A 58,734-nucleotide genomic window follows, 5' to 3' on the forward strand; every position below is an offset into this window, starting at 1 on the left:
GGAGACCCACTGGGAGGCTGAGTCAGATTTGTGAAGTCTAGCCTAACCTGGGTCAGTGTGAGGGTGAGTGCACGGGAGAGGGGGAGGTGCTGGTGCTTTTGCTCTAAGGCCAGCCAGGGCCTGAATCATAGCAGGAGCTTGAAGCCAGAAGTTTAAAGGCAAATGGTGCCCACTGTCATTATCCCAGGACAGTGACAGGTGGTGGCTGCTTCCCCACCAGTGCCTGTCCCCAGGGTGAGTCCTGAGTTGGTGGGGGCTGGAGTGAGGGCCTTGCAAGTGCCTGGGGGAGCACAGAGCTCTTTCTGCCTCAGAGGGGCTTTAGAGAGGGGGCTACAGCTACCCCAAAGGGTCCTAAGAGACCCCACATCAGCATCTAGGGCTTGTTCTAGGTACCAAGGCCATCTGTAAAAGTTACAGCTATCCACTCCAGCTCCTTCCAGTATGTTCCCACTAAAGGCAATGGGTCCAGCAAGGGACAGCACCTTCCTGAGGCCCTAGCGCTTCTGGATTTGGGGGAGCCCTCCAAGCAATGCTCCTCCATCAAAGATTGTGGGGTGATGGGTCAAAGAAAGTGGTGAGTGCACCCTTATGAACTCTAGCTGGGACAAGTGATGAGAGGGCCAGGGAGAAGGGGTGCACTGGGGTTATGGGAAGACACTGGGGGCTAAGGGGAAGATGAAATTGCTCAGACCTGAGTTGCCCGACCCAAAAGTGTGGTCCTGGTCCCCTGGCTCACATTCTGATCCACACGCCATGGTGCTTGACCTCAGGCAGGTGGTCCCTGCTCAGCCTGTTTCCTAGCCTGTGAGGAGCGGAGTTAGGCCTAGCTCCTGGCTTCCAACTGGACACCTGCCCATCCCTCACCTTCCTGTCAGCCCGAGGCTGGAGAGCCCTCCTAGGCCTCTGGCCCGCACCAGAGGAGAAGGTTAGAAAAGCGAAGCCCAGGGCCCAAGGCTGTCCCGTTGGCGACGCCACTGATTCGCGAGCGGACGCGGCCGCTTTAAGGCGCGGTGACCCCACGACATCTGCGGGCGGGGCGGGGACAGTGCGGGCGTCCGCGGCACCGGCGGAGGCGAACGTGAGGGAGGTAGTGCGCGGCGTCCAGCCCCACCATGCTGACCGCGCTCGCCGGGCCAGCCCTGCCCGGCCTCCCAGCGCAGCTGCCTGCGGCCCCCGCCCGGCGTCAGGACTCCTCCGGTTCCTCAGGCTCCTACCACACGGCTCCGGGTTCTCCAGAGCCCCCGGACGCTGGGCCGGACGCGGAGTGCCGGGCGAATTGGCCCGGGGTGGCCCCTGCGCTGGGGGCGGGCGCGCAGCCTCGCCTGTCCGTCAGCGCCCAGAATAGCCGCCAGCAGCTCGGGCCCGGCTCGGGTTTCCCGCGAGGCCCGGGCTCCAGCCCGCGGCCACCCCAGCCCCAGCTGCGCATGCTGCCGTCGGGGGAGATGGAAGTCATCTTCGGCGCCGGGGCTCTGTTCAGCCGCCCGGACGCGGCGGATAGCGAGGTGCAACAACTCACCAAGCGGGCTTTCCGCAGCCTCTCTCCGCCCGGGCCCGCGACTCCGGCTCCCGCCACACCGACGCCCCAGACCCCCGACGGTGGCTCCCGCTGGGCCACTTACCTGGAGCTGCGGCCCCGCGGGCCGAGTCCTGGGACCCCAGCGCAGTTCGAGTGTGTGGAGGTGGCGCTGGAGGAGCGCGACGCGCCCGCCAGGACCCGGACGGTGCCCAAGCGTCAGATCGAGCTGCGCCCCCGGCCCCGGAGTCCGCCGCGGGAGGCGGGAGCACCGCGCCCCCGACTGCTTCTGCGCACTGGCTCCCTGGACGAGTCGCTGGGCCGCCTGCAGGAAGCCGCGGGCCTAGTGCAGACAGCACTGGCCAGAAAACTGAGCCCTGCGGCCCCTGCCCCGGGCAGCGCCACCTTCGGGCCCACGGGGCGGCCAGAGAGTGCGACTCGGGAAACGGCCCGCAGTACCCGAAAGGTCCTGGAGGAGGCCAGGTCTCGGCCACCCCGCGTGCACTATAGTTCAGCCCCCACCAGGGCACCACGGCCGTGGCCCAGCCTCCGAGAGCGCGCGATTCGGCGCGACAAGCCCGCGCCGGGTACCGAGCCGTTGGGTCCGGTTAGTTCCAGCATCTTCCTGCAGTCAGGGGAGAAGACTCAGGAGGCTCACAGTCAGGAACTCAAGACTCGGTTCCCGCGAGAGACTCTGGATCGAACTGTCCTGAGGGCACAAAGTCCGCCTTTCGAGTATACGGCCCCCCGGGAAGTTCCGAGTAAGGCTGGGAGGCCAAGGAGCTCGTCCCCGCTGTGGCAGGCTCCAAATGGGACGATACGAGGTCCACACTGCCCGTCCCCCCAGAATCTGCCCCCGTGGAATCGAGCTATTCAGAGGGTAAGTAGCCCGTCGTTCCCTGAGGCATCATCTGCATGGGGAAATCAGGATGCCGCTGTTGAGGAAACTGTCCGCAGAAGCCCTTCCCCACCGACCCTTCCCCAGTGGAATCACGGTGTTGCCAGGACAAGAAGCCCATCCCCCGAAGCTCCTTCCCTATCGGAGGTTCGGCAACCTGCAGTTAGGAATGCCACAGCGAGCTGTAGGAACCCGTCCCCGCCGGCCCTGTCCTCATGGGAGGCTCCAGATCGTACTAATGGGACGTGGAACCCATCTCCCCAAGAGACGTGGGATCGCACTCTGCAGGGCTCATCGATGGTATCTGCGTCGGAAGCTCTGAATGGGATAGGACAAGAGGAGCTCGAGCTGCCTGGGCCGTCCGCAGCCGGGACTCCCGAGCTCACAGAGGCGCCGAGGCAGTCCACGCGGGAGAGGCGGGATCTTGCCTTCCGAGGCAGTCAGCCGTCGCCAGAAGTGGCTGCACCTGAGCTGCGCCTCAGTCGCCCCGTGGGTACCCTGGAGGCCGATGTGCACCGGGACGCCTTGGGCCCGGGAGAAGCCGCCTCCGGACGGCCGCGCGTGGCCATCCCGCGGCCCCGCGACGTGCGCAAGATGGTGAAGACCACGTACGCGCCAAGCTTCTCCGCGGGAACCCCAGCTTCGGGGCTGCCTGTGCCTCCTGCGGAACCCCGCGGGGAGGAGGGCGGCGCATCCAAGACACAAGAGTTCCAGGCGCTGGGGTCCCCAGCCCCAGCTCACTACACTTCTGTTTATCTCAAGGACTTTCTTCCGGTTGTGACGCACCCCTACGAGCCCCCAGAGCCGCCTCCTGACCCAGTCCCCCGGGACGCTTCGCAGCCCAACGGGGTCCTGAGGCGGAGAGCAGAGAACAGCACGGCAAAACCCTTCGCGCGCACTGAGATCCGCCTGCCTGGTGCACTGGTCTTGGGCCGCCGGCCAGAGGGAGCCGGGCGAGTTCTGGCGCGCGGTGCTGGCAGAGAGAACCGGGACGCTGAGGCCCAGGGCCTGGTCCCCGACGGCGAGGGGCGGAACAGCCCTCTAGGCGGCGCTCGCACCTCACCCCAGCAGTCGCCCATCGGGCCGGCCGGGCCCCAACCACCCCGACCACCCTGCCCCAGCTCCCCTCAGGCGCACCCTAGCTCGAGCCCTGGGATAGCACCCAAATTGGAGGCTCCCCCTGTAGCCCTCGAGCCCGCGACTGAGGTCCGGTCGTCGGTCCCGCGGGAGCCCCAGGCGTCGGCCCGCAGAACAGCCCCGCCCCAGCCCCGTGCCGCCTCGGCGCCTCCGATGGACCGGTCCCCCGAAGGCCCCTTCCAGGGGGCGCGCAGGCCACCTGGGACCGCGTACGCGGGGAAGGTCCTGGTGGACCCCGAGAGCGGCCGCTACTACTTTGTGGAGGCGCCGCGGCAGCCTCGGCTCCGGCTGCTCTTCGACCCCGAAAGCGGGCAATACGTAGAGGTGCTCCTGCCGCCGTCGCCCCCGGGGCCACCCCGCCGCGTCTACACCCCGCTGGCCCTGGGCTCTGGCCTCTACCCGCCCGCCTATGGGCCTATCCCGGGCCTCTCAATGCCGCCGTCCCCCGGCCCACCGGCCTTCAGCGGCGCCCATGTACCCTGGGCCTCCGAGGCGGGGCCCCTGGACGGGATGTACTACCTGCCAGTGAGTGGAACCCCCAGCCCCGCTCCTCCTCTGCTCCTCTGTGCTCCGCCCAACAGTTCAGGTTCAGCCCAGCCCGGCAAGGGGTCCTTGTTCCCCGTGTGAGGCCCCAGGGCCTGATCCGCGAGTGTTGGCGCCTGTTTGATAGCCTTGGAGGTTCTAGCATCCAGTCCCCTGACCTCCTTTCCTTCTATCAACTCTTTTACCCATCCCGCCCAGTCTTCACACTGGAAGTTACCTTCAGAGAACGTATCAGACTTTGGGATTGATGGAGCTGGGACTCAGAAAGTGGCTGCCTACTTCCTCCCCCAACAAAATTGTATACTCCTTTCCCAGGCATTCCCAGAGTGTGGTGTGTTTGTGTGCGTGTGAAAGTGAGGCGTCTCAGGAGTTGTTCCTAGGAGCTGACTTGAGGGCGTGTTGGGAGTTCACTAGGGGCAACAAGAAAGAGGATCAGCAGCGGTCGGGGCTGCCCCCAGAGGTAGTGAGCTGTCTGTCCCTCCCCGAAGGTGACCCAGCTGAGGAGGAACAGGCTAGGGAGCGCTGGTGGATGGAGCGAGGACTCTGACTAGCAACTCTGGTACTATTTGGAAGAGGCTCTGACCTCGGGCTGGGAGGCTGTGGGAAAGTGGCCAGTGCAGCCCCTCGGCCAGGCTGAATTGGAGAAAGGGAGCTGCAGGGACAGCAGGTGGAGATGGAGCAGGGATGTAATATGGAAGGGGCTATGGAGGGTCAGCCTGGGGATGGGGGTTGGGTGGGGAGGCAGCGGTAGTCTCCAGCTGGGAGCCCCACTTCCCATCCTCCCCTCAACCTCGGCATCTGACTTGCCTCTCTAAGCCCTCGATGCTGAGCAGGCTCATCCTGGGGCCAGGAGTGGAGCCTTAAGCCATTCCCACCCAGGGTGGGGGGACAGATGAAGTGAATCATCAGGCAGGACTTAACAAGCAGGGAGGATGGTTAAGCCTCTGGGTGTAGTGGAGGGTGGGTTAGGGCTGGCAGTAGAAGGGATGCTGTGGGGGTGAGGAGCAGGGCAGAGAGACTTGGGGCCCTCAGCTTGTTCCCCTCCCTCTGTAACAGATGTGGCAGCCATGCCCAGAGAGGGCCTAGCTCGGCAGGCTGGTCACGGCAAGGAAGGAATAGGACCTGAAGCGTGTGTTCTAATTGAGAACATTGAACCTTGAGATTGCCGGAGCCTCTGAGGAGGGCTGAGAGAGATGCATGTGGTAGGAGGTGCTCTGCGGTGGGGGGGTCTGTGTGTAGTTCTGAGCTTGAAGTGGCAGGGCCTTGCTGAACTGATATGTGATGTGATGAGTTTGGGGAAGAACAGTTCCCACTAGAAGCAGTTGTTAGGGATGGAGATTGATGCCTTACTTAAGTTCCAGGCCTCTGGGGGGCCTGGGTCCCTGGAAGTCCCTGCCTCCCTGCCTTGGGCTGGAAGCTGACTGCGAGAGCTGTGAGGCAGATTCACCTGGACAACTTCTCATGGCCAAAGATGCTGGTTCTGATGGCATGGAGGGCCCGGGGCCCCTCCTGGTCCCCTCACCTCATCCTGGTGTGCAATAAATCACTGACCCAATGAGCCATGATGCTTGGAACAGCTCGTGTAAGTTGTCTGATTTCTGATTTCCTGCTGTGACCTGTGACACCCCTTACAATGTTCTTCCATGCCTGGGTGTGGTCTGGGTGGAGAGGGCCCCAGGGCCCAGGGAGGGAGCCCATGTGTGTCTTTCATGCGCTCTGGCATCCTTGCCTCTGCAAACTTGCCTCCCAGAGAGGAGCCCTAGGCCTGCAACCATGCCCGTGGCCTCATTCTCCCTGGTGGCTGGGTGGCCAGTGGGCTTTGGGGTCAGTCAGGCTTGGGTTCTAACTTGAGTATGGCCCTTCTCAGCTGTATGGTCTTGGATTCATCACTTCTCTCTGAGCCTTCATGTGCTCATAAAAATGACACTAACTAACCACCTCTTCCCCCAAGGTACTCCGTACAGTGCCCACCGAGTGGCCAGATCCCAGGACATGGGAGGGGTCAGCCCCCATGTGTCCCTGCGCAGGCCCAGCCCCCCTCCTTACGTCACTGTTCCCTATTTGTGAAATGGGGCTGAGTTGGCTGCAGCAGGGATCCCAGGAGAGGAGGTGCACACGTGGCATCTCTGGGGGAAGGAAGAGAGTGGGAGGGGTGAGCTGTTGGTTCCCCATTGGTCTGGGTCAGGCTTTCCGGGGTGGCCCCCACAGCACGCAGGCGCACGCACACCTGCGCCCAAACCACAGCCCAGGCTCACTGAGCCAGAGCCACTGACCATGAGGCTGTCACTGAGCCTGTTACTGCTGCTGGGAGCCTGGGCCATCGCAGGGGGCTTCGGGGACTGGGCCCCACTCACAGCCACGGCCCCACAGCTGGACGACGAGGAGAAGTACTCAGCTCATATGCCTGCTCACCTGCGGTGTGACTCCTGCAGGGCAGTGGTCTACCAGGTGAGTACTCCCCCCTGCAGTTCCCCTGCCCCTGTCCAGGTCCCTCCTGAAGCCAGGCCCCTCCATCAGCCTCAGATTCTACCACTGGCCTTTGATTTCCAAGCCCCCACCCCTGGGCCCTGAGCTAGACTCAGCTTTCCATGACATTGCCATCTGCACCTCACCCAAACCTCCATGCCTCAGTTTACCCATCTCTCAGCCCAACAGAGAGCAAATAATCTGGGACACCCCCCAGTATCTTGAGACCCCAGGGAGTCACCCGCTTGTCCTCTCTGACTCCTCCCTTTCCAGGCTTATCCTCCGGCCTGGACTCCTTCTCCAGCTGGCAAGCCCTGGTGTATATGTACGTGTGTGCACATAGGTTGAGGGCATGAATATATGAGTCTGCGTGGTCTCGAGTTCACACAGAAACCTGTCAAGCGTGCCTGAGTACCTCTGTCGGGGGAGGGAAGCCTATGAGTACACGTGTCACTGAAGACTGGGCTCTGTTTTGGTTTTTTTGGTTTTTTTCCTTTCCTTGTTCTTACGGTTTAAAATAGCATGGCTGATGGGCAGGTGTGCCCTGGGGAAGGAGCTCCAGTGTTCAGGCCTACCTTCACACCTCAGCATTTCCTACCCACCCACCCCACCCCAGGGAGGTGGATCCTACGTCAGCAGACCCAGTCCCAACTTTCAGAACCTGGGGGAGGGCCCAAAAGTCTCCCTTGGCACCTCACTCTCTCCCGGAGACCCAGTCTTCTGTCTGACCCTCTGCCGCCATTGAGCAGTCCCGAAGCCTCGGCTCTCAGCCCCTCCTTGTTCTAGATGTGGCAACATTTGGCAAAGGCAGAGGCCAAGCTTCACACCCCAGGCTCAGGGGGACAGCGGCGGGAGCTGAGCGAGTCGGTATACACAGACGTCCTGGACCAGAGCTGCACCCAGACCTGGCAGGGGTGAGTCAAGAATCTGGCCCCTAGGACCCTCCTCTAGGGGTAAGGCTGATGGGTAGAGGTTCCCACTCTCCCACTCACACCAGACACACAATCCACTAGGGCTTTGGTCCAAGGGAGGGGGCTGGCTGGGATGAAATCTGAGGTCTGGAGCTGGGGGCAAGTAGAATGCTACATGGCCAGGGGACAAAGTTGCTGTGTGACCTTGGGACAGGGGCTTTCCCTCTCTGGTTCTCAGTTTTCCAACAGGGAGGATCAGAATCTGCATTCTGAATTCAGCAAATGCCCCATGTGCCCAGCTTCATGTGGGGATGTATCCCTTGCTGGCAGGGCTCCCACTAATGCTGTCTCCCTCTCCTTCCTACTGTTTCCAGCTATGGGGTCCGAGAAGTGAACCAGGTGAAACGTCTCACAGGCCCAGGACTCAGCAAGGGGCCAGAGCCAAGCATCAGCGTGATGATCACAGGGGGCCCCTGGCCCACCAGGTGATGACAGGGGTGTGGGAGTAGGATGGAGACCTTGGAGCCGTGATCAGCCCCCTGAAGGGCAGGCAGGGTCTGAGGCTCCTGTTGGGCTCCCCTAGGCTCTCCAAGACATGTTTGCACTACCTGGGGGAGTTTGGAGAAGACCAGATCTACGAAGCCCACCAACAAGGCCGAGGGGCTCTGGAGGCATTGCTGTGTGGAGGACCCCAAGGGGCCTGCTCGGAAGAGGCGACTGTCACAAGGACAGAGCTCTAGTCCAACTCCTTCCCCTTCATGGTCAGCCCCTGAAGAGAGCTGGGGCGTCCTCTGGATCTGCCCCACTCCTTTCCGCAGGCTGCCTGGAGGGCAGGAAGGCCATGCTTTTCTGTGCTGCCGTGGCCCCTCCCTCCTCCAGCTTCAGGACACTGGGGCCATGTGCGTGTCCGGGCTGGGGTGGGGGTAGGCCTTCCCTTCTGGACTAAAATAAAACCCAGTGACCTCGATTTCTTCATTCTCTCTCTCTGCAAAAGGTGGTTGTGGGGCTGGGAGGACAGACATTGGCATTTCTGCTAATGTTGTACCTAGAGAGGGCCAAATACACTTACTTCCCACCGGTCTCCCAGAGGTAGGTGAGATGTGTCATGGGTTGAAATGTGAGCGAGCTGTCAAAGGCATATGGGACTGTGGTGAAACCCCAAATCCACCAAGAGAGAAAAACCAAGGAAAACTCCATGAGCAGACTACCTTGTAGACACGCCTACTCAGCCACTGCATGCTATCTGGGCCCCTCCCTGAACACTAGTCTAACTGGGTCTATTCCCAGCAGCTGCTCAATTTCTGGACTCTACCTCTGACCCCAGCTGACAGGGTTGGGCCCTAGGTGTCTGCCTGGGACTGGGCAGGGCAGGGTTCCTGGAACAGCTGGATTCAGTATCTTGGCTCTCAGTCCTGCTTTCCCCAGAAGTTCTTTTGACCTGGGACCTTTCCCTAGCAATGGAGGAAAGCACCCCACCTGGGCCCCACCTGAGAACGGGAACCTGTGGGCAGGCCACGCTCTAACTTGTCGCTTCCTTGGTGAGTATCTCCTTGATCTGCTGAAGGTGGACAGACCTGGCAGGTGGACAGAACAGATACTCGAATCCCCAGCTGACAGACACTGAAACTGAGGCTTAGAAAATAAAAGAGGGGCATCTGGGTGGCTTAGACAGTTAAGCATCCGACTCTTGATCTAGGCTCAGGTCATGATCTTGGGGTTGTGAGCCTGAGCCCCAAGATAGACTCGGCGCTGAGGGCGGAGTCTGCTTAAGATTCTCTCCCTCTCTCTCTGTGCCCCCCCACTTGCGAGCGTGTGTGCTCTCTCTCTCTAAACTGATAAGAACAGATAGTACACTTGATCTTAGCCAAAAGGCCGAGAAGCGATGTGCTCTCTCTCTCTAAAAAAAAAAAAGGAAGGAAGAAAGAAAGAAAAGAAAGAAAGAAAGAAAGAAAGAAAGAAAGAAAGAAAGAAAGAAAGAAAGAAAGAAAGAAAGAGATAGAAAAGAAAAGAGGTGCTCAGGCCAAGTCCCAGGCTGAGTAGTGGCAGGGCTGGGAGGGGACTCAGATTCTGGGGGTGGGGGCAGGTCATTGCTGGAGAAATAGGGGTGCTCCAGGCAGGCCCTGACCCCTCCAATGTCCATGAGCTGTACTGAAGCCTGGCCCCCTACATTCCATTACTTGGTCCCTACCTGCCGGAGGCCCCTCCTCCCTGGCCTTCACCCCAGGAGAGAACCCCTCGTCTTCGGGAAGAGAGCCAGGGCCCAAGGAACCCAGTGAGCTCAGTAGTATTGGGTGTGGAGATGGGAACGTGTGACACAGACCTGTGTGGCTCTGTGTTTATATGGAGTGATTTAGACACACTCTGCCGCGCAGTCTGGGTGTTGTAGGTCCGTTTGTTTGTGCATCTGAAACCATGTGCAACGTAGCTGCCCCATCTCTATGTGGATGGCACGTGGTTTGGGTTGAATTGAATGTCCATGGGACTGTGCACATAAATGTAAGGGGTGGGGCTCAGCCCCCTGGGGAGTACTGGGGTGGAGAGGGGTGGGGAGGCAAGTGCTAAGGAGCAGTTCCGAAGCTTCGAACTGGTCAGACAACTTTGGGACACCCCGGAGCAGGAGCCAAGGAAGTAGAGCAGGAGATAGGCAGACAGGAGACGAGCTGGAGGTTGGACAGGTGGACGGACCCACGGCTGTAGCATGAAACTCCTGCCCAGCTGGAGAGCCCGGCTGCCTGTGGGCCCTTGGAGCAGGGCCTGGCCGTGGGCCCAACAACCGAGAAGTAGGTGGGCCCTGGGGGGCTGGGCCTGGGGCAGCACAGAGGGGAGCAGAACCAGGAACCTTAGGCCTAATCCTCACCAGCTAAGGAGCCCCAGCTCCTCGGAACCTCCCCAGGCCCCTTCAGCCAGCTCCGGGCCCCATGGCCAGGCCAGAGGGCCTGCCAGGAGGAAAAGACAGGCTGAGTCCAGGGCAGGCTTCAGCGGCCGTGGGACAGGCACTCACACAGGGCCCTGTGCTTAGAAAAGTTTGGTTTGATCTGGTTTAATACTCTGCTGTTGCTGTATCAAAATTCATAATACTAAACAAAAAAAAAATTCGTAATACTTTTGGAATGGGGGCCCCAAATTTTCATTGTGCACTGGGTCCTGCAGATTATGTAGCCAGTCCTGATGTGGAGGGGGGCGTGGAGGAGATCGTTGTCCTGACACAGGGAACAGGCAAGGCTGGGCCAGCCTGGCAGCTTCTCCTACAGCAGCCCCTCTGTTTTGTGCCCCTGTGACGCTGAGGGTACTTGGCCATGTGGGAAAGGCAGCCCTTTATTGAATCTATTGGCTGTTTATAGCATGCGCTCAGGAGTTCAGGCTAACCTGAGTTTTTGGAATGATGTTCTGAAATCTTGCTACCTATATGGCCTCGGTCAGATCACATCTCCTAGATCTGTTTCCTCAGCAGTAAAAGAGGTTACCACCGCCTAAGACCTGGGGTTAAGCACGGGAATACATAGCAGTTGCTGGGCATGCAGTCATTCCTCATTAAGGAGAGTGACTTTGATGAGGATATTGATTAACTTGTTATTAAAAAGTGGGGAAGAGTCTCATTCAGAGTGTGATCTATTAAGGGCCACTGCCATTCTCTTCCCTGTCACCCGGGGCTTGGTGTCTATCGTCACCTCCACCCTGGCCCTCTCTTGGAAACAAGACCAGGTCCCATGCCAGGCTCAGGCGCAGGCAGGGAAGGGCGCATGCTCGGGAGGGAAATGTGACCGAGGCTCGGGTGGCCTTTACCACTCGGGCCGGAGTTAATACGTTATCTCTGCCCAGGTCTGCCTTTCGCAATCAGAGCTGTGGATCTGGTTACAGATTTACTTCGAACAATGTCTGATGTGTGGACTAAAGTCCTCCTTGGCCTTCGTAAAGCCATCCCCTCTTTTCCTCAGGAACCGCTCACACCTGTGCCCCAAAGATGAGGGCCCAGGAGAACCTGGAGGGCCAGACACAGGTGCTGGGGAATGGGTGGGAGCTGGGTGGGGGCAGGGTTGGGTGGGAGCTAGAGGGCCTGCTCATGTCTTCCCCCTGGGAAGGCAGAGACACAAGTTCTGATGAACTTGATTGAAAGTGACTATCCCAGGCTGAAAGTAGCGACTGGGGGATGGGGTGTGGGTGGCAGTGAGGGTGCAGTTGTCAGCTTTGGGACTGGCTGACTCCAGCTTGAGGGTCAGCAGGGACCACCTACCCCACCCCCAGGGCAACCCCAAGGAACCCCAAGTGGCAAGGGTAGGACCAGAGTGTGCCCAAGAGGGCCTGTCCACGGACTTCAGCCCTCTTGGCCCCCTCTCCTGTTGCCCCTTGGGGACTTCTGACTTAGGGGCCCATCCCCTTGGCCAGAATGCCCCAGTCCCAAGGCCTCCAGGAACCAGCACAGAGGACTCATCCCTGCACAAAGGAACGTGAGGAGGGAGCCAGGGGTGGCCAGACCGAGAGACAGCTGGGTGGATGAACCGGGAGGGAGAGTGGGGCTCGGACGCCGTTGTGAGGATCTGACAGGCCACTCAGGCCATTTGATTGATTCTGGGGCAGAATGGACTTGGTTGGTGCCCATCACTCCACCCTGAGTTACTTCTCTCTGCTGCCCTAGCAGGAGTCCCTGGGCTCCGCAGGGAACTCCACGAGGGATCCCACGGTGGCCCTGCCCAGAGAGCCCACGTTTGACATGTTGTACAAGATTGAGGATGTGCCACCCTGGTACCTGTGTATTCTGCTGGGCTTCCAGGTGGGTTTCCCTGCAGGGCCTCCCCACCCCCACTCTGCATGCTCCCCAGGATCCCAGCCCCCTTCCTAGCCAACAAGTTTATCTTGGGTAACAGGAAGAGAAACCTAAGGTCAACAACAGTGACTGTCACGGAGCTGGGGTGGGAGGGGGCATCTGATGGGGCCCGAGAGAAGATTATCCCCGGGAATATGTGTCACCTGCCAGGCAGAATGTCAGTCACAGGGAAAGGACCCACTCCACAGAAGCCACAGGAAGAACTTGGGGGCAGATTAGTACCCCAAAGAGATAGGTGAACAGTAGCTCTCTGGGACTCCCTTGTGCGAGTATCAGGCCTGGGTGAGCACCCTGCCAGGGGCAGCAGGGGTTCAGGCCCCCTGAGGCAGGCATGAGGATCGTTAGGGTGTCCCTGTTTGCCTGTGAGCCGCCTCACGCCCCCCCCCCCCCCCCCAGCATTACTTGACATGCTTCAGTGGCACCATTGCTGTGCCCTTCCTTCTGGCTGAGGCGCTGTGCGTGGGCCGGGACCAGCACATGGTCAGCCAGCTCATCGGTACCATCTTCACCTGCGTGGGCATCACCACCCTCATCCAGAGCACACTGGGAATCCGGTGAGCTGCCTGCCCCCACCTGTGAGCCACACCACAGGACCAGGTGGTTTCTCTGAGGGCGCTTCTGGGGCGGGGCGGAGCTGCTATCTTCCCCCACCTGCTACTCCTACTCCCAAGCCAGCCTTAGAGCCAGGCAGCTGGGATCCTACCTTGGGCCCCTGAGGCTCCCCAAAGACAAGGAGTCGGTGGGTTTAAGGGAATGTACCCTTAGCTGGGCTCTCCCCCTGTTAGGCCCTACTCTGGGTAATCAGAATCACCCACTCCCGGCTTTTAGGCTGTGTGTGAGCTTCTTCAACAGCCCATCCTCCTGGGGGCCCCCTGCCCCCGAGCACACAGCTCAAGGCTTGGGTGGCCAAAAAACGGTTGTGTGGTGGGAGGATGGAGGAAGGTTGTGAGTGGAGCTTGGATGCAAGAGCTGAGCTGTCTACTTCCTTGCACGGGGCTCCTCACAGTGCAGGAGCTGGGGCTGAGAAGGAAAGGGGGGAAGGTTGTGAGGCAGGGACTCTATTTGTTTTCTTCCTTGGGCCCCCAAAATTCATGGAGTCCTGCCTGGGGCCGCAGTGACTTCTCTTAGCTCTGCCCTGTCCCTTGTCCCTCTGTTTCTCTGCCTCTGGGTGTGATTCTGTCTCCTTCTCTCGGTGCCCTCTGTCTCCATCTCTCCTGTCTCTGTGTCCCTGCCCACCCCTGACCCCACCCCTGCCGCTCTGTGCCTCTTCTTCCAGGCTGCCGCTGTTCCAGGCCAGCGCCTTTGCATTTCTGGTCCCAGCCAAAGCCATCCTGGCCCTGGAGAGATGGAAATGCCCCCCAGAAGGTGGGCACACTTCTGGGGGCTGTGCTGGAGAGGGGAGGCCCAGGAGCCTGGAAGTCTGGACAACTGTCCCAAGTCCAGACACTGGGATGCATTCATGGCAGCATCTTCTCTTCCTCTCTGTCTCTGTTCCCTGGCCATGTGTGTGTCCCTGTCTCTGCTCCCAGAGGAGATCTACGGTAACTGGAGTCTTCCCCTGAACACCTCTCATATCTGGCACCCACGGATACGAGAGGTGGGCTTGCACCTGGGGTAGAAGAGACCTGGACTTGAGGAGGGGGCTAGATGGGAGGGGAGCCACTGCTGAGTTGGGGGATTCAAGGAGGCAGTCCAGGAGCTTTTTTTTTTTTTTTTTTTAATGTAGAGGTGATAGACTCTACATAGGGACTTACAGCTGATCTTTGCTTTTCTAGGTCCAGGGTGCAATCATGGTGTCCAGCACAGTGGAGGTGGTGATCGGGCTGATGGGGCTGCCTGGGGCCCTGCTCAGCTACATAGGACCTCTCACGGTCACCCCCACTGTTTCCCTCATTGGCCTCTCTGTCTTCCAAGCTGCTGGTGACCGAGCTGGCTCCCACTGGGGCATCTCAGCTTGGTGAGCAGGCACCAGGCCTGATCCTTGTCCAGCCTCTGCCCTTTCACCCCCTTCATGTCCTGTCCCTAGCCCAGCCAACAGCCATCTTTCCTTTGTGCCTCTGCCCCCAGTTCCATTCTCCTGATCGTCCTCTTCTCCCAGTACCTGCGTAACTTCACCTTCCTGCTGCCTGTCTACCGCTGGGGCAAGGGCCTGACTCTCTTCCGCATCCAGATCTTCAAGATGTTTCCAGTGAGGAGCTGACAGGCGGCTGGGGCTGGGACTAGGGCAGGGGCTGGACCTGTGTCCAGGGCAAAGGTTGGGGGCAGGTCCGGGACCCCAGAAGAACTAGAACCAGAGCACAGATAAGGTCCCAGTCAGGGGCTAGAGCAGGTATTGGGGCCCAGGCTTGAGCTCGAGCAGGGGTGAAGGCTGCAGCTGGGGTTGTGGCAGAGGCTGGGGCTGAGGTAGGGGCTGGTTGGCTGGACCAAGACCTCCAGGGCCCTCAGTGCTCCCCCCACCCCACCCCACTTCAGATTGTGCTGGCCATCATGACCGTGTGGCTACTCTGCTATGTCCTGACCCTGACGAACGTGCTGCCCTCAGACCCCACAGCTTACGGCTTCCAGGCACGGACGGACGCACGAGGGGATATCATGGCTATTGCGCCCTGGATCCGCATCCCCTACCCCTGTGAGCCACCCCACTGGCCCCCTCTGCCTCCAGCTGAGACCATCTACAAGGCCCCCGATGATACCAATCCCGCTGCCGATATAATTGGCATTAGGTGTACATTTCTAGTGTGCCAGGCAGAGTGTTTTCCTCAAAGCCTCACTCCAGCTTCACGACTCCGAGTGATCCCAAATATGCTCCCACAAGTGTAGAGCTCCTGCCCCAGCTTGAGGTCCCTTCACCCCCACGAACTGCCTAGTCCCCTCCCTGGCCCACCCAGCGACATTGCATCCACGCTCCTATCACGCCCCAATCCAGGTCAGTGGGGCCTGCCCACGGTGACTGCGGCTGCTGTCCTGGGAATGTTCAGTGCCACAGTGGCGGGCATCATTGAGTCCATCGGAGATTACTATGCTTGTGCCCGCCTGGCTGGCGCCCCACCCCCTCCAGTACATGCCATCAACAGGTATGGCCACCTGCCCTCTTCTGTATCGGATCTTCTCAGGGGCCACTCAGAAAGCAAATGTAGGGACAGGGTTGAGCCCCAAAGGTGTGGACTTGGACTGTCCAGACCTCATTCTCCATACTTATGAAATGGGGATGCTCTCATCATTCAGTCTGAGTGTTTGAGTCGCTGAGATAATGAAGCCTAAGGGAAACTATGGTTGTTGACAGTCTTCAACATGCCTGGCCCTCCATGTGCATTCTCTTATGCAGTCTACTAAGGACTCTGTGAGACAGGTACCCTTATCCCCATTTTACAGATGAGGAAATTGAAGCCCAGGGTCGCCTAAGGGAATAAGTTCTGGGGCACTGGGACTAGCGCTTGGACGTGGGCTCTTGGCTCCCAGACCTACCTCTGGCCTGGAGTGGGGAGTACTACGGACAGATAGTTGCAGCTTGCACAGTCCCCAAGAAGGCGAGCAGCCCACCTAGGGTGAGGGAGGGACCCAAGCCAAGGCAGGGGCTGGACCAAGCCCCCAACTCGCCCTTTCCTTACAGGGGCATCTTCACCGAAGGCATCTGCTGCATTATCGCAGGGCTGTTGGGCACAGGCAACGGGTCCACCTCCTCGAGCCCCAACATCGGCGTTCTGGGGATTACCAAGGTGCCACAAGCCAGAGCCGCACAAAGCCCCATTCCGCGGGCCGCAGCCACACCCCGTCTTTGAATGGTCCTACCCCGCAAGGAGCCTGGGCTCTTTTGTGCTCGCTTTCGTAACAGGCCCCCCGCCCAGCTCCGCTCCCAGGGCCTAACCCCGCCCCCCTCCCGGCTCCCCTGCAGGTAGGCAGCCGGCGCGTGGTGCAGTATGGTGCGGGCATCATGCTACTGCTGGGCACGATTGGCAAGTTCACCGCCCTTTTTGCTTCGCTCCCTGACCCCATATTGGGAGGCATGTTCTGCACCCTTTTCGGTGAGTGCCGCGTGCGGGCCGGGGGTCTCCGTGCGGTCTGGGAGTGGTGGAGCCCGCCCTGCCCGCGCAGCCTCTCCAGCGGTTAACCCTGCGCCCTCAGGCATGATTACGGCTGTGGGGCTGTCCAACTTGCAGTTCGTGGACATGAACTCCTCCCGCAACCTGTTCGTGCTCGGATTTTCCATGTTCTTCGGGCTCACGCTGCCCAATTACCTGGAGTCCAACCCCGGTGCCATCAACACAGGTACCTCCGCTAGTCCGAATGTCCGGGGCTGGGGGATGCGTGGTGGGCTCTGGGCACGGCTCCCTCCCTCCAAGGCACCCTACAATTGAGCCACAAATCCTGGCCAGCTTGGGGTGTGAAGCAGAAGCTGAGAAGTGAATTAGCAGCTGTCCTTGACGGAGACACTTTTTAGGGACAGGCGTGGAGCTTTACATGTGCTCATTTAACATGCACAACAGCGTCCAGAGACAGATACTACTGTCCTCTCTACAGAGGAGGAAAGTGAGGCTCAGGGAAGTTAAATGATGTGTCCCAAGACAACAAAACTGGGATTATAGGTGTGAACGTTGGGATTTGTACCGTTTCATCACCATGCCTGCTCAAAGAAGTCAACAAGCTGCACAAGTGGGAACAAGGTCCCTGGGCTCTGTCTCCAGACCACACCAAGATGCCCATTGGCCCTTGGCCTATTCCACAGGCATTCCTGAAGTGGACCAGATTCTAACGGTGCTGCTGACCACAGAGATGTTCGTGGGTGGGTGTCTCGCTTTCATACTGGACAACACAGTGCCAGGTATGGGTCAGCCCCGGGAGGGGCACACAGGACTAGGCTGGGCTCATCTGCACTCCAACAGGTGGTCCCTCAACCAGAAGTGTGGCCAGCACCCAGGCAATGCAGGCCCTGCAAGGAGAAGCAGGGACACTTGGGCTGGCGGAGTGCCCACTGGCTGGAGGGAGAGACACTGGCGGGACAGAGGCACAGACATGCCCTATAGGGCTTGAAGAGGGTGGGTCTAGGGGAGTCTTTCCCAGGCCCTGTGGGTTGTTTCCCCTCCATTTCTTGACAGCCACCAAGTGGAAGGGTGCCTTTGGGATCCTTTGCTTTCTTCCATTAGGCCAGATACAAATGAAGCAGTACTTTGGGTGGCAAAACCCACTCCAAATATGCCAGCAACCTGTCACGCTTGACTACTAGGAGAGCCCCTAACATTCTCTTTGGAATCGGGGCTTTTTGCAGGGATTGTGGAGGATACTTAGCGTGGGCCCCTGAGAACGCTCCTGGCCCATGTTCAGGTGCCCTGTAAAATATAAAAACTAAATGCCACCAGTTGTATTAATGAGTAACGAGTTTTCCATGTTCTAAAATGAGTAACAAGCATAGTTAACATTTACCAAACATTTACTGTGGGTCTGGAATGAAACTTTAGGTCTCGCTTAATTCTCAAAAACTATCCTGTTAGGCAGAGACTGTCAACACCATTTCACAAGGAAACAGAATTAGAGAGGTTGACTCACCGAAGTTCACATTTGCAGATTTAAAAGGTTGCAAATCTGAGATTTTAACGAAGTCCATTGGATGCAGTCTATGGCTTGTGTCCCAGCCACTGCACCATACTGCCTCTGTTGGAGGGTTTCAGGGGACCTGGAAGATCAGGGAAAGCTCTTGTGGGGGCAGAGGTTAAAGATTGCATCAGTCCAGGGAGAGGAGGGATGGGAGTACCAGGATGATGGCCCTCCATTCCCCACCACTTACCAGCCTAAACACAGCTGCAGGGCTGGAGCATGGGCAGGAAGGGCCTAGGTACCAGGGCCTTTTTTTTTTTTTTTTTTTAAAGATTTTATGTATTTGGCAGAGAGAGACACGGCGAGAGAGGGAACACAAGCAGGGGGAGTGGGAGAGGGAAAGCAGGCTTCCCGGGGAGCAGGGAGCCCGATGCGGGGCTCAATCCCAGGACCCTGGGTTCATGACCTGAGCCGAAGGCAGACGCTTAACAACTGAGCCACCCAGGCGCCCTGCCAGGGCCCTTTTAGGGATTTTAGCATAAGATGACATGAGAACTCTTGGTAGCAGCTACCCCATGGACTAATGGGGGAGGTACCTGCCCTTCCCCATTGAGAGGAAGCCAGGCTGCGGACCAGAGACAAGGACGTGGCAGTCTCAATGCTCAGGGAATCTGGGAAAATGGAAGGCATCAGGTGGACAGCTGTATACAGACGGGCTTCTTTGTGATCTAGATAGCTGGATTAAGCTACCCAGATCTTAAGAGCCTTACTGCTTTACTGAGTTCTTCACATCTCCATCCTTCAACGCAACAGCCTATCAGCAACCATCTCTGCCAAGGATCATCATGTATGTTGTGCCACATAATCTTCAGTAGTCCTTCAATGTGCATGGATGAGAAATCTGAAGCTCAGAGCGGTCAAGTAACTTGCCTAAGGTCACCCAACCTGAATTCACACCCAGGTCTGGCTAAATCAGAAGCCAGTCCTTAATCATGGAATCACACACTTTCTTCTGTGTGATGGGCATTTTACTGATGGGCCGCTTTGCTTTTGCCCTTTCCCCATCTACAGCCCAAACTTAGAAAAATTACTCCTAGGAAAGGCAGGATGTGTGTTACGACTGTCTTTTGTAGGAGGGTTAAAAAAAATCACAATATTCTTATATTTTAACCAGAGAAAAACAAAACCACTCAGTTTCTATTTTTGTGACTTTTGGATCACAAATTAGTTCAGCAAATGCTAGTGGGGCTAGTGGAAACCTCTTTCCACTAGATTTACACTCCAATAATCTTCTTTCACCCCAGCCCTCTTGTGAAAACCCCAGACCTGGGCGCCTGGGTGGCTCAGTCAGTTAAGCGACTGCCTTCGGCTCAGGTCATGATCCCAGGGTCCTGGGATCGAGTCCCCCATCAGGCTCCCTGCTCTGCGGGGAGCCTGCTTCTCCCTCTCCCACTCCCCCTGCTTGTGTTCCCTCTCTCGCTGTCTCTGTCAAATAAATAAAATCTTAAAAAAAAAACAAAAAACACCCCAGACCTCACGCACCCCTCACCCACCTGAGGGAGCATTTCCCTAGATGTAAATAATCTTTTGTGTATCCACACTACCAACAAAGATTTTACTTGGCTTGACTTTCTGAGGTTTGTCTTATAAAAATGAGTTTATTTTCCAAATATGGAATCCTAATATTGAATAGTAATACTGATTATAGTGTTTCTTTTTTTTATAAATTCCAGAGACTTTTTTTTTTTTATAGATTTTATTTATTTATTTGACAGAGACACAGCGAGAGAGGGAACACAAGCAGGGGGAGTGGGAGAGGGAGAAGCAGGCTTCCCGCTGAGCAGGGAGCCCGATGCGGGGCTCGATCCCAGGACCCTGGGATCATGACCCGAGCCGAAGGCAGGCGCTTAACGACTGAGCCACCCAGGCACCCCTATAGTGTTTCTAAATAGCCCTCCCTGCCCCCAGTGCAGACTGGGCACTGCTGGTCCTCATCAGCTTAGCACATGCTAGGCCCATACTAAAGATGTAAGTTGACAATTACTTAACCTTTCTGCCTGTTTCTTCATCATAAAAATGTGTATGTTAGTGCCTATATGCCTTCCACAGGTATGTTTTGAAGAAATGAGATAATGAAATTAAAGCCCTTAGCACAGAGACTGGCACACTATAGATACACAATAGATACTAAGTATAACCAGTATCTTTTAGGGTTTCCTAGAGCTCTGGCCAAGTTAAAAGCCGAGAAATCATGGATCCAGTAACCTTTCAGTCCCAGAAAATACTTGAGAATGAAAACAATGGATTCCAGAAATCTGTCTCAGGACTAGGTTATGGAGGTATGGAGGGGAGGTAGTGGAGGGCTGCTGGTCTTGATAATCTCACTGTCCTATTTCAGGGAGCCCAGAGGAACGAGGTCTGATACAGTGGAAAGCTGGGGCCCATGCCAACAGCGAGATGTCTACCAGTCTCAAGAGCTATGACTTCCCCATTGGGATGAGCACGGTAAAAAGGATTGCCTTTCTGAAATACATTCCTATCTGCCCCGTCTTCAAAGGATTTTCTTCAAGGTCGAAAACCCAGCTTCCAGTTCCAGAAGACACTCCAGAAAATATACAAACTGGATCTGCATGCACCAAAGTCTGAAAAATTACTCCTAGGAAAGGTAGGACGTGTGTTAAGACTGCCTTTTGTAGGAGGGTTGAAAAAAAATCACAATATTCTTATATTTTAACCAAAGAAAAACAAGACCACTCAGTTTCTATTTTTGTGACCTATTTGATTGTCTTCAAGGGAAAGGTAGACTGGGTAAAAAGTCAAAGTATGGATTTTGAGTGGAATTCCTTAAGCTATTTCATAATGAGAACAGAACTTTCCAACTGGTGTGGGTCACTAGGAGGTTACAAGTATGCTGACATATTGACCCCTTCAGCCTTCTGAGTAGGCAGGAAATGGGTCAACTGTAGCCCGTGAGCCATAAACTCTAGCCACAGGTAGCCCCATCAGTGCACTCCAATATGCTAAAAAAAACACAAAAAACAAAAAACACCAAAAACCCCGCAACACTTTATGACATGAAATAGGTTAATACACTGCACAAGAACAGGAAAATTTCTCATATATGCTGCTTTGTTTCAGTAGTGGTAACATAAAAATCCCTAAAATCAAAACAGGATGACTTCAATTACCCTAAAACTATGCTGCATAGGCCTGATGGGATGATCTGTTTAAAGGGCTTCAAAATAGAAGAGCTGATGCTCTGAAACTTTCCATCTCTACCTCTAATGCAGATGCCTGACTCTCCAGTTAAACAGCTAAGTAGTTTTAATATGCGGTTTCCCTGACAATCAAGAAAAGTTCCAACAAAATGAGAGCTAAGCCTAGAACACTCCTCTCTTAGTAAAAACAATTACTTAAACAGAATTTTCTATGTGCCAGGGGCTCTCTTAAGTGCTTGATGTGTATTAATTAATCACACAATCCTGAGACAGACACTGTTATTACTGCCATTTTATTTTTATTTATTTCTGTTTTAATTTTTTTAAAGATTTTATTTATTTGAGAGTACAAGCAGGGGGAGGGGCAGAGGGAGAAGCAGACTCCCCACTGAGCAGGGAGCCTGATGCGGGGCTCAATCCCAGGACCCCGAGATCATAATCTGAGCCAAAGGCAGATGCCTAACCAACCGAGCCACCCAGGTGCCTCTTTAATTTTTTTTTTAGTAATCTCTACACCCTGAGCATGGGGCTCAAACTCACAACTCTGAGATCAAGAGTCACATGCTCTTCCAAATGAGCCAGCCAGATGCCCCTGTTAATACTACCATTTTAAACAGGTGGAAACTAAGGCACAGAAAGGTTAAGTGATTTGTCCATGATCACTGGATTCACATCCAGGAAGTCTGGCTAGTCTTTGCTCTTATCATTAGGTTACAATGCCTCTCTAATTCAAGTTTATAATCTTCCAGTTACATTGCACTATGGTAATTTGGCAGTACGTAGAAATGAACCCATTTGCCCCATCTGAGCTTGAGAGAGAGAGGATCTGTAAGCCTCATACATCTGGCAGCCTGCTGTGCCACCTGTGGTACTGAGCTGTTAAAGACTGAGGGGACTGGCTGTATCATGGCTCCAAAAAGAAAGCAAGCCAGGGGTGCCTGGGTGGCTCAGTCGTTAAGCGTCTGCCTTTGGCTCAGGTCATGGTCCCAGGGTCCTGGGATCGAGCCCAGCATCGGGCACCCTGCTCGGCAGAAAGCCTGCTTCTCCCTCTCCCACTCCCCCTGCTTGTGTTCCCTCTCTCACTCTCTCTGTCAAATAAATAAATAAATAAAATCTTTAAAAAAAAAGAAAGTCAAGTAGGATTCTCTCTGCTTCAGAGTTTCTTAAAGATCTGCTTGTGTTCCCTCTCTCACTGTGTCTGTCAAATAAATAAAATCTTAAAAAAAAAAAAAAAATAGGCTTAAAGATCTACCTTTTGGGTTGCCCTGGCTGGCTCTGTCAGAACATGCAACTCTTGATCTCGGGATTGTCAGTTTGAGCCCATGGGGATCAAGAGACGCATGCTCTACTGACTGAGCCAGCCAGGCACCCCAAGATTACTAAAAACAACAACAAAAAACCTGTTTAGTTTATTGTCTTTTAATGGAGCTATTAAAAAACACTGGGGCACCTGGGCACACCAAAGGACCATCCCCCAACCCCCGCCCTTGGATAATGTGAGCCAGAACAGACTACATGGCCTTTTTAATTTTGAGCCCAACAAACTCAAGAAAAGCAGAGGGCATTATCAACAACTGAGTAGGGCCATGAGGCAGAACTGTATGTAGAACCAGAGAATTGCTATATGGTTGACAACCTATCCCAAAATAAAGATTAGCCACGAACATATTATAAATAAGCTCGTGAGGGGAAAATAGAGATGGTCCAGGTGAATCAAAATAGCAAACCATTCCAATCAGACCAGCAATGGCTTATCAAGGGCAGAAGCCAAAAGCGATTATACTAGAGTAAGGTTACCATTATACTGGTCAGCCAAAAAGTTTCTTAACATGGATATCTATAACTGCCCTGACACTGACTGCTGCCTGAGGCAATCAAGGTGGGTTACAGAAGGGGATACAGGGTTTATTTTACTGCTGTATTCTGGACAGATACATGCATAATGACACACTTGACACTGTGGAATCTAATAAAGCCTGCTCTCTCAGCAAATCTTGCCAGCAGGGTTGTCCTGAAGTACTGAGCCCACTAAAGTGAGTATCAATCACCACAGGAGAGTCTGCATTCCAGCACCAATAAACACAAGCCATCAGCTCAGTTCTACTATTATTTATTTTTTTAAATATTTTTGAAAAAATATAATTTTTTTACAATATTTTCAACTTAAACACTATTCACACTGAACACGTATGGCAGCTTAACCTACCCAAGTATGAAGTTTAAGAAGCCAAAACTGTTCTAGCTTTGTTAAAAGAAAAGTTGTGCTGTAGACTATTGTAGTGATGGTTAACAAAGCAAGGAAAAGCACCACTCAAATCATGTTACCATTACTTTGTTCAGCTGGATTATGGTGGGTCAAATGTTGCACTGCACATAGGCATAGCTATGATGCAGTGAGTCCTTAGAGTAAGATGCAATTCTCAAATTACATACTTCCTCAGATGTAACATTAGAAGAATTCACTATTTCTTATGTGATAAAATACCATCGAAGTCAGGACTAGTTCTCATCTGATTACTACCTTATAACCTCAGTAAACCAAAGATATACTTGTCTATAAAGAATTATTTCAAATTAACAAGGCCTTCTTCAGAAAAAGATCCTTTTTGATAGTTACAAATGCAAATTTAAGTCTCAACTGAGAAATATGCCTAACAACTAGAACTTAACTTAAATGTACTCATTTTTATAAAGTTTAGACATTAACAAGCGTTCGCTAACCGTAAGGGACTAGTTTAGCCTCAAAAAAGACAATTCACTAAGATTTAGAGGTCATTTTAATTTGGTGCTTTGTCACAACTTGACTGGTGCTTCTTTCCTCGCTGTCTTCACATCAAGCCATGGGGCCAATTCTATTTTCAGTAAATGTTTGACAGCTTATTACTTAATAACAGTCTCAGCACTTTTATTAAGCATGCAAGACTAACAAAACTTTGGCAATGCATAAGTGTAACACAGTGACAAGAGAGAGCTTTTACAATTAAGTCTTCTAATACTGCCTTCACAGTGTGGAAATTGTGCTACATCCACCAAAAGAGGGCCCCGTCTACTCAAATATTTTAGTACTTCACCCCAGGAACAAACTCCTTTGCATTTGGATTCAGATTGCTCTTGACCTGGAAAATAAAGTACATAAAAAAGCAAGTTCATTAACAGATGGCTTCAAATACTCAGAAGCATTCAACCCAGATCCACATGCAAAAATATCTTCCAAAAAATATAAAACAAAAGAACTCAGATTGTAAGGTTAAACTTAACCCCAAAAATCTATCTATAGCAGGGAAAGAAGGAACCAGATGTAAACTATTTATTTATATGAAAACTTACCACTTTCTAAAGAGAAAGTAGGAATTGAAATTAAATTTGCTAAGTGTAACCAGACCCACTAACTTCACACAAACTAAAAAGGTGTCCTAGAATACGGAATTCTGTTAACTATGTTATTTTATTTTAACCGTTTCATACTATGCAAACATATTAAACAAGTGTTGAAATGATGATTAAAGGGGACTGAGGAATTGTTTATGGATTAATTTTGCTCATGATCCTCACTGAAAATATGGATTTATCTTTCTAAAATTGCTGTATTCTGATTCCCACAGGAAGCAAGGTTTATAACAGGAAAAGAAAACTACATGGGGAATCTGAAGACCTAAGATGGAATTTCGGCTCTGCTCCTGACTTCCTATGAAATATGAAAGCCTAGATAAGTCACTCTCTCTGGGACTCTTTTTTTGCCTAAGTTAGGGGAAGAATGGGCCAAAATCTCTAAGAGCCATTATTCTATACCTCTAAATCTTTATTTTCCTAGGCAGACATGTCAGCATATTGAGAATAGCTGGAAATTTTCCTCCACCACAGTTGATAAAAGATGAAAAGAAATCAAGATGTATTCCAGGCCCTGAAATGTAGGAATGCTGAGAGGCTTTTACATAGAATCTGAACCCCCTATATCACTTACTTCAAGACCAAAGCATATTAAATAACATGTTGGAGCAATAATTTAATTTTAGTTTCATAATTTATACACAACCATTTCCTTGGACAGGACATAGTCTCACTTCTCTCAAGGGAATTGTATCTAAACTTTAAAAATGTGAGGTTTAAATAAAAAAGCAGTGTTCTTGAATGTGTAATCTTTTGGCAGCTACAAAAGAATGAGAAGGCATTAACATAATCTCAAATAGACCAAGTCAAGTCGAACAAACCAGTTTCTAGGCAATAATACTGGGTCCACATTAAAGTTATACATTATGACCAGCAAAGGACTTTACTCATCAGAGCAACCAGGGTTATTTGTGGAATGACTAATGTAGCCATAAGCAAGCATATCTCAACAGACTATTCATATCACACATCTGCTCAACTGGGTTACTGTCATTTACTGCAACAAGTCTATACTACAATGTCAATTTCTATGTTCTCCATACAGCCCTTTAGAAGAGTGGCTCCCAAATGCCTGATGCGGCAGGCTGCCAGTATGCCCTAGCAGTGCTTTTTAAACATTAACATGCCTAGACAACTTATTCTGCAAGTCTGGGATGTAGCTGAGGGACTTATTTTTGTTTTCAATGCTTCACAGGTAATTATGATGTATCGCCAGGGTAGGAAATCACTGCACAGTGAAAAGAAGACAACTGCAAAAAATACTTAAGTCTAGGAGTAAATTCCAGAGGACTATCTTGTAAAAGCAATTAGAGATTGTCAATATGGTCGGAAAGGTCAACATTAGGACTTCAAATCATTTTATCTTAATTTTAGCAAACAACTCATCAGGTTCTACCCCAGTACTAATGCTTATTTATCATAATTCCTAAAAAACCTTTTACTGCAAATATACCATCCCCAGCAACAAGACATGGAGAATAGCTAAAAATGCAAATAGGTTTGTGTTCTTTTTCTGCCAAGAGCTTATAAAAGTCCCTATTAAATCCCAGTTCCAAATGGGAGTTAGGGTAACTAAATCTTGGGCCAGAAAAAAAAATATCCAAATTTTCACCTTTCAGATAAAATTTTGAAAATTTCGCCAAATGTTTAAGGCAAAATTAAAGAGCAAAACCTCTTCATCAAGCTACTTTTGTATAAGCAAGTCACATGGACATACTGTATACTTCTTTTGGATTAATGCTTTAAGTCATCTACATATCCTAGGGCAACATAGTTATTAAAACTAAAAGCAGTGGCAAGAAGTCTGTTAGTAGTCTGAGACTAGCCCCAGAGTGTTGCCAGAAGTCACTCCATGTCATAAGTGAGGAGACCAGAAGGCCTCTGCTTCCATAGTAAGAAGCAGTACAATTTCCGAAAGGGAAGAAATGTAGAACTCTTCTTAAACAGATGACTGCTGGCTTTTCCGCTTACAGGCAAGATGAGCTAGTTTTTAAAAAGATGAAAAATAACTTTACCACAAGATCTTCCAGAGAAGAGCCATCACTGATAACAAGGTCATTAAATTGGTCTTGGATTTGGTCCATAGTTTGTGGGAGATCTCGAGCTGGAATAAACCACTCATGTTCTTCTTCTTCCTCCAGCATTTCTTGGAAGCAGCGTTCAATAAATTCTTCTTCCCATAACTCCTCTTCTATCTGGATTTATAATATATAAAGGATAATTTATAGCACATTTGGTAAGACATCACTAGGAACGGCTTAAAATATCTTGTATTAAAGCACTTAAAACCACAATATTGTAACCTCCTCTGCTTCTCTGCCAAGAAAAAGAAACGTTTACCATAAGACTAGGGAATATCTGTTTAGGGTTTTGTGGTCTTTGTCTTAGCAGAATATTCTTTTTTCCACTGAGGGTGGTGGGGAAGTAATAAATAAAGGAATATTTTCATTGAGGAATTTGTAAGAATTACCCGTGATATTTTAAAACTACACAAACCCTAAACCCACCCAAAAATGATTAAAATTCTGTAGAGGGTAGGGTTGGGGCATGGTTAATTAAAAACAAACCAAAAACAGCCCAAATGATTCTCACTGAAATAAGACTACAATTTTTTACTCTTGACTATCCATCACTGGATATGGTGAAATCAAGCTGGCTACTGATTACCAAAGCCATGATCAGGGAGGAACTAGACACAAGATGGAAACAGATATCAGAAATATCGGAATAAAAGACAACATTCATCAATGTATGAACATTCTCTAAGGATAACACTGGTGTCAGGTTTTCAGGCTTATCAAATTAAGAACCTCAGGTGAAAAAACAGCACAATTCTGTACCCTAGTACCCATGCCTGTCTGCTCCTAATTTATATTCTCTTAAATGCAATCTGATTGATGCAAGCAGTAGTTCCCAAACCTAACTGCACACTGGAACCCCATCTGGGAGATTTTCTTTTTTTTACGGTTTTATTTAATTAATCTCTACACCCAACATGCGGCTTGAACTCACAAACCTGAGATCAAGAGTCACATACAACTAAACCAGGCAGGCGCCCCCGATCTGGGAGCTTTTAAAAAACAAGTTTTCCAGGCTCCACCCTAGTCCTCCTGGATAAGACTATCTGGGGTGGGACCCTGCAAATTTCCCTAAGTTATTTCAGTGAGCAGATAAACCTGGTAGTACTCAGCATACAAATAAAATAGGAGTGGTAGCATATAAATTCCTATATTTCACTAATATAAGGGACCAGATGAAAAACACATTACAGGGACAAGTACAATTATATTGAGGGCTGTAATGGGCTATGAGAAAGATCATGTTTGTACACAAAACTAACTTGTCTGTTGAATTCCTCTTCATTTTCCATCCACATGTACTCTGCAAATGGATTGTCATCTTCATGAGAATGACCATTAATAATCACATCTTCATTGATGATGCTTGGGCTAGTACTGCTGCGACTTGGATCTTTCATGGTTGGCGTTAGTTGTCGTTTTTAACCTTCAAAGAAGAACAATAGTTAATTTTGTCAGTCAGTCCTTCAGTTCTTAATGAGCATCTATTACCACCAGGCATCATGGTTAGGTACCAGATGCACATGACATATTAATGCACATGATAAATCAAGCAACTGGGAAGTTTCAGTTTTTTCTCAAATGATCTTAATGTTTAAGAAACAGCTGAGAGAGGCGCCTCGGTGGCTCAGATGGTTAAGCGTCTGCCTTCGGCTCAGGTCATGATCCCAGGGTCCTGGGACTGAGCCCCACATCGGGCTCCCTGCTTGGCGGGGAACCTGCTTCTCCCTCTCCCTCTACCGTTCCCCCTGCTTGTGCTCTCTCACTCTATCAAATAAATAAAACCTTTAAAAAAAAAGAAGAAGAAACAGCTGAGAACAGCCTAGATTCATCTAGTATTTTTTGGTAACAGTCAATGATGGTAATCAACTGCTTGAATGTAACTCCCAAATCATCTGATTTTTAAAATATTGGATATCCCTGGGGCGCCTGGGTGGCTCAGTTGGTTAAGCGACTGCCTTCGGCTCAGGTCATGATCCTGGAGTCTTGGGATCGAGTCCCGCATCGGGCTCCCTGCTCGGCAGGGAGTCTGCTTCTCCCTCTGACCCTCCTCCCTCTCATGCTCTCTTTCATTCTCTCTCTCTCAAATAAATAAATAAAATCTTTAAAACAACACCAGAACCGAAGGCTTGGGATTCCCCTGCTTTATAAAACAAGCATGGTATGGAAGACTTAAGTCATCAAGTGACTTTATGAAAAGCAAATTCTACTTTTAAAAACTGGTGTTGGGGCGCCTGGGTGGCTCAGTCGTTAAGCGTCTGCCTTCGGCTCAGGTCATGATCCCGGGGTCCTGGGATCAAGCCCCCATTGGACTCCCCACTCCACGGGAAGCCTGCTTCTCCCTCTCCCACTCCCCCTGCTTGTGTTCCTGCTCTCGCTTTCTGTCAAATAAATAAATAAAATCTTAAAATAAATAAATAAATAAATAAATAAATAAATAAATAAATAATAAAAACTGGTGTTAAAAAGCCCAGAGACTGCAAATGAAAACACTTTTTTTTTTTTTAAGATTTTATATTTATTTGAAAGAGAGGAGAGTGAGAGAGCAAGCATGAGGGTAAGGGTAGGGGCAGAGAGAGAGGGAGAGGCAGGCTCTCCACTGAGCAGGGAGCCCGACGCAGGGCTCGATCTCAGGACCCCGGGATCATGACCCAAGCCAAAGGCAGACGCCTAACTGACTGAGCCACCCAGGCGTCCCGAAAACACAGTTTTAATAACCTCTTAGTACCTCAGTTCCAAGGTACAGAGGGCTCTGGATCTTTTATTCTTCTTTTAATTTTTTTAGGATTTGAGAGAGAGAGAGAGAGAGGTGGGGGGAGAGGGGGTGAGGGAGAGAAAGAATCTCAAGCAGAATCTTTGCTGAATGTGGAACCTGATGCGGGGCTCAATCTCACAACGCTGAGATCATGACCTGAGCTGAAACCAGGAGTCGGAGGCTTAACCAATTGAGCCACCCTTTTATTATTTCAGGATCTTTTGATTTCATAGCATACTCTCTGTTTGCTTAATCTCTGGGTCCATGTTGAGTTACTCCATGTCTGGATTGGTCCACTGTACAATGAGTGTCAAGCACCTAAACTACGTAACATGCATGCTTTTAAATGAGATAGTGTCTACAGACTGCTTTAAAAAAATTTTTTATTTGAGAGAGTGTGAGAGAACGATCATGAGCAGGGGGGAGGGGTAGAGGGAGAAGCAGACTCCCCACTGAGCAGGGAGCCAGATGTGGGACACAATCCCAGGACCCTGGGATCATGACCTGAGCCAAAGGCAGACGCTTAACCGACTAAGCTACCCAGGCGCCCCTACACACTGCCTTTAAAACTGTTTTATTACCTTCATAGTATGTAATAAACATCTTTCCATGAAAAGCAATAGCAAGCCCCCACACAGCCACAAACGACTACCGGACTCCAACTAGCTCAAGCACCTAATCTTTTTTTTTTTAAAGATTTTTTTTATTTGACAGAGAGAGACACAGTGAGAGAGGGAATACAAGCAGGGGGAGTGGGAGAGGGAGAAGCAGGCTCCCCGCTGAGCAGGGAGCCCGATGCGGGGCTCGATCCCAGGACCCTGGGATCATGACCTGAGCCGAAGGCAGACGCTTAACGACTGAGCCACCCAGGCGCCCCGCACCTAATCTCTTCTTTCGTGAGTAAAAGCAGAGCAGTATCTGATACAGTAGTCTGGTTTCTTATACACTACTCAACAGGTAATAACATGATCTAACCCAGCTGATATATTGCTGGCTAAAAATTTGAAGCATAAGGTTCAGATTCTACAATATTCTACTAATTCTTTAAGTATGAAATTGCTAGATTGGGTTTACATATAACAAGAGTCACTTGCACATAAAATCAAATAGCAGTGTGACTGGCGCGAAAGGGAGGAATCAGCATACCTAATAGGATAGTTTTATTATTATTATTATTTTTTAAATATTTTGTTTATTTATTTGATAGAGAGAGAGCACAAGCAGGGGAAGTGGCAGGCAGAGGGAGAAGCAGGCTTCCTGCTGAGCAGGGAGCTCAATGCGGGGCTCGATCCCAGGACCTTGGGATCATGACCTGAGCCGAAGGCAGCCGCCTAACTGACTGAGCCACCCAGGTGCCCCTATTATTTTTTTTTTAAAGATTTTCTTTATTTGACAGAGAGATACAGCGAGAGAGGGAACACAAGCAGGGGAAGTGGGAGAGGGAGAAGCAGGCCTCCTGCCGAGCAGGGAGCCCGATGCGGGGCTCAATCCCATTCATGACCTGAGCCGAAGGCAGATGCTTAATGACTGAGCCACCCATGCACCCTGAGGATAGAGTTTTAAAATCTTTAAGGCCTGCGGCACCTGCATGTCTTAGTCAGTTAAGCATTCGACTCTTGATTTCGGCTCTGGTAATGATCTCAGGGTCCTGATATCGAGCCCCACATCAGTCTCCGTGCTGGGCGTGGAGCCTGCTTAAAGTTCTCTCTCCCCCCTTCTGCTCACCCCCGCCCCCACCCTCTCTCTCTCTAAAACAAAAGCAAAAATAAGTAACAACCAAACAAACTTCAGGCCTTCTTACTCCAAAGTTATCATAATCAAATAAAACACTAAAACTAAAACCTCCTACTACAAATAGTTTTTTCCTTGGGTTTACAGTTCAGGGAGTGCTGCCTCTATGTGTACTGCTGGTCCTTTAGATTTTTTTTTTTTTTTTAAGTAGGTTCCAGGGGCACCTGAGTGGCTCAGTTGTTAAGTGTCTGCCTTCGGCTCAGGTCATGGTCCCAGGGTCCTGGGATCGAGCCCCACATCGGGCTCCCTGCTCCGCTGGAAGCCTGCTTCTCCCTCCCCCACTCCCCCTGCTTGTTTTTCTGCTCTCGCTCTCTCTCTGTCAAATAAATAAAATCTTAAAAAAATAAATAAAGTAGGCGCCACGCCCAATGCGGGGCTCGAACTCACAACCCTGAGATCAAGGGTCGCATACTCTACTGACTGAGCCAGCCAGGTGCCCCTCCTTTAGATTCATTTTATGGACTTATCCTTAAGAGTATGTAAGTATAATAAAAACTCATACCGTTCATATAATGTGAATTTAGTCTCTCAAGCGAGGAGTGGGGGGAGGTTTCTAGCCTGACACACATATGTATATTCTGAAATACTGAATACTACTTACAATACCATCATGGTAGTGAGATTTTTAGTTAAGAGGTCCTCAACTAGAAATTATTAAGAACTTCTGCCCTAAAAAAAAAAAAAAAAAGAACTTCTACCCTAGTTATTATTGTATACATATGAAAGAGAGGCAGAGACAGAGTATGGGTAGAATGAAACATGACTTGGGTTAGGAAAAAGAGGCACTATAAAAGCAGACAGGACAGAAAACAGACGATGGTATCCTTGTTATTTTTTATTTATCATTTATCTTGGATGAAATAAAACCCTTTTTTTTGGATAACAAGTTCTGACTAAAGATCAATCAGTTCCTCTGAAGAAAACTACTCATTCTCATATGTCAGGCATTACATTTTAGATGAAACTCAAATATTATGAAAAGCAGGGGTCAATCCTGTTTTACAACTGGATGTAACTTTGTTTACTCTGCATATGAGCTGATCATTATGTTCAAAGACACTGCAATTTATAACAACTTTTGTTATTTTCCCAACATGTATCCTATCCCAACTTACACCCATTAAATCCTCCCTTTCAGAAGACCACAATATTAACAAGTGGCTTACAGCTTCAGTTAAAAAAAAAACAAAAAAACAAAGTTTAGCAGACTATGGGATATTCAATATTTAAATGGAATTGAGTAGGTAAGTAGCAACCACATGTGTGAGACATGTCCATCTACAAACACACCAAATTTGTTTTTAAATAAGCCTCAGTGACTGAAAGTACATCTACATATAAATGAAATCTATTTTTTTGAAGAAAAAAAATTTTCCATACAATATATGAGCACAAGCTTCTATAAACAATGAAAAGTCTGCTTCGGCAAATTCTATAGTTTGAGAATCCCAGGGGACTCCCCTCCTCCTTTGTTTGATGCCAACCAGTAACAAAACCTAACAGAGTTTAGCAAAAAAGGGCTCAATCCCTGTGTTTGACAAGGCTGTAGGTCAGCTTTTTGCTCATTATCACCTCATCAAACAAGCAGTGGCTTTGGTATAGATCCTAGTGAAAAAGTCTCTAAAGGACCGTAAATAAAATTACTTTATCAAGCAGTATTTGGGAAACAAATCACAACTGAAACCAAGAATAACGAACTGAAACCTGGACCAGTGTTAGACAACTGAGGGAAGGAACAACTGCTGACCAGATCACATTCCCAGCTACAGCCAGCCAAGTGAAAGCCAGGGGGGTAAGGATCATTTACTTTCAGAACTTTGATGGACCTACAATTATTGAACACAAGGTGTTCTAGTTCTAATGTAAGGCAATGTATCGAATTTTAAATTTTCTTCTATGACTTGTTCTTGACCCTTCTTGGACCACACTCATTATATTTTACCCTCTGTGTGTTACGCTATTTTTAAAAAATTGGGTATAGGATCACCTAGTCAGCTCAATCCGTGGAGCATATGACTTTTTTTTTTAAAGATTTATTTTAGAGAAAGAAAGAACATGCGTGGGCAAGAGAGCACACGCACAGTGGGGAGGGGCAGAGGGAGAAGGAGAGAGTCTCAAATTCCACTCTAAGCCTGACATGGGGCTCGATCCCATGACCCTGCGATCACAACCTGAGCTGAAACCAAGAGTCAGACACTTAACCGACTGCACCATCCAAGCACCCCAAGTATGTGACTCTTAATTTCAGGGTTGTGAGTTCAAGCCCCATGCTGGGTGTAATGCTTACTTTAAAAAAAAAAATTGGGTATATAGTTCAAATACCATAAAATTTATCATTTTAAAGTGCTGGACTGGCATCTATTAAAAACAGTTAAAGGCAAATAAAATAGTCAAAGCCACCTAGGGCAAGGAATAACAGTTGTGACAAACAAAAGACAAAGCAAAAAGCCTGGGAGCAAAGACTGGTGAAGGAAATCCTTTGGGAATAAAAACTTTGAAAAGCTCCTGTATATTCTGGGGAATCTAGAAGGCTACGGGCAGGTTCAGTGCTGGGAGCATGCTCAGAAAAGAGCTGAGAATGCCCTACACTTTCATCTCTGGCTGACCTTCAGGCTATGCATATGTAGGGTGGGCTAAGAAAGACTTGAAAACTGCCTGAGTTTTGAAGGTATGCCTCAACATAAACAGCCCATCTGCAAAGACTGGGAGAGTTGTTTTTTGCTTATAGGTATTTAAGAAAATCTCTTTTAGGGGCGCCTGGGTGGCTCAGTTCATTAAGCGTCTGCCTTTGGCTCAGGTCATGATCCCAGGGTCCTGGAATAGAGCCCTGCATCAGGTTCCCGCCTCAGTGGGGAGTCAGCTTCTCCCTCTGCCTCTCCCCCTGCTTGTGCTCTATCCCTCTCTGTCAAATAAAATCTTAAAACAAAACAACCTCAGGGCGCCTGGGTGGCTCAGTCGTTAGGTGTCTGCCTTCAGCTCGGGTCATGATCCCAGGGTCCTGGGATCGAGCCCCGCATCGGGCTCCCTGCTCGGCGGGAAGCCTGCTTCTCCCTCTCCCACTCTCCCTGCTTGTGTTCCCTCTCTTGCTGTGTCTCTCTCTGTCAAATGAATAAAATCTTTAAAAAAAAAGAAACAAAAAACAAAACAACCTCTTAAAGACTTTTTTTAAAGCAATCCCTACACCCAACTTGGGGCTCAAACTCACAACCCCAACATCAAGAGTCATACACTCTACCAACTGAGCCAGACAGGAGCCCCAGAAAATCTTTCTTATTTAAATTTTTAAAAGATTTTAATTTAGGGATGCCTGGGTGGCTCAGTTGCTTGGGCGTCTGCCTTCAACTCAGGTCATTATACTGGGGTCCTGGAATAGAGTCCCGTGTCAGGCTCCTTGCTCTGAGGGAAGCCTGCTTCTCCCTCTGCTTGCTGCTCCCTCTGCCTGCTGCTCTCCCTGCTGTGCTCTTTCCTCTCTGTCCAATAAATAACATCTTAAAAAAATTTTTTTTATTTTATTGGGGAGCCTGGGTGGCTCGGTCGGTTAAGTGTCTGCCTTCGGCTCAGGTCATGATCCCGGAGTCCCAGGATAGATCCCCGCATCGGGCTCCCTGCTCAGAAGGGAGTCTGCTTCTCCCTCTGCCCCTCACCCCCCTGGTGCTTTCTTTCTCAAATAAAGTCTTAAAAAATTTTTATTTATTTGTGAGAGAGATAGCTAAAAGGGAGCATGAGCAGGGGGCACTGGGAGAAGGAGAAGCAGGCTCCCCGCTGAGGGGCTCAATCCCAGGACCGTGGGATCATGACCTGGGCTGAAGGCAGCTGCTTGACTGAGCCATCCAGGTGTCCCTAAGATTTTATTTATTTGACAGAGAGCGAGAGGGAACAAAGGAGGGGGAGTGGGAGAGGGAGAAGCAGGCTTCCCGCTCATCAGGGAGCCCGATGTGGGCCTTGATCCCAGGACCCTGGAATCATGACCCGAGCCGAAGGCAGATGCTTAATGACTGAACCACCCAGGCACCCCCTTAAGATTTTATTTTTAAGTAATCTCCACATCCAACATAGGGGCTTGAACTCATAACCCCAAGATCAAGAGTTGCACGCTCCACCAACTGAGCCAGCCAAGTACCCCTGGAAAATCTCTTTTAAATAACTACCTGACCTCTAAGCTAATAGAACAGAGACTTCAATGGCCACACACACACACACAATTCAAACTCTTACAAAATTAGTTTAGAAAAGTCACTAAACAAACAAACATCAAGCAGAAAGACATCCCTGGGGGGGCGCCTGGGTGGCTCGGTTGGTTGCGCGTCTGCCTTCGGCTCAGGTCGTGGTCCCGGGGTCCTGGAATAGAGCCCCGCACATCAGGCTCCCTGCTCAGTGGGGAGCCTGCTTCTCCCTCTCCCTCTGATCCTTCTCCCCGCTTGTGCTCTCTCTCTCAAGTAAGTCTTTTTTTTATTTTAAAGATTTTATTTATTTATTTATTTATTTATTTGAGAGAGTGAGAATGAGAGAGAGAGAGAGAGAGCACATGTGAAGGGGAAGGGTCAGAGGGAGAAGCAGACTCCCTGCTGAGCAGGGAGCCCGATATGGGACTCGATCCCGGGACTCCAGGATCATGACCTGAGCTGAGGGCAGTCGCTGAACCGACTGAGCCACCCAGGCACCCCGTAAATAAAATCTTAAAAAGAAAAGAAAAGAAAAGAAAAACAACCCTGGGGAAAGGAGAGAATCTAACTGCCAAAGATGCCATATTATAATATTCAAAATGTCCAGTTTACAAAAAAATTAGGAGGCATGCAAAGAAGAAAATATGACTTATACATAAACTTCCCTGAGGAAGCCTAGACACTAGACTTATTAGACTTTAAATTGGTACAAAAAACGAAAGGAAACCATAAGAATGAGGTCTCATCAGGCTTCCTGCTCAGCAGGGAGCCTGCTTCTCCCTCCCCCCGCCCTACACCCCTACTCGTGCTCTCTCAAATAAATAAAATCTTAAAAAACAAAAAACAAAAACAAATGAGGTCTCATCAAATAGAGAACACTAATACAGAGAAATTATTAAAAAAAAAAAAGAAAGAGGGATGTTTGGATGGCTCAGGCAGTTAAACATCTGCCTTCAGCTCAGTTCATGATCTCAGGGTCCTGGGATCGAGTTCCACATCAGGCTCCTTGCTCAGCAGGGAGCCTGCTTCTGCCCCTACTTGTGCTCGATCCCGCTCTCTCTCTGACAAATAAATAAATAAATAAAATCTTAAAAAAAAAAATTTCTGCAGTTGAAAAGTACAATAATGGATGCCTGACTGGCTCAGTCCGTTAAGCATCTGCCTTCGGCTCAGGTCATGATCCCAGGGTCCTGGGATCAAGTCCCACGTCGAGCTCCCTGCTCCGCGGGGAGCCTGCTTCTCCCTCTGCCTCTGCTTCTCTCTCTCTCTCATGAGAGAGAGAATAAATAAATTCTTTAAAAAAAAAGTACAATAACTGAAATGGAAAATTTACTAGATGGATTACAACAGATCTCATCAAGGAGAAAAAAATCAGCAAACTTGAAGATAAGTCAATTGAGATTACTGAGCCTGAGGCAAAAAATAAAGCAATGAGGAAAAATGAATAGAACCTTCATAGAGACCAGTGGGGACCATCCAACGTACCAACATGAGACTCTCAAAAGGAAAAGACAAGGAGCCAGAAAGAATATTTTAAGAATTAACGGCCCCTTGGGGTGCTTGGTTGGCTCAGTTGCTGATCTCAGGATTGTGGATTCAAGCTACACGCTGGTTGTAGAAACTGCTTAAAAATAAAATTGTAGGGGCACCTGGGTGACTCAATCTGTTAAGCATCTCTTGGTTTCAGCTTAGGTCGTGACCTCGAGGTTGTTGGATGGAGCCCTGCACTGGGTTCCTCGCTGAGCACGGAGTCCACTTCAGATTCTCTACCCCCCTCTCTCAAATAAATAAATAAAATCCTTAAAAAATTAAAATAAAATCTTAAAAAAAAACCAAACCAATAGCTCCAAACTCCTCAAACTTGATGAAATCCATGTTACTCCACATATCCAAGAAGCTCAACAAACTCTAAGATAAACTCAAAGTGATCCACATCAAGACACATTATAATCAAATTACTGAAAGACAAAGAGAAGACAGATAATCTCTAAAACAAGTGACCCTACATACAAGGGATCCTCAAAATAAGATTAACAGTTGATTTCACATCAGATACCATAGGGGTCAGAAAACATATTCGAAGTGCTGAAAGAAAAAAACAAAACAAAACTATTTTTCAAAAATTAAGGAGAGGGACGCCTAGGTGGCTTAGTCTGTTAAGTGTCTGCCTTTAGCTGAGGTCATGATCCCGGGGTCCTGGGATGGGGTCCTGGGATTGAGTCCCGCTTAGGCTCCTTGCTCAGTGGGAAGTCTGCTTCTCCCTCTGACTGCCACTCCCCCTGCTTGTGCTCTCTGACAAATAAATTCTTAAAAAAAAAATTAAGGAGAGGGGCACATGGGTGGCTCAGATGGTTAAGCGTCTGCCTTCGGTTCAGGTCATCATCCCAGGGTCCTGGGATGGAGCCCCGCATCGGGCTCCCTGCTTGGCGGGGAGCCTGCTTCTCCCTCTCCCTCTACAGTTCTCCCTGCTTGTGCTCTCTCGCTCTATCAAATAAATAAATAAAATCTTTTAAAAAAAAAATTAACGAGAAATTAAGACATTCCCAGATAAATAAAAAAATGAGAGGGGCACCTGGGTGGCTCAGTGGGTTAAGTGTCTGCATTCAGCTCAGGTCATGATGTCAGGGTCCTGGGATCCAGTCCCCTGTGGGCTCCCTGCTCAGCAGGGAGTCTGCTTCTCCCTCTCCCTTTGCCCCCAACCCCCACTACCTGCTCAGGCTCGTGTTCTCTCAAATAATCTTAAAAAAAAAAAGAGAACAAGAGAGAGCGCATGCACGCGCATCACCAGTAGACCTATCCTATAAGAAAAGCTAAAGTGAGTCCTTCAGGCTGAAACAAGGACACTACACATTTAACTTGAATCCAAGGTAACTACACAAATTCGGAAATCAGTAATAATGTACTTTTGGCTCTTAACTCCTTTTTCTTTATGTGATTTAAAAGACAAATACAGGCGCCTGGGTGGCTCAGTCATTAAGTGTCTGCCTTCAGCTCAGGTCATGATCCCAGGGTCCTGGGATCGAGCCCCACATTGGGCTCCCTGCTTGGCGGGGAGCCTGCTTCTCCCTCTCCCACTCCCCCTGCTCGTGTTCCTGCTCTCGCTATCTGTCAAATAAATAAAATCTTTTTTAAAAAAGATAAATAAATAAATAAAATGAAACTGGCAGAAATAGGGCACCTAGCTCCTCAGTCAATGGAGCATGAGACTCTCAATCTCGGGGTCATAAATTTAAGCCCCACTTTGGGTGCAGAGATTAAACATAAAATCTTAGGTGTGCCTAGGTGGCTTAGTCGGTTAAGCATCAGACTCTTGGTTTCAGCTCAGGTCATGATTTCATGGAGCCCCAGGCTCAGCAGGAAGTATGCTTGAAGATCTCTCCCTCTGCTCCTCCTCTCACAAGTGCACTGTAGCTCTCTCTCAAATAAATAAATGAATGTTAGTAAAATCTTAAAAACAAAACTGGCAGAAATGAACTGAGAAAGCCAGTAATTTCCCCCAATTAATGTTCACTACTTGCTTCAAAGCATGATTATGCTATAAAATCCTCAAATTATCAGAAAATGATTCAAAAATTATTTTCAAAAAAATTAAAATTTTCATCCTTAATCTCATGCAAAAATTTATTTTATTATTATTTTTTAAGTAGGCTCCATGCCCAACATGAGGCTTGAACTCAGGACCCTGAGATTAAGAGTCATGTGCTCTACCAACTGAGCCAGCCAAATGCCCCTCATGCAAACAATTTTTTTTTTAAGATTTTATTTATCTATTTGACAGAGAGCAAGAGAGCACAAACAGGGGGAGCGACAGAGGAAGAAGGAGAAGCAGGGTCCTCACTGAGCAGGGGGCCTGATATGGGGCTCGATCCCAGGACCCTGGGATCATGACCTGAGCCAAAGGCAGACACTTATTTGACTGATCAAACAATTTTCAAAGTAATATACTCAGGTGTCTGGTTGGCTCAGTCGGTTAAGTGGCTAACTCTTGGTTTGGGCTCAGGTTCTGATCCATGCTCAGCGGGGAGTCTGCTTAAGGATTCTCTCTCCCTCTGCCCTTCCCCCTGCTCACCCTCTCTCACTCTCTAAATCTTAAAAAAAAAAAAAAAGAAAAAAGAATATAGTAATACTAACTCAGAACAAGTAGTTTAATATATCTAGAAATTGTTAAAATATTTGTAGTAAAATTTCCCTAAATGAAAACCAGCAAATAGTAAAAACAGTAATGTATCACCTTATACTTGCTTTGTTTTCAATCATTTAAAAATTTTTAGATAGGTGTTTGTACACAGGAAATTTTGTTGGAAAAGGAAGCATCGAAGTGAAAGAAATGTATATACAAATCACACACTACTTAGAGAAGTAAATACAAGTTAGATATACAAAACAGGCCTAACACCAGATGCCTGGGTGGCTCGGTCCATTAAGTGTCCAACTCTTTATCTCAGCTCAGGTCTTGATCTCAGGGTCTTGAGTTCAAGCCTTGTGTTGAGCTCCACACTGGGTGTGGAACCTACTTAAAAAAAAGAAAAAAACCCAGGTCTCACATATATACATTTTTTCCTCTCCATCTCCATTCCTACCCAGAGGTAATCAGTGTTAAGAGCTTAGTGTGTATCCTTTCATATTTTTTTTTTTAAGATTTTATTTATTTATTTGACAGAGAGACAGACAGTGAGAGAAGGAACACAAGCAGGGGGAATGGGAGAGGGAGAAGCAGGCTTCCCGCTGAGCAGGGAGCCCAACGCAGGGTTCGATCCCAGGACCCTGGTATCATGACCTGAGCCGAAGGCAGATGCTTAATGACTGAGCCACCCAGGCGCCCCCCTTTCATATTTTTTTTGCTTATAGAAACACACAAAGAGAATTTCTGTATTTTAATAGAATCATACTAAATAAATTACGTTGAAGATCCATACTAGTCAACATGTACAGGTATATCTCACTTTTTAACGGATGCAGCACCACCAGTTACTCAACTACTTCCCCCTCCGATGCACATCTACATTCCCAGTTTTTTTTGGTTACAATCCTGCTTTGATCACCATTGCACACATATCCTTCCTTTTCTATGTATGCTATCTGTGTTCTACATTTTCTTAAGTGGGAATAACTGAAGTCAAAAGCCAAAGGCCATGTGCATTTGTAACTTTTTTTTTTTTTTTTTAAGATTTTTATTTATTTATTTATTTGACAGAGAGACAGTGAGAGAGGGAACACAAGCAGGGGGAGTGGGAGAGGGAGAAGCAGGCTTCCCGCTGAGCAGGGAGCCCGATGCGGGGCTCGATCCCAGGACCCTGAGACCATGACCTGAGCCGAAGGCAATCGCTTAACCAACTGAGCCACCCAGGCGCCCCTGTGCATTTGTAACTTTAAGACAGATTATTTGGGGTGGGGCGCCTCGGTGGCTCAGTCGTTAAGCGTCTGTCTCCGGCTCAGGTCATGATCCCAGGTTCCTGGGATCGAGCCCCGCATCCGGCTCCCTGCTCCACTGGAGGCCTGCTTCTCCCTCTCCCACTCCCCCTGCTTGTGTTCCCTCTCTCGCTATCTCTCCCTCTGTCAAATAAATAAATAAAAAATCTTAAAAAAAAAAAAAAAGACAGATTATTTGGGGGAAAAAAACAGATTATTTGCCACAAATGTGGTAATGGACATTCCTGTAATATACTGAGTGCTCTCATTTCTCTATCCTCAGCAGTTCTGAACATAACTAATATATTTTAGTTTTGCAAATAGACTCAAGTAGAATCTCACTGTTTTCCTTTATACCTTCTAGGATACGCTTATCTTGCTTAGGAAGTTTTTTCCTACCTTGAGGTTTTATTTTCTGTATTTTCTCTATTGGTACAGTGTCACTTTTTTTTTACGTTTAAATCTTTAATTCACATGAGACTTTAAGTATGATGCTAAGGATCAAATATTATATTTCCCCATATGAATATATCACACATCATTATTTAACCAAAGCTTATTCCCCATGTTTATCATAATTAAATTCCCATTTATACTGTTTCTAGAACACTTATTCTGTAACTGTATAATGTATACTGTTTTATCTTCAACTATTTTGAAAAATTTTAAACCTACAGCAAAGTTTTATAATAGTACAATGAACGCTTTGTACCTTTCATCTACATTCACCAACTTTTAACATTGTGCCATTGTCACTTTCTCTATATAATTTTTTTTTGCTTAGGGGCGCCTGCGTGGCTCTGGTGGATAAAATGTCTGCCTTTGGCTCAGGTCCTGATCCCAGGGTCCTGGAATGGAGCTCCGCACTGGGCTCGCGGCTCAGCATGGAGTCCGCTTCCCCTCTGCCCCTCCCCACACTCAGGCACGCTCTCTCTCTGAAATAAATTAATCTAAAAAATAAAAATTAGGGGCGCCTGGATAGCTCAGGCGTTAAGCATCTGCCTTTGGCTCGGGTCATGATCCCAGGGTCCTGGGATCAAGCCCCGCATCGGGCTCCCTGCTCAGCGGGAAGCCTGCTTCTCCCTCTCCCACTCCCCCTGCTTGTGTTCCCTCTCTCGCTGTGTCTCTCTGTCAGATAAATAAATTTAAAAAAATAAAATAAATAAGATAAATAAATAAAAATTAAAAAGCGTTGGATGACATATTTTAAAAGAAACTTTTAAAAGCACTAAAGTATTCGGGCACCTGGGTGGCTCAGTCAGTTAAGGGTCTGCCTTCGGCTCAGGTCATGATCCCAGGGTCCTGGGATTGAGTCCCGCATCAGGCTCCCTGCTCAGCGAGGAGTCGAGGAGTCGGCTTGTCGGCTTCTCCCTCTCCTGCCTCCCCCTGAGCTCCCACGCACTCTCTCTCTCAAATAAGTAACATCTTAAAAAAAAAGGAAACATTATGCTAAGTTAAAGAAACCCGTCACAAAGCACTACATATTATATGAAAGCTAAGGGATAACAAGGTTTCTAAAACTGATTGTGGTGATAGATATACAACTCTATGACTATCCTAAAAATCACTCTGCTGTGTACTTTAAATGAGATAAATGCAATGAATTCTAGCTCAATAAGAACTATTTTTTTTTTTTTTTTAAAGATTTTATTTATTTATTTGACAGAGAGAGAGACAGTGAGAGAGGGAACACAAGCAGGGGGAGTGGGAGAGGGAGAAGCAGGCTTCCCGCTGAGCAAGGAGCCCGATGTGGGGCTCGATCCCAGGACCCCGGGATCATGACCTGAGCCGAAGGCAGACGCCTAACGACTGAGCCACCCAGGCACCCTCAATAAGAACTATTAAAAAAACAATACTCATTGCCTAGAGGGATAACTAGGGGGCAAGAGATATTTTGTTACATCTTTTGAGTTTTGAATGGATTACCTATTAAAAATTCAACTTCAATAAACAAAACCCCTACTCTAATTCCACTGATTTTTTCTATTTTTTTTTTTTTAAAGATTTTATTTATTTATTTGAGACAGAGAGAATGAGAGAGAGAGAGAGAGAGCACATGAGATGGGGGAGGGTCAGAGGGAGAAGCAGGCTCCCTGCCAAGCAGGGAGCCCGATGCGGGACTCGATCCAGGGACTCCAGGATCATGACCTGAGCCGAAGGCAGTCGCTTAACCAACTGAGCCACCCAGGCACCCGATTTTTTCTACTTTTTAATTAATTTGTTTTTTACACTTTATTTTCCCTCCCCTCCTATCTACTTAATTTCAGCCAACTTGTTCCTGTTTTTCAAGTTGACACACATGTTCATTTTCAACCTTTCATTTAATAAAAATGGCTTATAAATTTCCCACATATACAGAATTTAGTTCTTACCAGTCTTCGGTAATTACAAATTATTTAATTTATAATGAACCAGAGATTATTTGGAAGAATATTTTTTAAATTTCCAAGTGGTTAAGGTTCTTCTGATTACACTTTGTTAACCTGATTTCTAGTTTAATTTCATTATGTTACAAAATACAGCCAGAAAAATCTTCACTTTTTGGGATTTATTGCAGTTTTGTTTGCAGACAATTATGGTTTTTGCAAAATGTCCCTTGGGCCTAAAGAGAAAAATGTGTGATTTCTATTTCTAAGGTACACATACACACACACAATCTTTTTCTACTTCATCTGTTAAATTCTGAAAGTGGTGTATTCAAATTCCCTACTATAAAGAGTTAGATTACTTGACCCAGCTCATAGAAATATATCATTTTTGGGGGACGCATGGGTAGCTCAGTTGGTTAGGTGTCTTGCCTTCAGCTCAGGTCATGATCCCAGAGTCCTGGGATTGAGTCCCCCATAGGGCTCCTTGCTCAGCAGGGAGTCTGCTTCTCCCTCTGTCTGCCCCTCCCTGTTTATATGCACCCACATATGCTCTAATAATTTTTTAAAAATCTTTTTTTTTAAAGTAATTATTTTTTTAAAAAAGATTTTATTTATTTATTTGACAGAGAGAGAGCGAGCACAAGTAGGCAGAGTGGCAGGCAGAGGGAGAGGGAGAAGCAGGCTCTCTGCTGAGCAGGGAGCCGGACGCGGGGCTCGATCCCAGGACCCCAGGATCACGACCCGAGCCGAAGGCAGCCGCTTAACCGACTGAGCCACCCAAGCGCCCCTAATTTTTTAAAAATCTTAAAAAATTTATCATTTTTGAAAACTGATGCTTGGTTTTATGTCTTCCATCATAATTTCATGTTTATTTTTCTTACATTCTATTCCTGTACTTTATTTTCCTTTTTTAAAAAAGATTTTAAATAATCTCTACACCCAACGTGGGGCTCAAACTCAACCCCAAGATCAAGAGTCGCATGCTCTACACCAACTAGGCTAGCCAGGTGCCCCTATTTTCCTATTTTTATTTTTTTTTAAGATTTTATTTATTTGTCAGAGAGAGAGAGAGCACAAGCAAGGGGAGAGGCAGGCAGGGGGAGAAGCAGGCCTCCTGCTGAGCGGGGAGCCGGATGTGGGACTCAATCCCAGGATCCTGGGATCATGACCTGAGCTGAAGGCAGACGCTTAACCGACTGAGCCACTCAGGCGTCCCTATTTTCCTATTTTTAAATAGAGTTTTTAAAATACCGGATTTATTTTCCGTGACTTACAAACTACTGAGGAATATCAGTTTTCTCCCCCCAGTCTGAGATATAACTGATATCAGCACTGTAAAGTTTAAGGTGTACAGCATAATAATATGACTTACATCTATCAGGAAATTAGAATAGATTTACATAGATTCCTATTAATTAAAAACATGCTCTATACACCCTCAACCTATTCAAGACATTTAGAATGCTTTTCCTTGGGGCGCCTGGGTGGCTCAGTCAGTCAAGCATCTGCCTTCAGCTCAGGTCATGATCTCAGGGTCCTGGGATTGAGCCCCGCACCCCTCTCCCTCTGCAGCTCCCCCTGCTTGTGCTCTTTTTCTCTGTCAAATAAATAAAATCTTAAAAAAAAAAAAAAAAAAAAGAATGCTTTTCTTTGTTCAGGGTATCCAACCCAATCCCTGCTCACAGACAAGAACCTTTAGAATGATTTTACTTACCCCATTTCCTTCCTCCCACTCCACCTCCCAGGTTTTGTGGAAATAACTTAAGCAGTGTTTGTTTCATACTACTTGGTTTTCTCTCAGGTATAGATTTTTTTTTTTTTTTTTTAAGATTTTATTTATTTGACAGAGAGAGACACAGTGAGAGAGGGAACACAAGCAGGGGGAGTGGGAGAGGGAGAAGCAGGCTTCCCACTGAGCAGGGAGCCTGATGCGGGGCTTGATCCCAGGACCCTGGAACCATGACCTGAGCCGAAGGCAGACGCTTAACGACTGAGCCACTCAGGTGCCCCGTCTCAGGTATAGATTTTTTAGAAGAATTTCTGAACCGAACACTTAAAATTCACATTACTGTCTATTTATATTTTATCAGAGTCATTGCTCATCATTGTTTCTTTTATTCATCATCTTCCCCTAACCTGACATCTTAGTTTTGGCTTAGTAGTTCTTCAAAAGGTTACCCGAAAATATTTATTTCTGAGCCACTGCATGTCTGAAAGTATCTTCTGCTTTCATATTTGAATATTATTATTAAATGGGACAGATTTACACTTGTCCTTTCTATTTTCTGCAAATATTCCAGCTTTCACAGTTTTATTCTTTCTTTTGTAAAGATCCTATTCAGGTGAGAGTCTAATATGAGAGCCTAACACTTAAATTCAGAAATTTCACCAGATTTTGGTTAGGTGAGAGCAGTTTTTTTCCTATTAATGCTGTCTGGTGCTTTCAATCCACAAGCTCACATATTCAGCTGTTTCTTCCCTTTCAAAATGCCTCTTCCACATAATGGTTTCTATAAAATTTTAAAATATGGGTATCATTTCAGTTTTAGAAACTTTCTCCCCTAGTTTCATCTCTTAAGAATTTTCATTAAAATTCAAGTAGAGGGGTGCCTGGGTGGCTCAGTCTGTTAAGGGCCCAACTCTTAGTTTTGGCTCAGGTCATGATCTCAGGGTCCTGGGATGAGCCCTGTGTCAGGCTCAACACTCAGCAGGGAGTCTGTTGTCCCTCTCCCTCTGCCCCTTCTCATACTCGTGCTCTCTCTCTCAAATAAATAGAATCTTAAAAAAAAAAACTGTAAACACAGTTCTCTCCTTTTTCTTTAAGCTGACTCCACAGACACCTTTTCTTCCTTAACATTATTTGCATACACACATTATTATCATAATCAGTTCTCTCTCCAGCAGTTAGTGAGAGAGGATAAAGAAATTTCTGCTTCAGCTGTTTTCCACTTAAGTTTGTAAGCAGTACTGAATTTTTCATTTTAATGTTTGGCAGTATACATTAATAATTAAAAGCAGGGGCTCTGGAACCCAAGGGCAAGTTTTAACCCCTCCATGTCTCAGGTTCCCCATCTATTAAGTGGATAATAATAATAGTAACTAGGTACAGAGCCTGGTACATGACACTATTACCTATTTTGGTGCTTATTAAACATTTAGAGCAATTAAAGGTTGCTGGAGCAAGGTATAAGGTAAAAAAAAAAAAAAATCACATGTTCAAAAACCTGTAGAAGTGAAACATCACAGAATGAGGCCTTTAACCCTAATCTCAACTAGATGTAACAAAGGTGATCTGGTGAGAGTAAGGATGGCTCAAGTACTGCCTATCATCACTACTGATAAAAGTTCAAAGCACATCAGAAATATCATCCTTATTTATAAAAACTGATACAAAAAATGAGCAGATGGGGTGCCTGGGTGGCTCAGTCGGTTAAGCATCTGACTTTTGATTTTGGCTCAGGTCATGATCTCAGGGTCATGACACCCAGCCCTGCGTGGGGCCTGCACTTGTGTGTGGAGCCTGCTTAAGAACCCCTCTTTCTGGGATGCCTGGGTGGCTCAGTCAGTTAAGCGTCTGCCTTTGGCTCAGGTCATGATCCCAGGGTCCTGGGATGGAGCCCCACATCGGGCTCCTTGCTCAGTAGGGAGCCTGCTTCTCCCTCTCTTTCTGCCTGCTGCTCCTCCTGCTTGTGCTCTGTCAAAAAAAAAAAAAAAAAAAAAAAAATTTCCCTCTTTCCCTCCTCTCCCCCAACCCCTCCACCTCCCTGCTCTCTCTCTCAAAACAAAAAAGAATCAATAAATGTAAAAATGCAAAAATAAAAGTTAAAAAAAAAATAAGCAGAAGCAATTCAAACCTCTAAACCCACACTATCCAATATGGTGGCCAGTAGCTACATATGGTTTTAAATCTAAGTTAATTAGAATTCAGTAACATAAAAAATTTAGTTCTTTAGTTGCACTTGCCACATTTCAAGTGCTCAATAGACACATGTGCTTTAGTAGTTATCTAACTGGACAACACTGCTCTAAACAAGAAGGAAATTTAGGGTGCCTAGGTGGCTCAGATGGTTAAGCGTCTGCCTTCAGCTCAGGTCATGATCCCAGGGTCCTGGGATTGAGTCCGGCATCGGGCTCTCTGCTCCTTGGAAGCCTGCTTCTCCCTCTGCCTCTCTCTCTGTCTCTCATGAATAAATAAATAAAATCTTAAAAAAAAAATAAAAATAAGGAAATTTAGAAGACAAAAAGAAAAAAAGATTGTTACTATAACCGAACCTTAGGCTGTATCAAACGCAAATTACTAATGCACCTATGCAACAGGGTGGTCCAGATCACAAAGAGATAACTTGGACAACTTTAATCTTGGACTGGGTCCAAATCTACGATATGCCACTAACCACCTAGAGGATCCTGAATATGTCACTAAACCACAAGCAGCACAGTAAAATGGTTAAGAGCACATAATCTCTGGACTACTTGGGTCTGAATTCCAGTTCTTACCAGCTGTGCAACAGTGGACCAGTTAATTCACATCATTACTTGTTATCTTTATTTTACAGTAGTACTTACCACCTAGAGAAGGTGAATATTAAATACTCGTAAAAGCACTCAGAACAATGTCTGGCATTACTAAGTGCTATAGAAATAGGTGCCTAATAAAACTCTATTTTCTCAATTTCAAAATGGGCAAGATAAAACTTGCTCTGCCTATTTCATAGATTATAATGAACACGTTTGTAAATTACAAGAATATGTAAAAGCACAAAAGGAAGGGAGCTGAGTCCTTATTTTCTACCTTCTTTCACCTCTCACATTGTCCATGAAATTGCTATGCTAACAGCATTTTGTTTATATTTTCTATTGAAACTGGAGCATCACTCTCTAGAGTCATAAAGGGGTAAACCTGAATAACGTGTACAGTGCTTACTGAAGGAAAAGCCTACTATAAACTTACTCTGTTCCAAAGAGGTTAGAGATCATCTACCTCAATTGGAGCTCCTTAACAGCAACATGCAATATATTATAATAAAACCCTCCCAGCTCTCAAGCCTTTAACCATCACAGGAGTTTCCATTGCCTAAAACCCATCCCTTAAAGAAAGAGATAAATAGGCTGTCATTTTTGGAAAGTCACCTATCTTTATTTGTCGTAGACACTTATCCGTGAGAAAAGATTAAGTTTTGTACAAATTCACAATTAACAAGGAGCATAAACAAGGTAATTTGCCCCAAATATCCTTTCACAAACTGGAATCAGAAGCACAAACCAGCAAACACTCGGAATCACATTAAAAATCCTTAGACCCTTTCCTTATTTCCAAACATAACCTGCAGCGGTTGAAATTTCAAAGGCTATTTTGAAGAAAATGAAGACCAACACCTGCTCAACTGCAATTTGTGAAAAATCATGCCACGAGACTACAATATTAGCCACACACGAAAACGGGAATTTGTCTTCTGTTGAAATAAATGTCAAAAGCTGTCAGCTGTTAGACTTTCTCCCACGGCAAATTAGAAACCAAATTCTTTCTAGAGTTTGAGGTTTCGGTGAGGTGATGGGGCTGCAAAATCAGGGAAAGCAAGACAACAAGAGGAAGCAGAAAAGGCCCCTTTTTGAGTCACCAGAAAATCACACTGCTGGCTGCTTCAACAAATGTTTTGAAAAAACAAACTTCACCACAAGCCACATAATTTTTGTGGTAGTGGGCAGTAAGCACATAGTGGAAGAGAAATTTAAGAGGACCGGAATCCAAGAATATGAACTGGATGGGCCCTTAAAGTTCATCTGGCTCACAACCCTCCCGGAGTAGGAGTCCAGCCCTCCTATCCTGAGCATGGGAAACAATATAACTAAAAATAAAGAGTAAGTGAAGGTGAAGAAACGGGAGAAAGCCGATCAGAAAGGTACTGGCCCGTGGACGGTCGCAGAATGCTCCCCTAGGACGCTCGCCAGCCCACCAGTCCCTCCGCCCCTTTCTCTTCCCCCACCTCAGCTTCGAGAGCAGCGCGCACGCGCAGCAAGTAGGAGCTGCGCGTGGCGACGCGCAGGCGTAAACTGGGGAGAAACAATGAGCTTTGTTGCCGAAGCGGCAGTGGGGGGCAGGGGAAAAGGGTACCAGTGAGGAGGTGAAGAAAGTGTGTGTGGGGGGGCGCACGAGAAAGTGCTATCCCGGCAACCCTCGCGCGCCACTGAAGACCCGGATAGAGTGCTGCGAGATCCAAATCATAAATAATAATGACAATGAGAAAAAAAGCGACGGCCATTTCTCAGAGAAGAAAGAGTCTAAGTCGGTCCCAGCTCATCCCTCGGACGCGACTAAAGGTGCAAGGAATAAAGGAAGCCATACGAGGCTTGGTGGCCAACAACCCGGGGGACCCTCCAGGCCCCTCAACCGTTGCCGAGGTGCTGTCCCTCGACCGCCGGGGTCGCCGCACCCTTCTGGCCGCTCCGCCCGAGGGAACCCCTCACCCAGTGCACGGCAGCGGGGACGGCAGCCAACGAATCCGGTCGGCCTCCGCGGATCTCCACAGGCAGCGCCGCTTCCCCGCTCGACGCGCGCTTCGCCCGCCGCCTCCCTTCTCCAGTCCAAACAAACACCCCAGCCCGGAAGTGACTTCACTTCCGCCGCCGTCGGCTCCGCCCCCTCGTTCTGTCAGCGCTGCTCTCTGAGGCCACTAGAGGGCGCGCGAGAGAAGGCGCGACCCCAAGGTTTTCTTCGTATCCCAGGCTGAACGCGTGTGCGTGCACAACGACCTCTTCTGCGTGCCTGGCGGACGCGGGGTGTACGGGAAGTCCTGTTGCGTTCTCTCTGGGAAACTGGAGTTAGGCGAGCTTGTGCCCCGACACCCGCCCATCCTTCAAGAATGTTGGCATGCAGTGAGTGGGGGAGCTGGGGGCTGAAGAATACAGATCGCAGCGGTTATCTGAAATAACACCAAACAGGAACGTCTGGATAAGGACAGCGCATTCACACACGCGCATACACACCAAATATGATACAGTGTCACACTAACAGTGACACCCAGTGACATCCAGAGATCCTGACACAGACCCATAATAGGGAAACAACAAACTAAGACAAATTCACATAAGGATATGATCTATACAACTCCCTGAATTCAGACACGTTCAGGCACACACACTTTCAAATTATGAGTATTTGGTTCCTAGGCAGCCTATGGAAGCTTCTTTGTGGGTAAGGGAAGAAATATCCTGCCCAGAGGTAGTATAGAAGGGTGGGATCTCAGGGTCCAAGAGCTTCCTAGTCCATGATCCTAATACACTGCCCCCACACATTACTTTAATCCTTGCAGTCATCATTGGCAAGCCTCAATATATATATTTTACTGATACTAACCAAAGTGCGTTATATAGTATGTGTAAAAAAATTTGGATGTTTGAGTATATATACACTATATTTTAAAGAGGACACATAAAAAGTAATTTCTTACCTTTGGGGAAGGAAAATGAAGGAGTGAGATTTACCTTTTTACTCTGGTAAAATTTGAATATTAAAAAGCACAAAAGGGGCACCTGGCTGGGTCAGTCGATAGAGCGTGCAACTCTTGATCCTGGGGTCGTGAGTTCAAGCCCCAAATTCGGTGTAGAGCTTACTTAAAAAAAACAACAAACATGCTTTTAGTATCTACTAAAACTAAGGAAAGAAAAATGGTTCCCTCCATGGGAAGGAATTCAGAAGAGGGCTTACTCATCTTTAGGTCCATTACATTCATTGAACGTCTGCTTAAAAAAAAAAAAAAAAAAAAAAAAGTCTGCTTTAGGTTGGTTTTCCAAAGGCCCAAAGAAGTGAGAACACAGGGCGCCTGGGTGGCTCAGTTGGTTAAGCGACTGCCTTCGGCTCAGGTCATGATCCTGGAGTCCCTGGATCGAGTCCCGCGTCAGGCTCCCTGCTCGGCGGGGAGTCTGCTTCTCCCTCTGCCCCTCCCCCCTCTCATGTGCTCTCTCTCATTCTCTCTCTCTCAAATAAATAAATAAAATCTTTAAAAAAAAAAAAAAAGAAGTGAGAACACAGTTGTTCTGTCATAGCCCCTGGGTGAACCTCTTTGGCCACATTTTCAGATCTGTAGCCTAAACTGGGAGGAAGGGTTTGGCTTTGATGCTTGCTGAGCAAACAGCTCTGGGAGGAAGGAGATGGTGCTGTTTTACGGGTCTGCAGAGTATGATTCATCCAAGGAACCTGAAAAATAAACTATCAACCTGAGGCTGGAAGAGGCATGAACAGGAGGGAGGAAAACAAAATCAAAATAGGTGGAGTTTACATTATCTGTAGTTGACCAGACACTCAGAAGCTAATCATGAAAAGATTAGAATTTGTGACTTAGTAAACTACTTGATTACATTGAAAAAGTATTTTTGATAAATCCTGGTGTGTGTGGTTTTTTTAAAGATTTATTTATTAGAGAGTATGCACAGGGATAAGGGCAGAGGAAGAGAATCTTCAAGCAGATTCCCCACTGAGTGTGGAGCCCAACTCAGGGCTTGATCCCACGACCCATGAGATCATGACCTGAGCCAAAACTAAGAGTCAGATGCCCAACCAAGGGAGCCACCCAGGCACCCCAATCCCGGTTGGTTTTTTTTTTTTTAAAGATTTTATTTATTTATTTGAGAGAGAGAGAATGAGATAGAGAGAGCATGATGGGGGGAGGGTCAGAGGGAGACACAGACTCCCTGCTGAGTGGTGAGCCTGATGTGGGACTTGATTCTGGACTCCAGGATCATGACCTGAGCCGAAGGCAGTCGCTTAACCAACTGAGCCACCCAGGCGCCCCATGTTGTTGTTTTTTTTTAAATATTTTATTTGTTAGAGAGTGTGTGAGAGAGCAGGAGCAGGGGCAGAGGGAGAGGGAGAAGCAGACTCCCTGCTGAGCAGAGAGCCCAATGTGGGGCTCCATCCCAGGACCCTGGGATCATGACCTGAGCCGAAGGCAGACAGACGCTTAACCAACTGAGCCTCCCAGGCGCCCCCCTGGTTTGTTTTCATCTGAACCATTCAAAGGCTTACATTGATTTTCTCAAAGGGGTTAAGATCTCAATTTCTGGGGCACCTGACTGGCTCAATTGGTAGAACATGGCGACTCCTGATTTGTGGGTTGTGAGTTCGAGCCCCACCTTGGGGACAGAACTTACTTAAAGAAAAAATTCGGTATATAGTTCAAATATGATTTCCAGCTCACAGTGGGAGTTCACCATTGTGGCTGAGAAGCTTGATGGGCCCAGAGTACTTCCTTGATATCCTCTGGCTATCCTTCCTTCCAAGAACCCTGTGCTCATTTGCATAATGTTCATGCTATGTCTGGACAGTGGTGGTGATGGTCTATGCATGGAAAGTGCTGTTAGTAGAGCAGAGGCTAACAATTTGCCAATGGTAAGGACAGACACTTCAATGAGACTATTAGAGATCCCGTTTAAAGACACTGCAGAAATCCTTCTGTTTGGTTCAGTTAGTAAAATGAATCCTAACTTGAGATGGAAGTTGAAGTAGCAATCAGGAGAGTATAGTAATGAAGGCCCAGGATGGCTGTGAATAAGCTCCCAGTGTAAACTACCAACTTCCTGCAGACTTTTTACTTTTTTTTTTTTTTTTTAAGTAGGATCCATGCCCAATGTGGAGCTTGAACTCAGGACCCTAAGATCAGGAGTCGCATGCTCTACCAACTGAGCCAGCCAGGCACCCCATTCCTGCAGACTTCTTATCAAAATGTAAAATGGGCAGATCTTCTGACTCAAACACTCCCATGTATAGGAATTTGCCCAAAGAAGATAGACCTATGTAGGGACATGTAAGGCTTTCACAGAAACAAAAAACCTATCAATATGGAATTGGTCAAATGAATTATGGTGTAACAGAGTAAAACATTAGTTATTTAAAAAATGTGTATCCTGGGCGCCTGGGTGGCTCAGTCAGTTAAGTGTCTGCCTTTGGCTCAGGTCATGATTCCACAGTCCTGGGATCCAGTCCCACATGGGGCTCCCTGCTCAGCGAGGAGTTTGCTTCTCCCTCTCCCTTACCCCCTGCTTGTGTGCTCTCTCTCAAATAAATAAATAAAATCTAAAAAAAAAAAAAAAAGATGTGTATCTCTTGGTAGGGTTTGATGCTCTTTTTTTTTTTTTTTTTTTTTAAGCTGCAAGGGGCGCCTGGGTGGCTCAGTCAGTTGAGCATCCAACTCTTGGTTTTCACTGGGATCATCATCTCATGGATTCTGAGATCCATTTTGAGTTGCAAGACAGCCCCACATTAGGCTCTGTGCTCAGCGGGGAGTTTGCATGAAGATTCTCTCCCTCTGACCCTCCCCTCACTCTCTCAAATCTTATAAAAAAAAATAAAAAAGGCTGCAAAATAGCACATATAATCTTCTAAAATTATATATGCAAAAATAAGCATGTGGATATAAATGCAAATATGATTGAATAGCATTATCTATAATAGCAATAGCCCTACATTTCAAAACAGAATAAACAATATCTCAGATTCTGGAAGATTTACTGTCTTCTGTATATTTTTTATAGTCTGAATTCCCAATTGCATTTATAAAGAGGAAAAAAATCATACCTCAAATAAAATCTACCTTATGTTTCTTTTTTTTAAGATTTTATTTATTGACAGAGAGAGACACAGTGAGAGAGGGGACACAAGCAGGAGCAGAGGGAGAGGGAGAAGCAGGCTCCCCGCTGAGCAGGGAACCCGATGCGGGACTCGATCCCAGGACCCTGGGATCATGACCTGAGCCGAAGGCAGACGCTTAATGACTGAGCCACCCAGGCGCCCTACTTTATGTTTCTATAGCAGTTTGGTAATGGTCTCATCTCTATGCTCATTTGTATCATGTGGAAGCTGGGAAGAGTATGTATCCCAGCATTACTTAATCTTTAGTAAGGGCCTAGCACTGTGGGGGTAATCAATGGTTCCTGCTCTGAATATTTACAATTCAGGTGAGGATACAAAAGCATCATGCAACAAATTTTGAATGCGTGCTATGTACCAGCATGGTCCTAAACACTGATACACAAGGCAGTAACTGGCATGATCTTTTCCTAGAAAAGTTGTTACTACCTCACACCCATTAGGATAGCTACATTCAAATAAGCAAAAGATAACAAGTGTTGGTGAGAATGTAGAAAAACTGGAACCTTTGTGCAGTTGGTGGAAATGTAATATGGTACAGCTGCTGTGGAAAACAGTATGGAGGTTCCTCAAAAATCTAACATTACCATATGATCCAGCAATACAACTTCAGGATATATATCCAAAAGAACTGAAAGCAGGGTCTCGAAGACCTGTATTTGTACATCCATGTTCATAGCAGCATTACTAACAGGTAAAATGTGGAAGCAACCCATGTCTATCAACAGATGAATGGATAAGCAAAATATGGCATATATATACAATGAAGTATTACTCAGCCTCTGAAGAGGAAATTCTGCAATATGCTACATCATGGATGAAACTTAGATACTGTAGGATTCCGCTTCTATGATAGTCAAAATCATAAAAACAAATTATGATTGTGAGGGGCCGGGAGAAGGGGTGGATGGAGAGTTTTCCCTTAATAGGTAGTTTCAGTTTTACAAGATGAAGAGTTATGGGGATGGATATGGTTGCAGAACAAAGTGTATGTAATACCACTGAACTGTGTACTTAAGAATGGTTATGATGATAAATTGTTATGTGTATTTAACCAAAAGAATCCCAAAAAGAAACAAACTATTCTGAGTTAAAAGGAGGATCAAATTTGTATAGGTTGAGTAGGCAGGATGAACAGGACTTAGACACTAAGGTGTAGATGTGGAGTAGGTAAAGGTTTTTGCAGAAGGGTGATGTGTGCCTCCGTATTGCAGAATACTGGAAGGGCAGAGGCAATTCCTCCAGGTTGGGCCAAGCCCTTCCCAGCTCATGAGACTGGTCAGTGGGCACCTGGGTGGCTCAGCTGGTTGAGTGTCTGAGGCGCTCAGTCGGTTGAGCGTCTGACTTTGGCTCGGGTCATGATCTCAGGGTCCTGGGATAGAGCCCCTGGGATGGAGCCCTGAGCTCAGTGGGGAGTCTGCTTCTCCCTCTCCTCTCCCTCTGCCCCTCCCCTCCTTGTGCTCTTGCTTTTTCTCAAACAAAATCTTAAAAAAAAAAAAAAAAGCCAGACACACCTGGTGCTTACGAGAAGTAGCCACAATCAGGAACATGAATTAGGAGGTACCACTACAGCTTCACCATCCACCACACTAATAATAAACTGCCATACCTTCCCCCACAGGCCCTCATGACACCACAAAATAAACTACCGAACTCACACACAAGAGAGCAGAAACTGGGGATTACCCTGATAAAAGTGGAGTAATAAGAAAAAGGAAGTCCATATAGACTTGTAGTTGCCAAGAAAGTAGCCAGAATCTGATTGCTAATGCCTTTTGATGTTCATAGCCAACTTCTTTTTAAGATTTTGAAGTAATCTCTACACCCAACGTGAAGCTCGAACTTAGAACCCTGAGATCAAGAGATGCATGCTCTACCAACTGAGCCACCCAGGCACCCAACTCTTAAAAGTGAAGAAAAAAAGTCATTTAAATCTCAAGAGTCAAATAGCCAACAAGAAACCACTACTTCTGAGTTAACAACCCTGGCAAAGTTGAGCACGTAAGAATTAGTCCTGCTTTACAATAGGCACATGGAATGATTTAAACTTGAGTACTGTCCTAATGAAAGGTGGGACATTCCTGATGGTCTTGGCATAGCCCATTTGCATCAGATCTTCATATTTTTAATTTTTTTTTTTTTTAAAGATTTTATTTGACAGAGAGAGACACAGCGAGAGAGGGAACACAAGCAGGGAGAGTGGGAGAGGGAGAAGCAGGCTTCCTGCAGGGCAAGGAGCCCAATGCAGGGCTCAATCCCAGGACCCTGGGATCATGACCTGAGCCGAAGGCAGATGCCTAACGACTGAGCCACCCAGGTGCCCCTTTTATTTATTTATTTTTTTAAGATTTTATTTATTCGACAGAGAGAGAGAGAGAACAAGCAGGGGGGAGTCGTAGAGGGAGAGAGAGAAGCAGGCTTCCCACTGAGCAGGGAGCCTGACGCGGGGCTCGATCCCAGGACCCTGAGATCACGACCTGAGCAGAAGGCAGACGCTTAACCATCTGAGCCACCCAGGCACCCCACATCAGGTCTTTAGAACCAATACTTCATCAATGCTACCATGCATGAAGCATAAGGACATCATGGATTAGAGGTCATTAAAGCTGTACTTAATGCCATTCTCCAAGTTTACTTGGGGTGGGCACCTAATGTCCATTTTTTGGTCTACTAGACCCAATATAGACCACCTTTCCTTTTCACAGTTTTCCTATTTCCTATTGTACATCTTTACAGAGTTCTTAAATTGTGTGGAAATTATAAAACTTTCTAAGGCTAGAACTTCAGGTTCACAGAAAAGCCAGGGCTAAAAATCTTTTTTTTTTTTTTAAATTTATTTATTTGACAGAGAGAGAGCGAGAGAGGGAACACAAGCCGGGGGAGTGGGAGAGGGAGAAACAGGCTTCCCGCGGAGCAGGGAGCCCGATGCGGGCCTCGATCCCAGGACCTCGGGATCATGACCTGAGCCGAAGGCAGACGCTTAACGACTGAGCCACCCAGGCGCCCTAGGGCTAAAAATCTTAAACATAAATCCTTTAAGTATGGTAACATGGTCTTAAAAATTACCTTCCAACAATCCTCACCCGTACTTTCAGTCTGTCTGTAATTTAATAGTTTTATCTTTTACCTAGTACTTTAGTTGAGCTCCACCCAGTATCAACTATAGTTTATCAGCAAGTTAGACGTACTTGAGTGATGAGGTAGCCATTTCCATTTTCCCATTCACTTGAAACTTCAACTAGTTGTTACCAAGCCTTATCATTAGTTCCTATGTTATTAAGTGATACAGTGGGAAAAGAAACATTTAGCTAGGCAAAATAGTGAATTCCCAAGACTTCTTCATGTTTCTGCCCCAGTAACTTTCCTTGAAATGTCTGGTTGTAACCAGTTCCCAGAAAATTACAAGACTTTAATGTTCCGAGCAAAAGATAAGACACATCTGGGAGGGGCGCCTGGGTGGCTCAGTCGGTTAAGTGTCTGCCTTCGGCTTGGGTCATGATCCCAGAGTCCTGGGACCGAGTCCCACATCGGGCTCCCTGCTCAGTGGGAAGCCTGCTTCTCCCTCCTCTCCCTGCCGCTCTGTCAAATAAATAAAATCTTAAAAAAAAAGGACATCTGGGAAAGCAGTACCTAGGGCTCTGAAATGGGGTATCTCCCATTGGTGGATTTTTAAAATTCAGTTTTGAAAGAGTGCGAGCGGGGGGGGGGGGCGGTCCCCCAGGGCCTGAGATCATAACCTGAGCTGAAACCAAGAGTCACTCAACTGACTGAACCACCCCCCATTGGTGTTTTTTGTTTTAATTCTTTGCACAGGCTTCAAATGGTGATTATTTTCTAGCATTTCCCCTAGTTCTAGGTTTGGAACAGTAACAAAAGCAGTACTCAAGCAAGAGTACCTGAAGCAGGCATGATTACAACTCCCTAGCCAAAATACTTCTTTGGCTACAGGTGAAACTATCATTCTCAAAGTGTAGCTTCTTCGCTTGATACCACCATCACCTGGTAACTTGTTTAAAATGGAAATTATCAAAACCCACCCAAAACCTAGCAAAGTGGAAATTCTAGTGGACCCCATCCATATTTTAACAAAGCCACCAGATGATTCTGATGCATGCTAACATTTGAGAACCACTAAAGGAAAACAATCATTTTGTTTGTATACTAATGCTGACCCTAAGAAATCTTGGCCTCACCCGTCATAGGACTTGCATCAAAGTGAAAGGGTATTTTATTTAAGAGAGATCTTATTTTTGGGGCGCCTGGGTGGCTCAGTCGGGTTAAGTGTCCATCTCTTGATGTTGGCTCCGGTCATAATCACAGGATTATGAGACTGAGCCCTGCTTCAGGATCCACTCCTGCTTTGGGCTCTCCCTCTGCCCTTCCCCCACCAGCTTGTGCTGTCTCTTAAAAGCCCTACCCACAGAGCCAGCCAGCTGCCCTGGAGAGGGCATTTTAAACCCCAGCTCAGCAAACAGCTCAGAGTTGCCAGGGAATACCCAATCCTAAATGCATTACCATTCAATACTTGAGCTTTTAGCTATACTAAGCCATATTCTGTAATGGAGACCAATAAAAGAGCACACAGAGCTGCTCCTAGCCATAGTGCAAATTATGTTAAATAACCCACACAGACTGGACCACTTTACTGCTCTGATTTTTTTTAAATGATTTTTTTGGTAATCTCTACACCCAACGTGGGACTCAAACTCACAATCCCAAGATCGAGTTTGCATGTTTCACTGACTGAGCCAGCCAGGCACCTGATTCTGATTTTTAAAAAATTGTTCTACAGTGTTCCTGCAGATTCCACTACATCAGCCTCCTTTTAAGGTTATTTGAAAGAGAGAGCTTGAGAGGTGGGGGAGGAGGGGGACAAAGGGAGAGGGAGAGCGAATCCCAACCAGACTCCATGCTGAGCACAATGCAGGGATCGCTCATGGCCCTGAGATCACACCTGAGCCAAAACTAAGCCAGATGCTTAACTTACTGTACCACCCAGGCACCCCCACCACCAGCCTGTTTCTGTCACAATTTTCACTCAGGTAATACTACATTTTACTGTTCAAAGCCACTGAAATCCACTGTGAACAAAGCTAGACAAAA

General features: G+C 47.7%; 4 protein-coding genes and 1 pseudogene across 4 annotated transcripts; 3 read left to right on the top strand and 2 right to left on the bottom strand.

Annotated features, from left to right (window-relative positions):
• The first annotated feature begins 956 nt into the window (after positions 1–956).
• Positions 957–4,209, top strand: PROB1 (proline rich basic protein 1). Its single transcript, XM_032425178.1, has one exon. It carries the CDS (start codon positions 1,113–1,115, stop codon positions 4,173–4,175), a length of 3,063 nt encoding a protein of 1,020 aa, XP_032281069.1. The 5' UTR covers positions 957–1,112; the 3' UTR covers positions 4,176–4,209.
• Positions 4,210–6,277: 2,068 nt separating this feature from the next.
• Positions 6,278–8,428, top strand: MZB1 (marginal zone B and B1 cell specific protein). The gene is made up of 4 exons (XM_032425184.1): positions 6,278–6,539; positions 7,344–7,471; positions 7,843–7,953; positions 8,052–8,428. Exons 1-4 carry the CDS (start codon positions 6,366–6,368, stop codon positions 8,206–8,208), a joined length of 570 nt encoding a protein of 189 aa, XP_032281075.1. The 5' UTR covers positions 6,278–6,365; the 3' UTR covers positions 8,209–8,428.
• Positions 8,429–9,235: 807 nt separating this feature from the next.
• Positions 9,236–9,352, bottom strand: LOC116645332 (annotated as a pseudogene).
• A 1,953-nt stretch (positions 9,353–11,305) lies between these two features.
• On the top strand, positions 11,306–20,572 carry SLC23A1 (solute carrier family 23 member 1). Its single transcript, XM_032425268.1, has 14 exons — positions 11,306–11,465; positions 12,102–12,236; positions 12,687–12,844; positions 13,567–13,655; positions 13,820–13,887; positions 14,066–14,247; positions 14,358–14,478; positions 14,763–14,919; positions 15,217–15,364; positions 15,901–16,006; positions 16,183–16,312; positions 16,413–16,556; positions 17,014–17,109; positions 20,218–20,572. Exons 1-14 carry the CDS (start codon positions 11,430–11,432, stop codon positions 20,463–20,465), a joined length of 1,818 nt encoding a protein of 605 aa, XP_032281159.1. The 5' UTR covers positions 11,306–11,429; the 3' UTR covers positions 20,466–20,572.
• A 2,561-nt stretch (positions 20,573–23,133) lies between these two features.
• PAIP2 (poly(A) binding protein interacting protein 2) lies at positions 23,134–49,602 on the bottom strand. The gene is made up of 4 exons (XM_032425278.1): positions 49,455–49,602; positions 27,765–27,928; positions 26,440–26,619; positions 23,134–24,153 (listed from the first exon to the last, which is right to left on the bottom strand). Exons 2-4 carry the CDS (start codon positions 27,900–27,902, stop codon positions 24,097–24,099), a joined length of 375 nt encoding a protein of 124 aa, XP_032281169.1. The 5' UTR covers positions 27,903–27,928; positions 49,455–49,602; the 3' UTR covers positions 23,134–24,096.
• Positions 49,603–58,734: the final 9,132 nt, after the last annotated feature.

This window comes from Phoca vitulina, unplaced genomic scaffold (assembly GCF_004348235.1).
Source record: "Phoca vitulina isolate PV1807 unplaced genomic scaffold, GSC_HSeal_1.0 scaffold32, whole genome shotgun sequence".
Classification (NCBI taxonomy): domain Eukaryota; kingdom Metazoa; phylum Chordata; class Mammalia; order Carnivora; family Phocidae; genus Phoca; species Phoca vitulina.

Bases quoted from the DNA above. Each gene is read 5' to 3' on its own strand.
- PROB1 (XM_032425178.1), top strand. From the start codon at position 1,113: ATGCTGACCGCGCTCGCCGGGCCAGCCCTGCCCGGCCTCCCAGCGCAG.
- MZB1 (XM_032425184.1), top strand. From the start codon at position 6,366: ATGAGGCTGTCACTGAGCCTGTTACTGCTGCTGGGAGCCTGGGCCATC. The intron at 6,540-7,343 runs GTGAGTACTCCC...TCCTTGTTCTAG, and splicing joins GCAGGGCAGTGGTCTACCAG to ATGTGGCAACATTTGGCAAA. The intron at 7,954-8,051 runs GTGATGACAGGG...GGGCTCCCCTAG, and splicing joins GGGGGCCCCTGGCCCACCAG to GCTCTCCAAGACATGTTTGC.
- SLC23A1 (XM_032425268.1), top strand. From the start codon at position 11,430: ATGAGGGCCCAGGAGAACCTGGAGGGCCAGACACAG. The intron at 16,313-16,412 runs GTGAGTGCCGCG...CTGCGCCCTCAG, and splicing joins CATGTTCTGCACCCTTTTCG to GCATGATTACGGCTGTGGGG. The intron at 17,110-20,217 runs GTATGGGTCAGC...GTCCTATTTCAG, and splicing joins ACTGGACAACACAGTGCCAG to GGAGCCCAGAGGAACGAGGT.
- PAIP2 (XM_032425278.1), bottom strand. From the start codon at position 27,902: ATGAAAGATCCAAGTCGCAGCAGTACTAGCCCAAGCATCATCAATGAA. The intron at 26,620-27,764 runs GTTAGTTTTGTG...TTATAAATCCAG, and splicing joins AAGAGGAATTCAACAGACAA to ATAGAAGAGGAGTTATGGGA. The intron at 24,154-26,439 runs GTAAAGTTATTT...TTTATTTTCCAG, and splicing joins CTTCTCTGGAAGATCTTGTG to GTCAAGAGCAATCTGAATCC.